General features: G+C 26.0%; 1 protein-coding gene across 1 annotated transcript; it reads right to left on the bottom strand.

The window, feature by feature from the left end:
* Positions 1 to 29,198: 29,198 nt before the first annotated feature.
* LOC145836809 (kelch-like protein 25) lies at positions 29,199 to 67,498 on the bottom strand. The gene is made up of 2 exons (XM_082944582.1): positions 66,948 to 67,498; positions 29,199 to 29,340 (listed from the first exon to the last, which is right to left on the bottom strand). Exons 1-2 carry the CDS (start codon positions 67,496 to 67,498, stop codon positions 29,199 to 29,201), a joined length of 693 nt encoding a protein of 230 aa, XP_082800708.1.
* Positions 67,499 to 72,089: the final 4,591 nt, after the last annotated feature.

The following is a 72,089-nucleotide window of genomic DNA, read 5'->3' as shown; positions in this document are numbered from 1 at the left end:
TAAACAACGTTTTTAGTGATAAACTAAGATTTTTTCTTTCTTTTTTTCTTTCAGGGGATTCACAGGAAACAGGAAACCAGTCAATATCAATACACCCCATGAGTTGAAGCATTAAACTTAGTGCAAATTGCTAAGGAGGTTATAGATAAATTAAACTAGATTAAATTCAGAACGTTCATGAATTTGTTTAAAGATTATTTTATTGTTTTTAATAAATTAAGTTTTGATCAAACAAAAATAGTTTTACTAAAAATGCGTTGTGCTAAAAACTATTTAAATTATAAAAAACACTTATATGGCAGAAAAAAGTAAAAGGCAATTTGAATAAGACCTTCAAAGATGCAAATATAAAATTACAATTATCTCAGTTAAAAACAAGTTTCGATTGTTTTTAATTTGAAATACAAAGCTGTGATAAAGCAATAAAGTATGTATTGAGTGTTCATTTTGTTATAAATTTGACTGCTGATGTAAAACTGTTCAAGGAAAAAAAATTAGAGACAGCTTAAATAAGTCCTTCAAGGATACACATGTTAAGTTTAAACGTTCTATTTGTTAAACGTTTATTGAGTAGTTGTATCAATAATTTTAAATGACTTTAAAAACCAAATTATGAATATCATAAAAATTTAAAGCTAGTCTAATGAGACAATATCTGACCTTTTTAATCAATTATTAGGTCGTTATTTTAACATTTTTTTTAGGAAGTAAACAAACACTTTTGCTTCAAATTTTTGATAAATTCATAATGTATAGCATTTGAAGCAGCGGTATTAAATTAATTATAGGAATAATTTTAAACAACCTATTCATTTTAAAGATTCGCATATTTTTGAGTAAAACTCTTTAAATTTTTAATAAATTCTTTTTCAAAAAAAATGCTGTTGTTAAAAATACAAAATTTTAGTAAAAGTTACTTTCTTGTTTGAATCTACAATAAATGTATTTAACAAATTTTAAACTATAGAATTTACTTACTTTGATTGTTGTAAATTTTTGAGCAGTTTATCAAAGAATTTTCATATCTTAATATCTGCAAAAACAATCTAGAAATTGAAGATTGAAAGTATCTATAGTAAAACAAGTGTTTTATGGATTTAACTAAAATATCAATTATTTTTATAATTTTTTCATGAAGCAATAAAATGCTGGTTTAAATTAATACTAACTATGAGTTTTGATTGAATTTATACAAAAACTTTTACAAAACCATAAATTAATTAAACAAGTTGTTAGTGTCATAAAAAACATTATTCCTACTTCTAAGCTTAATAGATAATTGATTTTTTAGTTATTTCTATTTTGTAGTTTATTTATACTTGATAGCTTATACTTATAAAAGTGTTCACTAAAGCTAAATTTTTTACATCATGCTTTCAGATTGACCTATTTTAGAATACTTTAAAATTATAAGTACAAAACTTAAGACGGCTCTAAAAAAGTTTTATTTCAATTAAAACATATATCTTTAAAGCTTGTTTGAATTAAGGTGTTTAACAATTACTTCAAAAAATTTAAGACCTTTAACAACAATTCTGAGCCTTTTTTTTGTTGAGTTAACATAAATTAACATAATGCGGTAATTAAAATGATATTATTGCACAATTAAATTCTATAAATGTACTATTTCAAAAATTTTCTCGAAATATATAATTTGTCAAGTAATTCATGCTATCGCATTTACTTTGATAGCTAAATTACCCATAGTAGCTAACTTATAATTACTATCTAACTAATACTTAGTGGCTTACTTTTACATGGTAGCTAACTTCTACTTAATAACTAATTCAAACTAGGTAGCTAACTCATACTTAGAAGCTACCTTCTATTTGGTAGCTTAGTCATACTTCGTAGTTAGCTTCTACTTACTCATACTTAGAAGCTAACTTCTGTTAGGTATCTAACTTCTACTTTTTAGCTAATTCGAACCCGGTAGCTAGCTTATAGTTGGTAGCTAAAACTTGACAATTGTAAAAATTATGCTTTGTCTAATAAAATATTAACTATACTACCTAGTTTATTGTCTATTTTTGGAGTACTACTAGGCTCATAAAAGTTAACTGATTAATAAAGTCGCTATTACAAATTAACCAACGGTATAATCAAAACAAGTATTTAATAAAATGAGTTAGCTAAATAAATACTCTTTAAGAAAATTAAAGTTATCAAAATAACAAGAAAGCAGTTTAATTATTATCAATTTGTTAGTAGTCACCAATCGATACTTATATTTTTATATGTTATAATATACATATCAATGATTAAATATATTATAAATTATAAAATTAAACAATATTAAGACTATCACATCACAGTAGATTGCAACAGTACAACTATCACATCACAGTAGATCCCAACAATACAACTATCACATCACAATAGTTCCCAACAATACAACTATCACATCAGAATAGATTAAATCAATATAACTTTAACATCACAGTTTATTGCAATCACACTCAAAGTTTATTATTAATTGCTTCATCTTACAATGATACAACAAAGAATAGAGTTATCAATACAAATTATCAAATGTACAATCAAAACAAGTAGTAAAAATACATTTTAAGGTGAATAAATAATTAAAAAAATAAGTTATAAAAATAACAAGAAAGCAATTTATGTTCTATCATTTTATTAGTTAGCACTAATTGGTGCTCATATATTTATATGCTATTATATACTTTTCATTGAATAGATATATTCTAAATTATAAATTTAAGCAACAGTACAACTACCACATCACAGTAGATTGCAACATTACAACTATCATATCACAGTAGATTGCAACAGCTCAACTATCACATCACAGTAGATCTCAACAATACAACTATCACATCACAGTATATTGCATCGAAACAACTGTCATATCATAGTAGATTGGAACAATAAAAGTATCAAATCACTGTTAATAGAAATCACTTTCAGAGCTTTATACAAATGTTAAGTTTTTTATAGAGTTGCATTTAAATTTATGATCTTAAATCTCAAACTTAAAAAAACGAGAAATATAGTTTTATGTTTCTTTTAAAGTTTTACGTTATTTTCAGAAATAGTTCTTTAAGTTAGTGACAGAAGCCTTGATGTGACCTGTTTTTGTAAAAATTTTGCATTACCGTTGGTAACTAGGCATATAGGAAATACACTTATGATAACCTATAACAACTTTAAAAAGTATCAAGTATTTTAAAGATTTGCGTAAATACTTGGTAGTTAACTGCTACGTGGTAACTAACTACTATTCGGTAGCTAACTCACACTTGATATTCACATACTTATTCATTCCAAAATCTTTGAATGTGGCTAAAAGGGTTAATAGATCAATGGTATTCAAATCGGCCCCCAAAATCACTAATATCTCTTCATCCCTATCCCCTGTACTAAAAATAGACCAGATCTGAAAATGTTTTAAAATTGTCAGATTAAACATCAAAACGGCTTATAGACAAACTTTGCTCATAGTAAAATAAAAAAAGAAGTAAAAAATGTATAGGAAGTAGAAAAAATAAAATAATTAAAAGAAGAATAACAAGTAGAAGAGGTAAAAGATGTACAATATGTAGAAGAAGTCAAAGAAGTATAAAAGAAAAAGAAGTAAAATAAGTAGAAAAAGTAGAAGTGGTAGAATAAGTAAAAGAAGTACAAGAGGTAAAGTAAGTATCGGAGGTATAATTAATAGAATTAAATAGGAGAATAAAAAAAGTAGAAGATGTACAACAATTAAAAGAGGTAGAAGATGTAGATAAGTATCATAAGTAGAGAATAAATAAAAGTTCAATATGTTTAATGAGTAAAAGCGGTAAAGTAAATAGAGTAAGTAGAAGTTTTAAAATAAGTAAAATAGATTTTAGAAATAAAAAAGTAGAAAAAGTATAAGAAGTATAAGCAGTAGAGTCAGTATAAGAAGTAGAATAAGTTTAAGAAGTAGAAGAATTAAAATAAGTAAAAGAGCTAAAAAAAAAAAGAATATTACAGTAGGTAAAAAAACCAGAAAAAGTAAAAAAAAGTATTAGAGGTCGAACAAGTAGAAGTTGTAAAATAAATAGAAATAGTAGAAGTGGTAGAATAAGTAGAAGAAGTCGTAGAATTAAAAGAAGTATAAGAGGTGAAACAAATAAAGGAGGTAGAGTAGTAGAATTAAGTAGGAGATTAAAAAAAAAAGCAATAAAAAAATTAGAAGAGGTAGAAAAAGTAAAAGAAGCAGAATAACTAGAGGAAGTGATAGAAGCTCAACAATTTAAAATGTAAGATAAGTAAAATAGATTAAAGAAATAGAACAAGTAGAAGCTGTAGAAGAAGTAGATAAGGTGAAAGAATTCGAATAAGTTAAAGAAGTAAAATAAGTAAGAGAATTAGAATAAGTATAGGAAGTAAAAGCAGTAAAGTAAGTTACAGAAGTAAAATAAGTGTTAGAGGTAGAGAAGAAGCAGCAGTTTAATAAGATATAAAGTGAAACAAGTTCATGAAGTAAAATAAATAGAATAACTAAAAAAGGTTAAATTACTAGAAGAGAAAGAAGAATTAAAACAAGTAAAAGATGTAGAATAAGTTAAAAAATTAAGTTCAGTATATTAAGCCTAAAAATTAATATAAAATAAAGAATAAGTAGAGGAAGTCGTAAAAGTATAATTAATAGATTAACTAGAAAAAGAGTAATCTACAAAGTTTGAGCTAGCTACCAAGTAGGAGTTAGCTACCGGGTATAGGTTAGGTACCAAGTAGTATTTAGCTGTATAGTATGTCTAGCTAACAAGTTTTACTTAGCTACTAAGTATGAATTAGCTACCAAATAGAAGTTAGCTATTAAGTAGGATTAGCTTCTATGTACGAGATCGCTACCAAGTAGGATTTAGCTACCAATTATGAGTAAGCTACTTTGAAGTAGTTAGCTACTAATATAAGTTAGCTAGATTTCAGATCTATCAAGTATGAAATAGCTTTAAAGTTATAAAACATAGCTAATTAAGCTATACAGTTTGTATAATATATTGTTATAAGTAAAAGTATAAATAAATAATGATCATATTATAAAGCTAAAAAGAAAAAACTTACCAACCGTGGCAAAGGGTTAGGAATTACAGTGATAGTAAAAAAAATAGCTTAATATTAAAAGAATTAAAATTAAAACTTCTATCATAGCTATAAAAAAAAATAATTCTAACTCGTACAAAATAGTGTCCTTGAAATATCATCTGCATGTAAAAACTATATTCATGCATATTTTTCCCCTTGTTCAAAAGTTACTTTGTGCTAAACTATTTTCGTGCAAACTTGTGCACTCGTGCAGTTTTGTACGATCATGCAATTTTGTGAGCTCGTGCAAGTTTGACAGCTACCTCAACTTGATAGCTAGGTCATACATAGTAGTTGACTTGTACTTGATAGCTACCTTAAACATAGTAGCTAACTCATACTTGGTAGTAACCCAAAACTTGGAAGCTAACTCATACTTGGTAGCTAATTCATACTTGGTTGCTAACTCATGTTAATAGCTAACTAATATTGGTAGCTAAGTCGTACTGAGTTACTAGCTCATACCTGGTAGCCATCTCATACTTAGTAGCTTACCTAAACTTGGTAGCTAAATCATAATTCGCAGCTAACATAACTTGGTAGCTAACTCGTACTGAGTTACTAACTCATATTTGGTAGCAACTTTAACTTAATAACTAACTCGAACTTTGTAGCAAAACTTCCACTTGATAGCTACCTATAGTTGGTAGGTAATTAATGCTTGGTAGCTAACTTCTACTTGTTACCTAACCTCTACTTGGTAGCTAATTCACACTTTACAGCTAACTCATATTTAGTAGTTAACCTTTTCTTGTAAGCTAACTCTTACTTGGTAGCCAACATCCTTTGTAGCTTAAATTTGACAATTTTTCAATTTATGCAAAGTCTAACAAAAGGCGAACTATCCCGCCTAGTTTGTGGAGTACTAGTTGGCTCACTAATGTGAGCTAAATGATAAAGTTACCATTTCGAACTAATTAACAGTAAAGAAAACTAGAATTTAAAAAGAAAGAAGTTTACTAAATAAATAATGTTTATGACAAAATAAATATATAAAAATAACAAAAAATTATTTATTTATTATTATTTTGTTAGTAGTCACCAATTGATGCTTATAATTTTATATGTTATTTTATACGAATCAATTGTTTATTATATTCAAGATTAAAAATTTTAACAACAATACAACTATCACATCACAGTAGATCCCAACAATACAACTATCACATCACAGTAGATCTCAACAATACAACTATCACATCATAGTAGATCGCAACAATACAACTTTAACATTACGGTATATTGCAATGATACAACTATCGTATGAAAGAAGTAGATTGGAACAATGAAACTATTAAATCACAGTTAATTGCAATCACACTCAAAGTTTAGTAGAGATGCTAAGTCTTTTACAGAAATGCATTTAAGTTTGTGATTCTTAATTTGAACCTAATATAATGACAACGCAGAGTTTTATTGTTTTGTTTAAAGTTTTACGTTATTCTAAGTAAGCAGTCCTTTTAGTTAGTGACAGAAGAATCGATTAGATCAGTTGCTGTAAAAAAATTGCATTAGCATCGGTAACCAGGCATATAGGAAATACAATTATCTTAATCTACAGCAATTAAGTACCAAGTCTTTAAAAGAGTTGCATAAATATATGCTAGTTAAGTACTACCTTGTAGCTAACTTGTTCTTGGTAGTAAAATAATACCTTGTAGCTATCTCCTACTTATTAGCTAACTAAATGGGTAGCTAATTACTACTTAAAAGCTTACTCTTACATGGTAACTAAATCCTACGTGAAATCTAACTCCTACTTGGTAGCGACTTACTACATAGTAGCGAATTGCTAGTTGGTAGCTAACTTATATTTGGTAGCAAACTCATATTTGGTAGCTAACTCAAACTTAGTGTCTAACTCCTACTTACTGTAGCTACCTTAAAGTTGGTAAGTAACTTAAACTTAGTGTTCACATACTTTTTGAATGTGGTTAAAAGGTTTCATAAGTTATTGACCATTAAATATGCCGCTCTAAACAGTATTGGCTCTTCATTCTTAGCCCTTGTAACAAAAAGGGACCGGATTTGAAAAGGCTATTCGATTTCATAAGTTATCCTTAAGATCACCAATTTGTTAATTTAAGTAATACTCTTGCATATACCTTAATAGCTTTTTTATCCTTGGTAGCTAAACTATAATTACTAGCTAACTAGCACTTGGTAGAAGAGCCAAATATTTAAAAATCTGAATCTTTAAGTAATCACTAATTTATAACTAAAAAAAAATTAAAAGTTAAGAACAGAGCCTTAGTTTTCACATTTTAGTTTTACATTAACCTAATTTCGAAAGATTTTAAAATTATAAGTACAATTATAGAAACGGCTTATAGAAAAGTTTATTCAATTAATACAATTACAAATATTACTAAAGTTAGGTTTAGTTAAGCCTTTGAACTTCGGAAAAGCTAAAATTCTTAGAATTATTTCCGATGCTTATCATTTTAAGTTTATTATAAACATTCATCACATGATTACTAAATTTTAATTTAAAACTATGTTTTGTTATTTGATTTTTTTATGAACTTACATTTAGATTAGCAACTAGTTAGTTTAATTCATGCTTTCGTATACACAATGATAAGTTACTAACGAATGTTAGCTCACTATGTAGCTAACTCATACTTAGTAACAATCTCATCCTACCTAGCTAGCTCCTACTTATCAGCAAAATGTTATTTAGAACACAATTCATGCTTTATAATTATACATACTTAATAACTAACTCCTACTTGTTAGCTAACTCGTACTTAGTAGCTATCACATACTTGGTAACTAAGTTATACTTTTTAGCTAACTCAAACTTGGTAGCTTACTCATACTTTTTAGCTAACTCCTACTTAGTAGCTAACTCCTACTTGATAGCTAATTCTTACTTAATAGCGAAATCATACTAAGTAGCTAACTAAAACTTGATAGCTAACTCTTACTTGAGAGCTAAGTCAAACTTTGTAGCTAAATTTTAGTTGTTATCTAACCCCAACTTGGTAGCTAACTTACTATAGGTTGCTAACTCATAATTGGTAGCCAACTTATATGTGGTAGCTAACTCCTACTTGGTAGCTAATTTAAACTTGGTAGCTAACTCATACATGGTTACCAAACAGGAGTTAGCTATTAAGTAGGAGTTAGATTTTAAGTATAAATTTGCTACAATTAGCTATAATGAATTATTATAACTAATTGCTTGTTTTAAGGATAGTTAATTAAAACCTAAAACAACAAAACATTCTGTGAATTGTTAGTTGTAACCATAAGATGGTTATTTCTTTTTCAACAAAAATAAAATGTATCAGAATTTGTTACTGATAGTTACAGCTTTGTCGAAGTTGAATACCTTTAATTAACCTAACTTCAGTGATGTTTGTAATTACGTGAATTGAGCTAAACTTTTAGCAGTTTTTATCTTTGAACTAAAATTTAAAAGCTTTTTAAATCAGGTTATTTTCAGGTACAGGGGCTAGGGATGGAGAGCTAATACTGTTTTTAGCGGGCGATTTACTGGCTGTTGATCTATGAACCTCTTAAACACGTTCATAAAGTTTGGAACAAATAACTATAAGAATACCAGGTATAAGTTAGTTACCAAGTAGCATTTAGCTTCGAAGTAGCAGTAAACTACCAAGTATTTAGGCATATCTTAAAAAAACTTGTTACTTTTTAAAGTTGTTATAGGTAAACATAAGTGTATTTCCAATATCCCTGGTTACCAACGGTAACGAAAAAGTTTTTTTACAAAAACAGGTCACAATCCTAATGTCTATAAGTAAAAGGACTAATTTCTTAGAATAATTTAAAACTCTAAGAAAAACAATAAAACTTAACGTTCTCATTTTATTAGGTTTGAAATTTAAGGTTATAAACGTTTAAGCAACTCTATAAAACATTGAGTGTAATTGCAATTAACTGTGATGTAAAAGTTTTATAGTTACAATCTACTGTGATGTGATAGTTGTATTATTGCGATCTACTGTGATGTGATAGTTGTATCATTACGATCTACTGTGATGTGATAGTTGTATTGTTGCTAAAATTTATAATTTAGACTATATTTTATCAATGATATGCATATAAATCATAAGCATGAATTCATGACTACTATTAAATGATAAAAAATAAATTGCTTTCTTGTTGTTTTTATAACTTTATTTTTCTTAAAGAATATCAATTAGCTAACTACTTTGTTTTCAAATAGCTGTTTTGATTGTACCGTTTCTTAATTTGTAATTGTGACTTTATTGATCAGCCAACTTTTGTGAGCCTAGTAGTTTTCCAAGAAACAGCCTATATTCTAGGCAGGATATTTTGCCTTTTATTATACTTTGTATAATTTTTAAAATAGTCAAGTTATAGCTATCAACTAAGAGTTAGCTACCAAGTAGAAGTTATCTACCAAGTAGAAGTTAGCTACCAAGTAGTTTAGCATATCTTTAAAACACTTATTACTTTTTAAGTTGTTATAGGTTCGCATAAGTGTATTTCCTATATCCCTAATTAACAACGGTAACGATTTTTTTTTACAAAGACAGGTCACATTAAGCTTAATGTCACAAACTAAAAGGACTAATTACTTAGAATAATTTAAAACTGTTAAGGAAATAATAAAACTATACGTTCTCATTTTATTAGGCTTAAAATTTCAGTTCATAAACCTTTAAATGACTTTATAAAAGTCTAAGCGTTTCTATAAAAAATTTTGAGTGTGATTGCAACTAACTGTGATGTTAAACTTATATTGTTTCAATCTTCTGTGATGTGATAGTTGTAATGTTGGGTTCCATTGTGATTTGATAGTTGTACTGTTGCGATCTACTGAGATGTGATAGTTGTATTGTTGCTAAAATTTATAATTTATAATATATTTTATCAATGAAACGTACATTATAGCATATAAATCGTAAGCATCAACTTGTGACTACTATTAATAACATAAAAGTTTAATTGATTTCTTGTTATTTTTATAACTTTATTTTACTCAAAGATTATTATTTAGCTCACTGTTTTCTTTTTAAATAGTCGTTTTAATTGTACCGTTTGTTATTTTGTAATTGCGACTTTATTGATCAGCCAACTTTTGTGAGCCTTGTAGTTTTCTAATAAATAGCCTATATTCTAGGCAGGATAGTTGGCCTTTTACTAGACTCTGCATATTTTTTTAAATTGTTAAGTTTTAGCTTCTAAATAGGAATTTTCTACTAAGAAGGAGTTAGCTACCAAGTTAAGTTAGCTACGGAGTAATATTTAGCTATTAAGTGAGAGTTAGCTTCTAAGTATAAGTTAGCTACCAAACTTGAATTAGTTATCAATTAAAAGTTAGCTACCATGTATTAGTTGGCTACTAAGTATAAGTTAGCTACTATGGGTAAGTGAGCCATCAAAGTATATGCAAAAGAATGAGTTATATTGACAAATTATTTAACTTGAGAAAATTTAATCAAATAGAACATTAATAGAATCTACAAGTGTATAAATAAAATCTAATTTATTATATTAAAGTCTGTTTACATAACAAAAATAAGAATCGGAACTGTTGCCAAGGGTCTTAGATTTTCGAAGTACGCTTTAAACACCTAAAATCAAACAAATTTTAGAGATATAAATATTAGCATTAATTCAACTAAAATCTTATATAGCCGTCTTAAGGTTTTTACTTAAAATTATAAAATATCTTTTATTATGTCAATCTGAAAGTATGATGTGAAAGCTTATAAATTAACAAAGTTGAAGCTGTTAAAAAAATTAGTTAGCTACTAAGTATAAATTAACTACAAAGTAGAAATAACTTAAAAGTATCAGTTACCTACTAATTTAAATTTAGCTTACAAGTAGGAATTAGCTAGGTAGGATGAGTAGTTACCAACTATGATTTAGCTACATAGTTAGCTAACGTTGGTATTTAAGCAATCATTGTATAGTTAAATGCATGTTTAAACTAACAAATTGCTAGTATTTAGGATAATTCATAAAGTCGTTAAATAAAAAAACACAAAAATTCATATAAATATTTAATAGTCATGTGATAATTAATTCTATTTAAACAAAATTATAAGCATCGGAAATTATTCTAATAGCTTACGCTTTTCCGAAGTCTAAAGGCTTAAATTAACCTAGCTTTAGTAATATTTGTAATTGCATGTTTTAAAAGAATATTTTCTATATGCCGTTTTCATGTTTGTACTAAAATTTTTATATCTTTACAAATCTGGTCAATGTGAAACCTTGATGTGAAAACTATAGCTCTCAGAAAAACTTTCTGTTGTTTTTTTCATTATAGATCAGGGGTTGGCAAAGTGCAGGCCACAAAAGAGAAATCTGCGGCTCGCAAGCACGTTTTTTTTTGAAATAGAATGCGGCCCGCGCAAGAAAATTCTTCGGTTAGCGAGCAGGTAAATGTGGCCCGCTTAGTAGAAACATATTTCAGACAAATTGTTTTCAGTAATTTATTTATTTTTATTAATTTCTTTTTACAGTCCTGTATAACATTTTAAAATAGTTAAAATACTTTACTGTTTTAGATTAAAAATGTATAATAGACAGATTAGAATTCAACCAGTTCTTTTTTAAGTTTTATAATAAATTTCTTCATACATCAGCAATTATTATCTGAAAAAAAAAGTAAAAAAAGCTCGGATTTAGTACGATATTTGTAAAAGACCTCATTAGTAAATAAGCTAGATGCAAACATTTTCCATTTTGTAAAAATCTAATGCACAAAAATCAAGAATTTAGATCATTGGTCGGCAGGCAGTTGGTACTTGCAGGCCAAATTTCAAGCTTATATAATCTTCGCGGGCCGTAGTTGTAGTTTTAGTGACATTTAAGCTAACTTTTAGATTTAGTAACACTAAAGAAAATCTTACTTTAATGTAGTTTAGTATTTTTAGTGAGTTTTAGAAACAAAAAAAAAACCTAATTAAGTTAAACTTATTTATTAGAATTAAATACATAAACTAAATAAAAATTTAAGTTTTGTTTAATCTTGCTTCTACGATTATTAATTAAACCGAAGTTTTATAAAATAATTAGCAGAGGAAATGTTATAATTTGTTTATATAAATATAGTTTAGATTAAAGCAATATTTGACAAAAAATAAACAAATATCAAATGATAAAGAAGTTTTATTTTTTATTTCAGCACAAATAAGAACGGAATTAATATCACGTTAAATCTTTGTAGAAAGTTTTACAGATTCAACAAGTCAAACTGTCTGTTAACTTTATTATAATCTTAATAAAACGTTAAACAAATTTTTTAACTTTAAAGTAAATAAAGTATGTGAAATATATTACAATATAAATAAACAAGCAAAAATGAAGTTAGAAATTAAACTTTAAGAAAATATTTTGGCCATATTTTTTTTAAAATCATACATGTTTTTAAATTGCAACAGCTTAAAAACTGTTTATTCATCTGAAATATTAAACTTGTTCAAAAATATTTTAACATATCAGTTTAAAAGTTTGTGCACTTAAATAAATGAACAACCAACACGGAAATTCGTCGTTTCAATCTCGATAATTTCGTTCAAACCACTTATCTCTATCAATATCATACTTTTACTATAGACATTCCCAGTACACCAAAAGGTAGTTGTCAAATACAACTAAATCGTACGGATTATAATGACCATCCCAAAAGTTGGCAATGTAACAAAACTTATTAGAAATAGAATCGTATACTTCACTTTTATCTTCGAAATAACCACCAATAACGAACAATTTATTTCCTGATATGCAGTTTGCATATCTGCTAAAAATGACAATTTTTTGAAGTAATGGTCATATTTTTCGACTGATTTCATTTTATTCATCATTTTTTCTTTTAGTTTCTGCTCCAACTTTCTGCCCCTAGGTGTATACTCAGTTTTTATTTTAATAATTTTAAACGAAATAAACATCAGTGTAAAGTGTTTTCTTAAAACATTTACAGAGTCTACGAGTAAATTTGTATATTAATTAAGACTTTTTTATTAGAAAGAAAATGACGAAAAGTATTTTACACTATAAAAAATTTTTCTAAAGAGTAAGTAAAAATGAGTTATTAATAATATATTTTTCTGTAAAGAGGTTTTGAAGACCTCTCATTTTTTAAACAAGTTCGGTTTGCTGTTGTCTTGCTTAATTTCGTTAAATTTATTTTGATGTATCAAGCTAACAGTTTCTGTACTTTAACACATGAGCAATCATGAGGTAGTCCTTTGTTTAAGTATGTATAAAATCTATGCGACCATTTATTTTCGTTAATATTATATTTAGCTATCTTGTTATCATGGTAAACCACAATATAATCACCAAAAATCATTGTATTAATAGGATGCAGATGATAACTCCAAAATCTGGCTATGTAACAAAACTTTTTAGAAATAGAATCGTATACTTCACTTTTCTCTTCGAAATAACCACCAATAACAAACAATTTATTTCCTTTAGTAACAACTCCTGCTTTACACCTTGCAGTTTGCATATCAGCTAGAAATGACCATTTTTTGAAGTAATGGTCATATTTTTCTACTGATTTCAGTAAGACATGATTATTTTCAAATTGTTTACCACTTATAACAACACACTGACCTTCGAAAACTGTGCAGGAAGCATTGTATCTTTTTATAATGCAATCAGTAAGTCTGTTCCAATAATTTTCTACAGGATCATAAACCCAATTTTTGCCTAGTAAATCGCAAAAAACGTATATTTTGTTCATAAATGAACAAACACAAGAATATTCAAGGTGTGAACCACAAAAAGGAGCTATCAAACTCCAAGTGTTAGATTTTCTACAGTAAACTTCAGAAGAGTCATCGTTCAGCTTGTAATCTCGACCCCCAAAACAATATACTTTGTTTCCAATTACAGCAGTCTGGGATAACTTTCTTTTTTTTTGCATTTTACCGGTTGTAAATATGGGTATTATGTTTTTTATACTATCAAAAAAATCAAGGAAATAGTAAGTAGCAACGTTTTTAAAAGTTGCTAAGTCGCATTCTGAATAAATTGAGCCTTCTATTCCACCGATTAACATAATCTCATTCGATTCAAATAAACAATGGTAGAAGCGATTTTGAAACTGAATGCTTGATGTTTTATTTATACAGTTATTTTTACTTTTCAATGCCTTTTTAACTGTTTGCTTACAACTTTTATCCTTTCTGCAAAGTTTATGATCTTTTACCACATGAGTTAAGATACTTTTGGGTATTAAAGGCAGTCTTATCAACTTAAGAAATGCGTTCATATGTTTAGTACGTTCTTTTGGTTTGTAATTTATCCAATCGACTGCTGCATTGAAAAGCTCAAACTCTGAAGATATTTGCAATTCACAGCAGGAAAGTATAAGACACATATCTTCAAAATTTAGTTGAAAAAATGAGATTTTATCTTCATCTAAGATATACTGCTGCAATAAATAATTGCAAAAGTAGTTGGTCAGATGTTTTAGGTTATATAGTTTACTTATTTTAAAATAAAATAAGTAATTTTTTGTGTTCAACCTTCTGAAAACGTAATAACTTATAGTTGTTTTTGCCCTTTTACATTCGAAAAAGTTTGCTGCTTCCAAAAGTTGTATTAAATTTTCATCGTTTAGTTCCACATTACCTTAAAACACTGGAGTTTTGTATAGATACTATACACATTATATTAATACATAGTTTTTAATAATACAGTCGTACAATTTAAATTTTTATATTTTCAAACTATATATTATAATTTTTTTCTCAATAGAAAAACAATTATTTAGTGCAACGATAAATTATTTAAAACTATACAAACAAAATTTAACTTACCTTGAACTAAAATTTTCAATATTGCTTCAAATGTATTTTTTTCACCACAACTAAAATTTATGCATACTTCATTTTTTTTGATAAAATTAAGATAAATTTTGTTTTTCAAAAGACCCAAATCATTAATCAATTTATCTGAACTCAGACTTAAAGTATATGTTGTCGAGCCAAAAGTAATTTTCAGATTTTTACCATTTAAGCTTTTACAAATCTGGTTGTCTGTGCGATTGGAATCTGTTGAACCAAATGACATCATGCATATCCTTATAAAAAAATGTTTAATATACTAATTTATAATCTGTTCAGAAGTAATTCGTGTAACAACAAGCAAAGCTAAAGAGGTTTAAGCTAATTTATTTAAATATAATTTAAAAGTAAAAATTCGAAATATTTTATTATTTTTCCTTTTTTTTTAGCTGTGTTTTTTTTTTGTTATAAATCAAAATACCAGATTTAAAAAACTTTTCAACAACTTAAATCAGTTAATTTTCAAGCTGATTGTTGTGGTTGGAAGTCTTCCCAGATTTATTAATGAACCAATGATAGCCAAACACAAATTTAAAACAAACTGAGAAATGTATAAATACAAAAAGTTGTGTAATTGTAAATAATTATTAGTGCGTGACGTTGTATTAAACATATCAAATACATGCATCGACTTTTTTTTCAAACTTAAAATAAACAAACAAAAATTTTTAGCTAGGTCATTTCTTCTATTAAAGTAAAGTAAGATTTTTGTTCAAATTTATTAATATAAAATTTTATTACTATTTAAAAAAAAACTAATATGCTGCTGAAAAAATAAAGTAAAAATAGTTATAGTAAAAACTTTATATATAATCTTTTCCATTTTCAATTGAGTAGAAATATAGCTTTAAGTGTCCCAAAGTAGGTTAATTAGTATCATTGAAAATACTTTATACGTTGAATAAACATTTATTAATTGTTCTTAAAAACGTAACAAACAGAGCCTTGATAACTAATTAAACACTTCTGTTTACAATTAAGTATTTTGTTTTCAATTGATCAAGTAAGTTTGTGACATTTTTTTGAGTAATTAATTTTAAAAAGGAAAATACAATTTAAAAAAGAATGTGTTGTCATTAGAAACTAAAAAGTTAATAGATTTTAAAGTTTACGAGTAAAATTGAACTTAAATTAACAAACACATAAAAAAAAATTCCAAAATCATTTGTAAAATCATTATAAAATTGTTAAAAAAAAACTACATCAAAAGAAAATAGTTATACAAAATTTAAAAAATTTATAACTTATATATTAGAATATTGAAAAACACCAATTTTAGCATTGTTTATTCAAGTAAAAAAGATTTATTTACAAAACTTTTAAACTAATCATTACTTTTGTAATAACTTAAGCTAGCATTAAAATTCTTAAATAACAATAACAAAAGATAGTTTTGGTTGCAAATGTAAAAGTAACTAACTTAACAAAGACTTCATCAGTATTAGAATGAATATAAAAGCTTCCATAATAAAACTCAAAAGTAAATTTAATATTATAAACAATTAAGAATCTAACTCTTTACTACACAGAAAAGAAAAAAAGATTTTAAATAATACTAAACTATTGACCATTTGTAATTGTGATTTTAGAATAAAACTTAAATGTAATAATAATATTTAGTAAAAGCTTTTTACTTATTTTTAGACGAAGACACTCAGTCTAAATATATTATTAATGTAAGCTTAGTAAGTACTTAATTAGTAAAACTAGCTAGTAAAAACTTAATACTCTTTTAATTTTGTTTAAAGGTTTTACGTTTATCATACACTATGATAATAGTATTAAAACTAGTTAAAATGCAAATATCGTCATTTTACAAATTTATGTAAAAATATATTGATTGGTTATTTGTTCTGAATCATAAGTTAGCAACGTTTTGTTAATACGTCAACTTAGAATACTCCTAGTCAAAAAAAATTAACCGTATATAACATACCTGTAATTAATCTAAACCTAATACTGTTAAAAGATTAACCTCAGTCACTAGATATAAAATGGTTATTTTAAGATCACATATTCCTAGATTAGATATATAAAAAACCTAAATAATGATTGTACTAGCTTTAAAAAAACATTTAGTTTTAGGGTAAAAAATTGTTTTTTGTAGTAATTATTTACTTTAAAAGGAGTAATTACATGTGTCAATGAATTAATAAAGTTTTTTAGTATTACTGTTTTTACACATTTTACTAATTTATATACAACTATGTGCCAGTAAACTTAAACATTTTAGTTTTAAAGTTTGTTTATCTATTTGCAGCTAAAAAAAAATTTTGCAAATGCATGCATAGTCTTTTTTTAATACTATTAGTTTCTGTTTGCGAGCGTTCGAACAGGCTTGCCTTGTGGACATTGTATAAAACTTTACTTGACGAAAGACAATGCATACATCACTGATCAAACAGAAAACAGTAACTTGATGGCGAAACGTGGTAAACCATTTGTAGTTTGACGACTGCAGCTTTTTTTGACACATGGTTTTTTGAATTTTTTTTTAATTATCAGTAGAAATTCAAGCATTTCCTTTGCAATCTATCCTCAACAAATAATTCTTTTTTTTTCTTTTTTAACCAGTAGTTATTACGGCCATCATCAACAGAGTTGAGTAACATCATACAAACTTTTAAAATCACAACAGCGGTTTCTCACGACTATTCCTTCTTGATGAGTCCTAATTAGGACGAAACCGGCCGTAGGTTGTCTCGGATGCTGTTGTTGTTTATCTTGCAGTAAAGTTCATAAATTATTATTTATTCTTCCTTTATTTGGCTACAATTTATAAAATTGTTTGAAAAACTCTAAACAGATGCTAGATATTCTTAAAAGCTCTAAGCTTTCTTGTCAATGCTACAAACAATTTTAAATTTGTTCTGTTATCTCTAAATATTTTTAAAGCAAACCGTTACGAACGTATATCTAATAACTATAAATTCTAAAAGAATTTTATTTTTTTGACTTTAAATTGTCAAGAATAAACGTTTGACGATTTAATCTTCTTTGTAAATGAATTAAGTCAAGTTCTAACAGCTATGGTTTTTAAGCAAAACAGCTACAAATCTATTGTGAATATCAAAAAGCTACCGGAGAATAATGCTCCAACTTAAAACATTTAAACTTTTATCAATTGTTTATAATTCTTTATTATTTCAACCAGGGTTTTAAATGAGAATTAGTGTTTAACTTACGAAAAACGTTGCGTTACTTCTCAAGTTGTATAGTCAACCTTTTGTTGATAAAATTTTTTAATAGCGATATCTTGTTTAAAGTTTTTTTTTACTGACAAACAACTGTAATTAAAAAGAAATATGTTATATATAATTTGTTTAGTCATTGAATTCAAAAAGAGTAAAAACTGCCAATTTGTAAACTTAAAAGTTTATATTTAAATTGATATAGACAGTACAGAAAGATAATCAATATAATACTTTTCAACGTTTTAAAGTTAACAGATTTTGTTAAACTATGTCAATAAGTATAGATTATATTGTAAAGCGAAACAAATAAAAATCGTATAAGAATTCGTATAAGTAAAACTGTGTTTTTTTGAAACTCTTAAAAATACTGTTTTAGAATTTTAACTGTTTTATTTCTTTCTGTAATTAAAGAAAATATTATGTAAAAAGTTTCAATGGTAAAAAAATACAGGTTCAACTCATGTACGAAAACAATTTGCTGTAATTTGATATGAAGCTACCAACATTTTTTTGTTTACTAAAATTGTTCAGAAGGTGAATAATGTTTTATTTAATTTATATAATTAAGCATTAAACAAAAAATATTATTTTTTTTTTGTAAATAACCCAAACTATTGATAAAGTTATCCGAATTTATACTGAAAGTGAATGTTTTTGAGCTAAAAATAACTTTTATAGTATGTTCATTTGAAAATTACAAATCTGGTTGTTTGTAGTTATTAAAATAAGTGAGCCAATCAACATCATATAATTTTTATATAATTTTTTAAGATGTTTATTAATAAACAAAAATTATCAATTACCTTCAAGCATAATTTGTAACACATCTTAAAAAATTTTCGTCTTACAAAAGAATTTTTTCGAATTTCATCGAATTTTTTTCGAACTTGTAGCTCGAATTTTAAGAAAACTGTAACTTTCAACTAAATAAATCAAATCTAAAAGTATACTTCAACAAAATATTATGATTAGTTATAATTTAAAAATACAGATTCGAAACATTTTTTAACTGACAAAAGAAGTGAAGGTATGATTATATTTTACTATAAACGTAATTTATAACCAATGATAAATAAATAATAAATTAGACTAAGTAATACTGATATTAAATATTACTTTTAACTGCTCTAAATAAACTAGGCATGACATTGAATGAACATATTGTATTAGAGAACAATTGCAAATACTAGCAAATATAAAGAACTATGCACAATATAAAATATGTTAAATGAGGTCAAAACTTTTACATAACTACTAAATTTAGCAAGAATATACTTTAAAAATGTATAGTTAATTTGCAATTCAAATCTAATAATCAATCACAAAAGCACTAAATATTGTTCACGAAACAACTTTACAGAAAAAAATTTTAAAAATAATAAAGTTCAAATATGTAACTACATCTGTAAGGTTTGACTATACTCACTGTCATCAAACCTTGACTTCTTTATATAGCTATATCTTTAAATGTAATCTTTGATCAGTTTTTATTTTCTTTCTGGTTGACTGATTACATATTCTTTTATCTTTAACTAAATGTAACAGCAGTTCTCAAAAGTAGTCTCAACTTAATCTTCATGTTATTATTAGCTAGGATAATTGTGAGAAAAAGTAATTTTGATTGTTAAGCAGTACAATTTTTTCTAGCACTTTTAAGTAAGAGCGAGGAATATAAATGATTGTAAAATATACAAAATAAAGAATTATTTTTAAAACTATTTAATTAGAAATTTTTTGTAGAAAACACTAAGAAAAAAATTGTTTTCAAAAAGTGTTTTAAAACTCTCACATTTACAAAAATGACTATTACACAAAATTCCCTCAAAGCCTTTTCAGAATATTAATAATCAAAAAAAATCATTAACTAGGCGAACCCCATGATACAAATTCTTAAAAACTTTCAACATTTTACTGGTCTTTTCTGTTTTAGTTACTTATATTTATTGTGTTTTTCTACAATTCTATTAAGAAATAAGAGCTTTACATAAATTTAATGTTATGACTCAATTTGACCGAACTTATTGTGATTAATTTGTAATCATACAATGTCAATACTTTGGTGGGTTATTAGGACTTATATTTTGTTAGTTCTATTATGATTTTGTAAACTTAAACTGACACCAACTTTCAAAGACTTATTATTAAAATCCCCTTCGATAATTTGATCATTATGACCATTATATTAGCTGTTAGTATTGATAACCTCTTAACCTTTCTGGTTATGGTTAAATTTCAAGTAGTTTTAAAAGAGGTAGAAAGTAGATGTGAGTATTGCTTCTTAGAAATTAGATGCAAATTGTAATGTAAAATTTATCTAAACATAATGATAAATAAAATGTACGATGAAATTAAAAAGTAAAAGTTATTTTTTGTTTTAATTAACAGCAGAAGAATAAAAAAGATTGAAAATTAAACAAAACAATAAATTAGTTTTAAAAAAAATTAAAGAGGAAAAGTTTAAGTACACAGTAATAAGATAATAAATTTTTTTTTAAATGATGCTTAAAAATTAATCTTACTCACAATTCTCCTCAACAATTTTTGAATATTTAGTTTACATTAATTTAAATTTTCAAAACTCAAGGCAAAAAAATACCACAAAAATTTTAATTGAAACAACTTTTTCAACTGAAAGTATCACTCAATTGTCATTCCTATGCGAACGCCTATGATACATATTACTAAAAGTTTTCAGCATGTTACTGATCTTTGCTGTCTTAGTTACTAATAAATATTGTTTTTGTTTTGCAATTAAGATTTTTAAGACGCACATAATTTTAACATGACTCACTTTGACTTAAAATTGGTCAAAACTTTATGTGACTTAGTTTTACTCATAAATTTTCAATATTCTCATGAGTTATTAGGAATTATACCATGTCAGTTCTATTTTAATTTCATAAACCAAAAGTTTTTCAATTCTATTTTGAGTTTGTGAACATAAAACTAGTCAGTTTTATTTTGACTAGTGGGGAATAGTTTTTCAGTTTTTTTTGACTTTATTGAATTTTTTTTTCAGTTCTATGTTGACCATGTGGAGCTAAATTTGTCAGTTCTATTTACGTTATTTGTTTTTCTTACTTCTCTCTTTTTAAATAGCTTTTTTAATTGTACCTTTGGTCCATTTGTAAATACAACTTTAACGATCAGCCAACTATTGTGAGTTAACTGTGTATTCAATTTTGTATATAATTTCTACTTGGTAAATAAACTATATTCAAATATTTTCGATTTTGTAAAAAATTAATGCACAAAAATCTAAAATCTAGATCATGGGTCGGCAGGTAGTTGATAATCTCGGGCCAAAAGTTTCCATAATCTTTGCAGGCCGTAGTTTTAGTGTTAGTGGCATTTAAACTAAGTTTTAGTTTTAGTAACTCTAAAGAAAATTTTACCTTCATGTAGTTTATTATTTTTAGTGATTTTAGTAGTTGACTTTGACCGTTTTATTTTAAAGTCATACATATTTATTAGAATAAAATTTACATTGACTAATAAACTTAAATCTTAAATAACATTGTACTATCTTATTTACATAATAAGTTTTTATTATTTTCTTACAGCCTAATTCTCTATAAAAAACAAGCTTGAAAAAAATTTATTGGTCAGTTTGTAAATTTTTTATATAGTGGACCACTTTTTCATGTTTTCAAAAGTATAAACTAGGTTTTAATTTTTTTGAACTAACCTGTTCGCTTGACAAACTTTTTCCAATAAAGTTTACATAATAAAGAAATAACGAAGTTTATTAACAGCGAGTTAAATATATAACAAAAAAAAATGTTATAGGTCAGGTTGAAAGGGCAATTAAGTTTCTTAAATACTTCTAACGAAAGTATAAAACTTTACTCAGTCATTAAGGAAGAAGAAAACTTTATTTTTTATTAAGCATTATAGAAATTCTATATCTCCAATAAAATAATGCATATAAAAAGATTAAGCGTAAACTTAAGAGCGTTGAGTGAGAAGTTATTGCACAAAACAATAAAAAAAACAAATCGCTTAAGTCAGTTTTAAAAAAGCACATAATTTTATACATTAATTTTAGACTGGTCTGAAAACATTCTTAAAGAAATTTATTAATTAGCAAAAGTTATTACTAAATATGTTTCTGCTAAGCGGGCCACATTTACCTGCTCGCGGGCCCACGATTTATCCTTCGTGGGCCGCAGTTGGCCTGGGTGCCGCACTTTGCCGACCACTGTTCTAGAATGATGATTGTCAAAGATATAGCTATTAAAGTACTGAGCTCAGCTACCAAGTGCAAATTAGCTATCGAGTAAGAATGTGCAAAATGTATTATTTAACTTCCAAGTCGAAGTTGGCTACAAAGTATGACTAAGCTACCAAGTATAAGTTAGCTTTCAAGTATGAGTTACTATCAAGTAAGAATTAGCTTACAAATATAATATTTAAGCGAAACAAATTTTATGTATGCATATTTCATAAAATATACGTTTTTATTTAAGCTTTTACTTATAAGCAAAAATGTCATAAAAGAAAACGTTGTATCGTACACAAACGTAAATTACTTATGTTAACTAGTAACAACTTCTTTCTTATTTATTATTGGATTAAGAATTTTATCAGTCTATGTTTAATTACTAATCATGAAAATGTAATAAATAGACAGCAGCTAGCTTAACAAAGCACACTTAAGAAATTAAAGAATATTAAGTTTGAAAAACAACTAAAACTTCCAATTCTTGTAGCATGAAACTTACTATTTACATTTGTTTAGACCTATATTTATACACAAGTATTAAACAATACATAAAAAATAAACTAGCTAAATATAATATCCTTAGTGTACATTATATTGTAAATCGTAACAAACTGAAATTTTTAAGAAATTGTATAAGTAAAACATATAAATAGGTTCTTGAAGTAAAACTATGTTTTTTTGAAATTTTTAAAAAACTTATTTTAAAAATTTGCTAAACTTTCAACCCTATTATTTCCTTATGTAAAGAAAAATATAATAATGTAAAAAGTTAACATAGTTTAAAAATACAAGTTAAATTCAAGTAGAATTATAACTTTCTGTAATTTTATACGGAAACCACCACCATATTTTTTGTTTTTTAAAGTTTTTCAAAATGTGAAGTATGTTTTATTCAATTTATATAGTGTATAAACAATTTATTACTTTAAAACCTTGTTTATTTTTACGCATGCACAATTAAAAGGAAGTTCTTCATTCAAGTAATCATAGTTTTTTTCAGAATATTTATTTTCATTGATATGATATTTGTAAACTGTACCTTCATGGTAAATCACAATACAATTACCTAAAATCATCGGCTTCAATCTTTCTGAAGACCTGATATAACATAAATTTATGTAAGAAAACTTTTTAGATATAGAATCATATACTTCGCTTGTTTCTTCTACAAATCCTCCTAAAACAAACAACTTGTTTCCTTTAGAAACAACTGAGGCTTTAGATCTTTTAGTTTGCATGTCGGCTAGAAATGACCATTTTTTAAGGTAATGATCATACGTTTCAACTGACTTTAATTTGTCATAGCTTTTACTATCTTCGCCACCAACTACAACACATTGACCTTCTAAAACTGTGCAGGAAGTATTGAATCTTTGTACAATGCAATCAGTAAGTCCGTTCCAGTTATTTTCTATAGGGTCATAAACCCAATTGTCGCCCCATAAATCTCCAAAAACATATACTTTGTTCATGAACGAACAAACACAGCAATATTCAAGACATGTACCACGAAAAAAAGCAATTAAACTCCAAGTGTTAGATGTTCTGCAGTAAACTTCAGAAGACTGCACATCGTTATGATTTGAATCTCGACCACCAAAACAATATATTTTACTTCCAATTACTGCAGTCTTGCATTTGTTTCTTTGTTCTTGCATTTTATTCGTTGTCATTCCGAGTACTATAGTTTTTTTACTATTAAAATCATTAAGAAAATAGTAACTGGCAGTATCATGGTAAACTTTTAAATCAGAAAATTTTTGGATTTTCATTCCACCTATTAACATAATCTGTTTCGATTCAAATAAACTATGGTAATAGCGATTTTGAAACTGAATGTTTGATGACTTAGTTTTACAGAGGTTTCTACTATTGATTGCTTTTTTGACTGTTTTCTTACAACTTATACTTTTACTACATAAATAGTGACTTTTCACGATATCAGTTAATATTCTGTTAGAGAGCAAAGGCAGTCTTATTAATTTTAGAAGTGTATTTATGTGTTTGGTACGTTCTTTTAATTTGAAATTTATCCAATCGACTGCAGCATTGAAAAGCTCTAATTCTGAAGATATTTGCAGTTCAGAGCAAGAAAATATTAAGCATATATCTTCAATGTTAAGTTGAAAAAATGAGTTTTTATCTTCATTTAAGATATACTGCTGCAATAAGTAATTGCAAAGGAAGCTAGTTACACTTTTCAGGTTATATAACTTACATACTTTATAATAGAAGGAATAATTTTTTAAGTTTAATTTTCTGAATATGTAGTAACTAATAATTGTTTTCACTTTTTCACATTTCAAATAGTTCGCTGCTTCCAAAAGTTGTATTAGATTGTTAGCGTTTATTTCCACATTACCTGAAGAAAAAGGCAGTTTTTGGGATTATATCAAAAATAAGTAAGATGTTAAGAAAATTAAGTTTTTATTAACATTTATACTTAAAATTATATAAGAAAAACATACAAATCTTATATAGGTAGGATATAATTGGGTGATGTTTGCTAGACAAATGATTTGGATGTGTTTTGGCTTTATGAAGAAGAACTTAAGAAAAAAAGTTAAAATTTTGTAAAAATAAAAGTTGCTGCCCAAAAAAATATTTTTAACTCCAAAAGTCACGTATTATTCGATTTTTTGACGTAAACAGTAATAAAATTACTTATACATGTCTTAGATTTTTAATTTATATCTTAAATAAATGCTTATAGTTCTAAGCATATATTAAAGACAAGTTGAATTTTTTCAATGTATTATGACGTCGTTGTTGCGCAAAATATGCAAACTTTATCTGTAAATTTGTACTGTTTTCTTATCTAACAAGCAAAATCTTTAACTGTAATAATTTTAGTTTTTTAATTTTGAATATAAATGTTTTGAGTCAACTAGCCAGAAAGATACCTTTGCGATAATATAATTTTAATAGCATGTTTGTATAGATACAGAATACATTTTAAATAACTTTCCGTTATTATCAATTATGATTAATGAGAGCACCTGTCTAAGAGTAAAAGGTCTAGACCTACATATCATAGAAACTGTATGTAAGTTTATTAAACTTTGTCTAGTTTTATTACTAAATATAAAGAGTTTTTATTTAATTAAACAACGAATATTTGTCTGTATCAAATATTTTTTTTAGCTTTAAGTATGTTATTGTTTTCACATTACTATTAGTTTGAGTTTATAAAGTGTTATACATTCAAATTAATTAAAACTTAATTTGTTAGTTTTTTTCAATGTTTCAATTCTCTATTTTTTTAGCTTAGTCTGTAATCTTTTTCAGTTTCAATCTCATAGTAGTTAATCATTGTTTTTTTACTTATATAAATGTTATTTACAAGACTGAGCACTTACCAAGGTATAAACTTTTATCTATTCAATAAATAAAAGCCTATACCTGGCTATATTATACATACAGTAAAATTCCATTTGACTAGGTTTTGAGTTGATACTAACTATTGATCAAATTATTGTTAATTAATAGAAGTATATTAACCAAAGCATATTCATAGTGGAAATATACTATAAGAAATATGAATAGATAGTAGATGTGATTTAATCTTTTATTAAAATAGTATAATATTGTTTCTTTGGACACTCTATTTTTTATTATCAATTTTATTGGTATTTCTCCAAGTGCATATTTTTAAAGTAATCAATTATTATTCCTATCAAGTTTTGCTTTACTTTGATTTTTGACATATAATTTGAGGGCTTTCGAATATGCAGAAACACAGTCTTGCATCTTTTTCTATTTTGGCGTACAACTAATGCTAAAGATATTAACAGCAAAGTGAACCAAAGCATTTGGTTTAGGTTATGTCATGTCGAAATCTAAAGTAAAACGAAACTTGTTAGTACTAGTAATTGATTACTTTAAAAAAGTGCATTTGAAACGATTCCAAGAAGAAAAATGACCCAAGAAATAATATTATACTATTTTATCAAAAATTAAATCACATCTACTACTAAATAAGATTTCTTATAACATTATTCTACTATGAATATGCTTTAAGTTATTTTTTTACTAACTAACAATATTAACTTAATACGTTGTAAAAAGGAATTTTATTACATAATACGTGCACAATAATATAGCTTTTATCATAGTATAGGCTTTAATAATTTATATATATAAAAGTTTACACCTAGGGAAGTACTCAGTCTTGTAAATAGAATTTATATAAGTAAATACAATAATGAAAAACTGCTATAAGTTTAAAACTAAAAAGGATTCGATACTAAGCTAATACAATTAGAGAATTAAAACATTTAAACAAATTAACAAATGAAGTTTTTAATAATTTATATGTATAACACTATAAAAACTCAAACTATTAGTAATGTGAAAACAATAGCATACTTAAGCTAAAATAAAATATTTAACACAGATTACTATTTATAGTTTAATCAAATAAAAACTTTTTTATATTTAAAAATAAAGTTAGACTAGTTTAACAAATTTACAGGCAGTCTCTACTATATATTAGTCTAAATAGTTTACTCCTAGACAGGTACTCTCAATAATCATAATTTACAACGAGTAAAAATTATTTAAAGTTTATTCTATATCTTTATCAACATGCCATTGAAATGACATTACATAAGTGATATTTTTCTGACTAGCTGACTCCACACATGTTACATTCAAAATTAAAAAACAAAAAGTAAAAACAGCAGAAGAACCTGCTTGTTATATTAGAAAAAAGTACAATTTTACAGGCGAAATTTGCATATTTTGTATAACAATGACGTCATCATACATCAAAAGCAGTCAAAATGTCTTTATTATATGCCTAGAATTGTAAACTTTCATTTAAGATATAAACAATAAGTCTAAAACATGTATAAGTGATGGTTTTACTGTTTAAGTGGAGAAATAGAAAAATATTTGAATTTATGGGTTGAAAATAGTTTTTTAGGCAGCACTTTTTTTTTGCAATATTTTTTATTTTCTTAAGTTCTTTTAAATGAAACCAAAACACATCCAAATCATTGGCTCTCATTTAAATTTTACAGTATGACCAAAAAAGTGTCTTGTACTCCCTACACCTTATTCAGCTTAAATAGAAAATAAAACATCATCATTGAAGATTTGATTATGTACATTGTTTAAAAATTAAAAAAGCGCTCAAAAATTTGGTCCATAGACCAGGATTAAAAAAAAACCTTAAGTTAACGAATCATACACCAGGACACAGTTTAGTTATATCCAGGATATGTCATTATATACATATTGTTATATTTATATTCAAAATCCTTTCACTAACCTTTAACAACGTTTTTGAATGTGTATAGGTCACCACAAGACAAATTAAAACTCGTTTTACTTTTCTTATAGAAGTGTAGATTGTTCTTATCATTAGAGTTACCAAAGTTATTTAGTAGTTTTTTTGAAATTTTGTTCAGATTAAGTGTTCTTGAGCCAAATGTTAGTTTTACGATTGGTTCATCGCAACTTTTACAACAGCTTCTTTTACTACGACTTAACATCTTGTTTAGAATTGTTTATTACTGCTTCAAATTTTTATTAGTTATTATGTCTATAGCAAAGAAAACAAAGTAAAGCAAGCTTGATTAATTAAACTCGAGTTTTGGACTTAAAAGTCTAAAGTTTTATGACAGAGCTATTTTAAATCTTGTTTAATTAAATATAAAATGTACATTTTTTAACATTTGTCATAAATTTATATGATAACATAAAAAATATTCAGCTAATCTCAATAAATATAAATTAAAACACAAACCATTAATTACTTAATTTTAACTTCATATAATATTAAATAAAATATTTATTAATAAAATATTCAATCAAATTTGTAGCCCTGACGCTATCTCGCAAAGTTCTACTTATATAATTATTTTTGGCCTGGTTTAATACGCAACGTGCGCTCTAACTTATAAAGTAGAAGTCCCCAAGATAACGCTTAAATTATAATTGACTTAAATAAACTAAAATGAATTACTTACTATTTACTAAATGTTTAATAAATCAGTTACTTAATTTAAATTGAGTTCGAATTTGTGATCATGAATATATTTACAATGAAATGCGAAACTAAAAGATGATAAAAAACTGCACAACATTACACTAGAATAACAGAAATTAAACACTACATGTTTAAACCAAACTAAAAAAAAATTCTAAAATCGAAATCACTTCAACAAGATTAAAACCATTAAAACTTAAGTGTAGCAAAAGCTGCACTGAGTTCAGACCATTCAATCAAGTAAAAAACTAAAAAAACTGAACTGTCTGAACTCAAGAACGTTCAATTTATATCGCTTGAGAAAAAAGAAGAAAGTAAAAAAAGAGACAATTGCCACTAGAGTGGCACATTTTCTCCTCTTACCCTCGTACTTTAAAAAATTATTATTGGTTTTCCGAAAAAAAAAACATTTATTTTTATTCATTAACACTTGTAAGAATGCTTAAAACTCCCTATATAGAAAAATTAACGAAAAAACGACCGCCGACTTATATCTCCTTAGTTTAAAAAGCATTAATTTAAAATACACAAAGTTAATAAAAGTATAATACAGTTTTCTAAATGACAGACAAATGTTTTTTTTTTAAAAAGTTCTTTGCTGCTGAAACTCGCTCCGCCCTTGTACATCTCCACGTCGTTTGACCGGTTTATGCTGATACGTCCCCTCGCCTCACCCAACGGTCTCTTGGCGCCACGGAATCCGTCTCCTTGCCTCAACCAGCGGTCTCTTGGCCCTACGGAACCGTCTCCTTGCCTCAACCAGCGGTCTCTTGGCCCTACGGAACCGTCTCTTTGCCTCAACCCGCGGTCTCTTGGCCCTACGGAACCGTCTCCTTGCCTCAACCCGCGGTCTCTTGGCCCTACGGAACCGTCTCCTTGCCTCAACCAGCGGTCTCTTGGCGCTACGGAATCCTCTGATCCGTCTCTCCGTACATCTCCTCGTTCCTCTCCTCGTACATGAAGCTCGGTCTCCTCGTACCGCTCCTCGCCGATTCGTTTCTCGGGCCGTTCGTGCGAAAGTCCAAATAGAAATACGTAACACTACTTTATATCAATTTTAAAAACAAGTTAAAACATAAAAAAAGTAACAAGTTACATGCTTTTAGTTAGCAATAACATTTCATTAGTCGATTAGTCTATTTATTTTTATCTTAAAAGTCTTGTATGTTTTAAGCTAATTGAAAAAACATTTTTTGCTCCAATCAGTATACAGTAATTCTCTACAAGCTTTAAAATAAAAAACATTTCACATTCAACATGAGTTAGTTGACAAAACAAACAATTATATTCATTTCAAAAGCTTAAATTTGTTTCGTAAAAATATATAGCTCTTGAACTTTATACTAATTTATAAAACTTTAACATTCTAAGAAAGTTAAAAACAAAGTTGTTGTTAGCGTTTAAATGTTGAATAAGATATTAATAGCTCAAATGACCTTATTAAAATTGTGTTTTTATAAGTTAGCTGAAGTGTATAACAACAAAAAACATGCCAATAAAGTTTGTTACAAGCAATTAACAAGGTCATTGTAAAAAAAAAACTTTAAATATTATAGTTTAAAGTTTGAACATAACATTGTTGCTAAATATAAAACTAAATTAAGTTTAATAAACTTAAGAAATTTCACTTCAATAACCGATTATGCACTCGAAAACAAGTTTTAATAACCTCATACAAATATTTTTACAAGGACGAACGAAAAAACAACAATGTTTTTACTTGTAGTTTAAAAAGTTTATTATCCATTATAGTTCAAATTAACCGATTGTTTAAAAACAAAACAATTAAACTTTACAGTTGCTAACTTTTATAGACGTTTAAAACTCTTTTTGTTATAAGAAAGTTTTATTATTTGAAGCCTTTAGTTACATTTTAATTTTTAATAAAATGTTTAAAACGATTGAGCGATATTTAATTAATTTGACAAAACGCGGAACAACTTGAAAACAAGACAAACTTTTGTTTAAACTTGCTCGTACAAGTTTAAAACTCATTTTGAAAAAACGCTTCAACATAAATTGCAATAATATCTACACAACAAACACATTTTAGTTCTAACACATGTCTATTAGCTTTTCCCAAACCACTTTAACATAAAATTCAACATAATAAAGCTAATTACTTTTTGCAAAAAACAACACAAATCTCTCACAAACTCGAACTACTTAGTTGTTTTTCCAACTAGAAATTTTAAACTCATTTTTAAAACTTTACAGACCAAATGACTGGGTTAAATAAATGCCCTTTAATTTATCGAATTTATAATATTATTAATAAAGTTTATTTTACTCTGTTTTCAAGTCACCATCTAACAAATGTAAAAATTTTAATGAAGGTATCTGTGTTCGATTCCAGCTATAAATAACTGGACGTCCGGGTCATCATGACGCTATCTCACAGAGGTTCTACTTATATAACTATTTTTGGCCTGGTTTAATACGCAACGTGCGCTCTAACTTATAAAGTAGAAGTCCCCAAGATAACGCTTAAATTATAATTGACTTAAATAAACTAAAATGAATTACTTACTATTTACTAAATGTTTAATAAATCAGTTACTTAATTTAAATTGAGTTCGAATTTGTGATCATGAATATATTTACAATGAAATGCGAAACTAAAAGATGATAAAAAACTGCACAACATTACACTAGAATAACAGAAATTAAACACTACATGTTTAAACCAAACTAAAAAAACATTCTAAAATCGAAATCACTTCAACAAGATTAAAACCATTAAAACTTAAGTGCAGCAAAAGCTGCACTGAGTTCAGACCATTCAATCAAGTAAAAAACTAAAAAAACTGAACTGTCTGAACTCAAGAACGTTCAATTTATATCGCTTGAGAAAAAAGAAGAAAGTAAAAAAAGAGACAATTGCCACTAGAGTGGCACAGCCCATAATGATGAAAGCTGTAACTCTTGGTTATATAAGTCAAAACTAAAAGTATACTTCAACAAAATATTATAGTTTGTTTTGTATTAAAAATACAAACTCAAAACATTTTAATACTGACAGGGAAGTGAAGTTATGAATGTATTGTGCTTTAAACCTACTTTATACTCCACAATAAATAAATGACAACAACGGCCTAATTATTACTAATATTTTAGCCAGTATTTATTTCGGCCATCATCAACGAAGTTGTTATGTTTTATGCAATCGATAATAAACAATGAATTTTACCGCAAGATCAACAACAACAGCATCCGAGAAAATCCTACGACCGGTTTCGTCCTTATAAGAACTCATCAGACAGGAATTTTTTCAATTTACCAACAAACGGTCGCTTCAGTACTTTGTACTTAAGCCCGCTTGTTTAAGATCACAATAGCGGTTTCTCGCGACTATTCGTGCCTGATGAGTCCTAATAAGGACGAAACCGGTCTTAGGATTGTCTCGGATGCTGTTGTTGTTGATCTTGCGGTAAAGTTCATTGGTTATTACTGATATAAAATTATACTTAGAACTGCTCTATATAAACTAATCATGACATTGAATGAACATATTGTATTAGAGAACAATTCGAATACTAGCAAATATAAATAACTATGCACAATATAAAATACTTTAAATGAGGTCAAAACTTTAACATAATTATTAAGTTTAGCAAGAATATACTTTAAAAATGTATAATTTAAATGCAATTTAAATCAAAAAATCAATTACATGTGTACTGAGAATTGTTCAACAAACATCTTTACAAGAAAAATTAAAACATTCATCGTGTCAAAATCTGGAACTTCATCTGGAGGTCTTGACTAGAACTCACTGCCATCCAACTGATACAACTATATCTTAAAATTGTAAACTTACATCAGTTCAACTTGCTTTCTGGTCGACTTATTTTATATCTTATTATGTTTAAGTTTATTTGTTTATGTGCACGAAAACAGTCTCTACCGGACTTGTTAAAATGCTAATAAATACTATAGTAGTTTAGCTTATAAACTTTGTTTTTTTTAAGTTATTATTTTCACGCTCGAGTAAACAAAGTACTGCATTTTAACATGTTTGGTCTCAACTTAATATTTTCTTATGTTTTTGCTAGGAGAATATTTATAAAAATTGATGAAAAGTAATTTTAATTGTCAATCAGTGGAATCTTCTTAGTTATTTCAAGTAAAAGCAGAGAAATATAAAAGACTGATAAGTATAAAAAATACTAAATTAGTTTCAAAAACAGTTGAATAGGAAACTTAAAGTAGCTAGTAATAAGAAAAAAAAATGTTTTCAAAACATTGATTGAAATTTCTCATATTTAGGAATATTAATAGTACTTATAATTCTCTTAAAGCTTTTTCAGAATATTAAAATAAAAAAAAAATTGATAACTAGGCAAAACAAATTACAAAAAATATTATAAAAAAACATATGTTTTAATAAAAAATGTCACTCAAATAAATATTTTCAACATTTTACTTTCTTAGTTACTCTAAAATATTGTCTTTTTTAATTATGCTATTAAGATTTAAGAGTCTCACATAAGTTAAAAATGAATCAGTTTGAACTAAAATTGGTCACAACTTATTGTGACTAATTTTTACTTATACATTTTTAATACTTTTGAAAGTTATTAGGACTTGTATTTTGTCAGTTCTATTTTAATTTGTGGACTTAAATTTGGCAGTTTTATTTTAACTTGTAGGCTAAAACTTAATCATTTCTTTTTTGACTTAGTGGACATAAAAATTGTCAGTTCTTTTAAGTTATTGTAGACTTAAACTGTCACTAATTTTTAGTGACTCATTATTTAAACCCCCTATGATACTTTGTTTTTTATGACCAATATAATGGCTGTTAGTATTGACAACCTCCTAGCCTTACTGGTTATGGTTAAATCTTAAGGATTTTTAAAAGGGGCAGAAAGTAGATGTGAGTATTTCTTCTTAAAAGTTAAATGCAAAATTTAATGAAAGATTTCTCTTTATATACTGCTAAGTAAATTGCACTATAAAAATAAAGTGACAAAGGTAAAAAAAAAAACGTGAGATAAAAGTGTGATAAATACTGCCTAAAAAAAAGTATCATATAAGTAAAATTTGTTTGTGTAAAGTATTGTCTTGGTCTTATTTACCAGTTACATAAAAGATTGGTGATTCTTTGATAATATTGTATTGAAGAACAATTGCAAACACTAAAACATATAAAAAAAATAAAAATATAAAAACTGTATGCTTTACAAACTACTTTGTATATTATATAAACCATTAAACACAATTAAATCTGAAAGAATTATACTTTTAAATGTTTAAATCACAAAAAGTTTTAACTGTTTCAACTAAAAATTCATGTAAAAAGAAAACATTCTTTAATAAAAAACTTTTCATAAAACAATCAAAAAAAATATATGTCTACTATGGAACTACATGTTTACAGCACAAGCTATGATCTTTTATCCAACTGATAAGTATTTATATATGGCTCAACATAGCCTATGAAAAGTTTCATCAGATTCATTTTCTCTTATACGCTTGGATAAACAAGAGTTTTCTAGAAATTTTCGCTCAGATTAAAACACATAATTTAAATGCAGTTTGATATTCAGTTACATCTGAAGTACCTTTAAATTAACTGTACCAACATCCATACTTTACAATGATAAATTCTTTTTATCTACATAATAGCTTTTTACGTGACAAATCAAAATTTTACTATTTTACATGTTAAAGTTGTTTAAAATCCCAGATTTTAAGTGAATTTTGTTCAAAATTTCAGGCTTTTATTTAAATATCTCTTAATTTTAGGTATTTTAGCTTAAGTTACAAAATTCCAGGATTTCTCAGATTTTGAGGCAAATCTGCTAAAAAACCATGTACAGTATGAAATACTTTAAATTTGGTCAAAACTATTATAAAAAAATATATCCTGCAGGAATATATTTTAACTATATATAGTTGAATTGAAAGTCTATTCAAAAAACAACAAAATACTGAATAAAAAATTTAAAAACTATTTTAAACAAACAATTTAAGTAATAATTCAGTCCGAAACTAGAACTACATTTTGAAGGTCTAAACTAGAACTCACTGTCATCAAACTGTGGCTGGTTTATATATCTTAAAAGTGTGATCTCACATTAGATAAACGTCTTACTGGTTGACTGATTTTAGAATATTTGATGTTCAGCTAAATAAAACAGCAGTAAAACTGGCAATCAATTAAACCTTGACTCGTTACTAAAAATTTGTATTTGTATAAACCTCAGTTTCGTAAACCTTTTTTTCCTAATCGCACTCTTACCATAAATATTTGTTATTTAAATATTTATCAAAAGTTGTTCCTTTTTATAAAAAGCCCCAAGATATCTCGTCTAAATGTAAAATATCTAGTTAATTATCCTTTAGTTTTTTTTATCTACTCTTCATCTCATGCACAAGAGTATACAATGTAAGTTAGTTGTTGGTGCCTCACTAGTTATCGCGTCGTTAGTTTCTCCAAAAAATCTCCAAAAGAGGGACTTACTCGCCTACTTTGGGAAATCATAATTCAAACTTAAATAAATAACAAAAACACATTATTTAATTTTAGCAAAATTTTTTTAATGAACTCTTAATTTTTAATAAAATTTTGTTCCAATATAAAACTAAACATTTTTAGTGCAAACTAGGTTTTATATTGATACTTAACAACTAACATTTAGAACTAATACCATTCATTTAAGGTTTTTTTTTAACTTAAACAAATTAACTTTATTTTATAGCTTATTTTAACTAACATTGACACAAGCAACACATATATAATTTTCTTTGCTAAATTGTCGTAAAACTTTACATGTTTATCAAAATCTTGTGATAATGTTCAGTATTTTGTTATAATTTTCAAAATAAATTCTTTCGACATTTAGCTATGTCGTTCTATTTAGGGCAACTTTGGCTATAAGGGATATAATTACTTACTTGGTTCTTTAAATTTATTAATTATTAAACTATTAAAAAGATGATACCTATTTATTTTGATTTATTTTTTAATTTCTGCTAAGTTTGTGATTATTAATTAATAAAGGAAACTTTAGTTTAATGAAAAAACTAATTACTACCAATAATATATGATATATAAGTTCATAGAAATAATTAACTAACATTAAACATTATTTTTCACAAATTTCTTCTAAACTTTAGTACTGTAAAAATTATATTGCACAAAGAACAAATTCACTTTTGTTTTACCTTATATATATAAAGAAAAATCTAATTACTTTATGATTCTTTTGGTTATTAATAAAAGATAACTTAAAAATCCTCAAAGATCTTTGTCAATAGATATGTACAAAAATGTTTTTAATTTTCTAGGTTCGTAAAAATGAGCTTAATAAAAAAAACAGCTTTTATTTAGGTTGTCTCAAAAACATTCTAAAAATAGCATCTGATAATATAAAAAGTCTAAATAACTTAAATATGTAATATTTAAAATTCTTCATGCAAAAAAAAAATATATTTAATTTAAAAACTAGTTTTGATCTCTTTTTGGATGATTAGTGTTATAAAAAAACTTGTAACAGTTAATAAGTTCACCAATGACTAAGATTTTTACTTTTACAAAACATAATAGCGTTTACCTAGTACTTGATAATATTTTTTTATTAAAATGAAGCATTTTTTATAAAAATAGAATGCTATAACAATTGAATTTAAATGCAAGTAAACACTTAGATAAAATTAAAAGTTTTAATATTTTTATAAGATGTTTATTAATTGTTAAAAACATTTAAGCTATATATATTTTATTTTTGCGAAACTATATATAACATTGCTTATAAAATTTAAAAAATGAATCCTAAAACAAAATTTGTCTAACAATAACTTTTATTAATTTTATTAAATTTTAATCATTATAACCTAAAACCTTCATATAACAAATTAAGTGACAACTTTTTCATAAATTAATTATAAGAAGTATCTATTAGAGTTTCCTAAACTGGGCAATGAGGTCATAAGTTGAAATTTACATTAAATATTCTGGAGTTGATGATATAGATCAGGGTTTCATGGTTGCTTGAGGGTCATGAGCAGTAAAGGAGCCACAGGGGTTCATTATGTCATTGTTTAGTAGTTTAGTTTAGTGTAGTTCTTAAACAGGATATTCAAATAACAAACGTCTATTTTGAACAATATACGACGAGCATAAACTTAGCTTGTGAGCGTTTTTTAGGAATTTTATAAAAAGTCTAAACTTAAGACCCAATAATTTTCCTTATCTTAATAGCTAATTAATTTTTTTTTTTCATTCTAGAGAATGGTCCTTTGTTTTTAATTAAATAGAATAATTCTTTGAATTGGGTTTTGACTTTTTAAGTGGGGCCTTACTAAAAATTATTTGTTTTTTCTATTTTCTTCTTATAGAACCTTTTTTAAAAAAAAAGTAGTTTTTTTTATAAACATACTTATTAAAATAAGTTTAATGATGCTATAAACTTTTTTTTTATTTTTTTTTTTAATTTTTTGAACAATATACGTGTTAAATAACTAATTTGTTTGTGACTGGTACTGGTTAAATATATTGTAAATTATAAATTTAAAAAATATTAAAACTATCACATCACAGTAGATTGCAACAGTACAACTATCACATCACAGTAGATCCCAACAATACAACTATCACATCACAGTATTTCCCAACAATACAACTATCATATCAAAATAAATTAAATCAATATAACTTTAACATCACAGTTAATTGCAATCACACTCAAAGTTTTTTTTTTTTTAAATTGCTTCGTCTTAGAAAAATACAACTAAGAATAGAGTTACCAATACAAATTATTAAATGTACAATCAAAACAAGTAGTAAAAAAACACTTTAATGTGAATAAATAAGCAAAAAAAAAGTTATAAAAATAACAAGAAAGCAATTTGTGTTCTTTCATTTTATTAGTTATCACTAATTGGTGCCATATATTTATATGCTATTATATATACTTTTCATTGAGTAGATATATTCTAAATTATAAATTTCAGCAACAGTACAACTACCACATCACAGTAGATTGCAACATTACAACTATCATATCACAGTAGATTTCAACAGTTCAACTATCACATCACAGTAGATCTCAACAATACAACTATCACATCACAGTATATTGCATCGAAACAACTGTCACATCATAGTAGATTGGAACAATAAAATTATCAAATCACTGTTAATAGAAATCACTTTCAGAGCTTTATAGAAATGCTAAGTCTTTTATAGAGTTACATTTAAATTTATGATCTTAAATCTCAAACCTAAAAAACGAGAAATATAGTTTTATTGTTTCGTTTAAAGTTTTACGTTATTTTCAGAGAGTAGTTCTTTAAGTTAGTGACAGAAGCCTCGATTTGACCTGTTTTTGTAAAAATTTTGCATTACCGTTGGTAACTAGGCATCTAGGAAATACACTTATGATAACCTATAACAACTTTAAAAAGTATCAAATATTTTAAAGATGTGCGTAAATACTTAATAGTTAACTGCTACGCGGTAACTAACTACAACTCGGTAGCTAACTAACACTTGATATTCACAAACTTATTCATTTCAAAATCTTTGAATATGGCTAAAAGGGTTCATAGATCAATGGTATTCAAATCGGCCCCTAAAATCACTAATAGCTTTTCATCCCTAGCCCCTGTACTAAAAAGTGACCAGATCTGAAAATGTTTTAAAATTATCAGAATAAACATCAAAACGGCTTATAGACAAACTTTGCTCATAGTAAAAAAAAAAAAAAGTAATAAAAGTATAGGAAGTAGATACAATAAAATAATTATAAGAAGAATAACCAGTAGAAGAGGTAAAAGATGTATAATAGGTAGAAGAAGTCAAGGAAGTATAAAAGAAAAAGAAGTAAAATAAGTAGAAAAAGTAGAAGTGGTAGAATAAGTAAAAGAAGTACAAGAGGTAAAATAAGTATCAGAGGTATAATTAGTAGAATTTAATAGGAGAATAAAAAAATGTAGAAGATGTACAACAATTAAAAGAGGTAGAAGATGTAGAAAAGTATTATAAGTAGAAGAATAAATAAAAGTTCAATATGTTTAATGAGTAAAAGCGGTAAAGTAAACAAAGTAAGTAGAAGTTTTAAAATAAGTAAAATAGATTTTAGAAATAAAAAAAGTTCAAAAAGTATAAAAAGTAGAAAAAGTATAAGAAGTATAAGCAGTAGAGTCAGTATAAGAAGTAGAATAAGTTTAAGAAGTAGAAGAAGTAAAATAAGTAAAAGTGCTAAAAGAAAAAGAATATTACAGTAGGTAAAAAAACCAGAAAAAGTAAAAAAAAGTATAAGATGTCGAACAAGTAGAAGTTGTAAAATAAATAGAAATAGTAGAAGTGGTAGAATAAGTAAAGGAAGTCGTAGAATTAAAAGAAGTAGAAGAGGTGAAATAAATAAAGGAGGTAGAGTAGTAGAATTAAGTTGGAGATAAAAAAAAAACAATAAAAAAATTAGAAGAGGTAGAAAAAGTAAAAGAGGTAGAATAACTAGAGGAAGTGATAGAAGCTCAAGAATTTAAAATGTAATATAAGTAAAATAGATTAAAGAAATAGAACAAGTAGAAGTGGTAGAAGAAGTAGATGAGGTAAAAGAATTCGAATAAGTTAAAGAAGTAAAATAAGTAAGAGAATTAGAATAACTATAGGAAATTAAAGCAGTAAAGTAAGTTACAGAAGTAGAATAAGTGTTAGAGGTAGAAGAAGAAGCAGCAGTTAAATAAGTGATAAAGTGAAATAAGTTCATGAATTAAAATAAATAGAATAAGTAAAAAAGGTTAAATTACTAGAAGAGAAAGAAGAATTAAAACAAGTAAAAAATGTAAAATAAGTTAAAAAATTAAGTTCAGTATATTAAGTCTAAAAATTAATATAAAATAAAGAATAAGTAGAGGAAGTCGTAAAAGTAAAATTAATAGATTATCTAGAAAAAGAGTAATCTACAAAGTTGGAGCTAGCTACCAAGTAGGAGTTAGCTACCGGGTATAGGTTAGGTACCAAGTAGTTTTTAGCTGTATAGTATGTCTAGCTAACAAGTTTTACTTAGCTACTAAGTATGAATTAGCTACCAAATAGAAGTTAGCTATTAAGTAGGATTAGCTTCTATGTACGAGATCGCTACCAAGTAGGATTTAGCTACCAATTATGAGTAAGCTACTTTGAAGTAGTTAGCTACTAATATAAGTTAGCTTGATTGGTGAGATAGCTATCAAGTATGAAATAGCTTTAAAGTTATAAAACATAGCTAATTAAGCTATACAGTTTGTATAATATATTATTATAAGTAAAAGTATAAATAAATAATGATCATATTATTAAGCTAAAAAGAAAAAACTTACCAACTGAGGGTAAGGGTTAGGAATTACAGTGATATTAAAAAAAACATCTTAATATTAAAAGAATCAAAATTAAAACTTCTATCATAACTATAAAAAAAAATAATGCTAACCCGTACAAAATAGTGTCCTTGCGATATCATCTATTTGTAAAAACTATATTCATGCATATTTTTTCCCTTCTTCAAAAGTTACTTTGTGCCAAACTATTTTCGTGCAAATTTATGCACTCGTGCAGTTTTGTACGATCATGCAATTTTGTGAGCTCGTGCAAGTTTGACAGCTACCTCTACTTGATAGCTAGGTCATACATAGTAGTGGACTTGTACTTGATAGCTACCTTAAACATAATAGCCAACTCATACTTGGTAGTAACCCAAAACTTGGAAGCTAACTCATACTTGGTAGCTAATTCATAATTGGTTGCTAACTAATGTTGATAGCTAACTGATATTGGTAGCTAAGTCGTACTGAGTTACTAGCTCATACCTGGTAGCCATCTCATACTTAGTAGCTAACCTAAACTTGGTAGCTGAATCATAATTCGTAGCTAACATAACTTTTGGTAGCAAACTCATATTTGGTAGCAAACTTTAACTTGATAACTAACTCGAACTTTGTAGCAAAAATTTTACTTGATAGCTACTCATAGTTGGTAGCTAACTAATGATTGGTAGCTAACTTCTACTTGTTACCTAATCTCTACTTGTTAGCTAATTCACACTTTACAACTAACTCATATTTAGTAGCTAACTTTTTCTTGTAAGCTAACTCTTATTGGTAGCCAACATCCTTTGTAGCTTAAACTTGACAATTTTTCAATTTATGCAAAGTCTAACAAAAGGCGAACTATCCCGCCTATTTTGTGGAGTACTAGTAGGCTCACTAATGTGAGCTAAATGACAATGTTACAATTACGAACTAATTAACAGTATAAACAAAACTAGAATTAAAAAAGAAAGAATTTTACTAAATAAATAATGTTTATGACAAATAAGATTATAAAAATAACAAAAAATTATTTATTTATTATTATCAATTTGTTAGTAGTCACCAATTGATGCTTATAATTTTATATGTTATTTTATACGAATCAATTGTTTATTATATTCAAGATTAAAAATTTTAACAACAATACAACTATCACATCACAGTAGATCCCAACAATACAACTATCACATCACAGTAGATCCCAACAACTCAACTATCACATCATACTAGATCGCAACAATACAACTTTAAAATTACGGTATATTGCAATGATACAACTATCGTATGAAAGAAGTAGATTGGAGCAATGAAACTATCAAATCACAGTTAATTGCAATCACACTCAAAGTTTAGTAGAGATTCTAAGTCTTTTATAGAAATGCATTTAAGTTTGTGATTCTTAATTTGAACCGAATATAATGACAACGCAGAGTTTTATTGTTTTGTTTAAAGTTTTACGTAATTCTAAGTAAGCAGTCCTTTTATTTAGTGACAGAAGACTCGATTAGATCAGTTACTGTAAAAACTTTTGCGTTAGCATCGGTAACCAGGCATATAAGAAATACACTTATCTTAATCTACAGCAATTTTTAATATTACCAAGTCTTTAAAATAGTTGCGTAAATATATGCTAGTTAAGTACTACCTTGTAGCTAACTTGTTCTTGGTAGTAAAGTAATACCTTGTAGCTAACTCCTACTTAGTAGCTAACTCAATGGGTAGCTAATTACTACTTAAAAGCTTACTCTTACAAGGAAACTAACCCATACGTCAAAGCTAACTCCTACTTGGTGCGACTTACTATATAGTAGCGAATTGCTAGTTGGTAGCTAACTTATACTTGGTAGCAAACTCATATTTGGTAGCTAACTCAAACTTGGTTTCTAAGTCCTACTTACTGTAGCTACCTTAAAGTTGGTAAGTAACTTAAACTTAGTATTCACATACTTTATGAATGTGGTTAAAAGGTTTCACAAGTTATTTGGCCATTAAATATTCCGCTCTAAACAGTATTAGCTCTTCATTCCTAGCCCTTGTACCAGAAAGTGACCCGATTTGAAAAGGCTTTCAAATTATCAGTTTAAACATAAAAGTGGCTAATAGAATATTTTAGTTCAATTTATGCAATTAAAAAAAAAACACTGAACTTAGGTTAATTTATGCCTTTCAACTTCAAAAATGCTGTAATTCTCTGCAATATTTTCCGATAATTATCATTGTCGTTTACCTAGAAATAACCATCATAGAATTATAAAATAAAATAGAAACTACAAATTGTTGTTATTTCACGATTTTAGAACTATCCTTTAATTCGGCAATTTGTTAGTTTAAATAACTATATTGCATATACTAAGATAACTTAATTAGCCATAATATCTAACTTGGTAGCTAATTAACTATTGATAGCTATTTCACCCTTTGCTAGCTAACTTCTACTTAGTAGCCAACTCATACTTTGAAGCTAACTTATCTCATCCTACCTAGCTAGCTCCTACTTATCAGCAAAATGTTATTTAGAAGACAATTCATGCTTTAAAATTATACTTACTTAGTAACTAACTCCTACTTGTTAGCTAACTTGTACTTATTAGCTATCACATACTTGGTAGCTAAGTTATACTTTTTAGCTAACTCCAACTTGGTAGCTAACTCATACTTTTTAGCTAACTCCTACTTGATAGCTAACTCTTACTTGATAGCGAACTCATACCTCGTAGCTAACTAAAACTTGATAGCTAACTCTTACTTGAGAGCTAACTCAAACTTTGTTGCTAACTTAAAGTTGTTATCTAACTCCAACTTGGTAGCTAACTTACGACAGGTTGCTAACTCATAATTGGTAGCCAACTTATATTTGGTAGCTAACTCCTACTAGATAGCTAATTTAAACTTGATAGCTAATTCATACATGGTTACCAAACAGGTGTTAGCTATTAAGTAGGAGTTAACTTTTAAGTATAAGTTTGCCACCATTAGATATAATAAATTTAATTTAACTAATTGCTTGTTTTAAGGATAGTTAATAAAAACCTAAAATAACAAAACATTCTGTGAATTGTTATTTGTAAAAATAAGATGGTTATTTCTTTTTAAACAAAAATGAAATTTATCAGAATTTGTTACTGATAGTTACAGCTCTGTCGAAGTTGAATACCTTTAATTAACCTAACTTCAGTGATATTTGTAATTATATAAATTAAACTAAACTTTTAGCAGTTTTTACTTGAAACTGAAATTTAAAAGCTTTTTAAATTAAGTTATTTTCAGGTACAGGGGCTAAGGATGAAGAGCTAATACTGTTTTTAGGGGGCGATTTACTGGCTGTTGACCTATATCCCTGGTTACCAACGTTAACGAAAAAGTGTTTACAAAAACAGGTCACATTCAGTCTAATGTCACTTTGTAAAAGTTTTATTTTTTTATAATAACTCAAAACTCTAAGAAAATCAATAAAACTTTACGTTCTCATTATATTAGGTTTCAAATTTAAATTCATAAACGTTAAAGCAACTCTATAAAACATTGAGTGTAATTGCAATTAACTGTGATGTAAAATTTTTATAGTTACAATCTACTGTGATGTGATAGTTGTATTATTGCGATGTACTGTGATGTGATAGTTGTATCATTGCGATCTACTGTGAGAAGATAGTTGTATTGTTGCTGAAATTATAATTTAGAATATATCTTATCAGTCATATGTAGGTTATAGCATATAAATCATAAACATTTATTCATGACTACTATCAAAATAATAAAAAATAAATTGCTTTCTTGTTATTTTTATAACTTTATTTTTCTTAAAGCATATCAATTAGCTAACTACTTTGTTTTCAAATAGTTATTTTGATTATATCGTTAGGAATTTGTAATTGTGACTTTATTGATCAGCCAACTTTTGTGAGCCTAGTAGTTTTCAAAGAAATAGGCAGTATACCAGACAGGACAGTTGGCCTTTTATTAGACTTTGCATAATTTTTAGAATTGTCAAGTTTTAGCTATCAAGTAAGAGTTAGCTACCAAGTGTAGTTAGCTACCAAGTAGGAGTTATCTACAAAATAGAAGTTAGCTACCAAGTAGCAGTAAGTTTCCAGGTAGCAGTTAACTACCAAGTAGTTAAGCATATCTTTAAAACACTTATTACTTTTCAAAGTTGTTATAGATTCGCAAAGTGCATTTCCTTTATCCCTGGTTACCAACGGTAACGAAATTGTTTTACAAAAAAGGTCACATTCAGCCTATTGTCACAAACTAAAAGGACTAATTACTAGAATAACTTAAAACTTTAAAGAAAACAATAAAACTTTACGTTCTCATTTTATTAGGTTTGAAATTTCAGTTCATAAACGATTAAACAACTTTATAAAAGTCTAAGCAATTCTATAAAAAACTTTGAGTGTGATTGCAACTAACTGTGATGTTAAAGTTATATTGTTTCAATCTTCTGTGATGTGATAGTTATAATGTTGGGTTCTACTGTTATTTGATAGTTGTATTGTTTGGATCAACTATGATGTGAAATTTGTACTGTTGCGATCTACTGAGATGTGATAGTTGCATTGTTGCTGAAATTTATAATTTAGAATATATTTTATCAATGATACGTACATTGTGAGTATTATTAGTAACATAAAAATTAAATTAATATCTTGTTGATTTTATAACTTTATTTTACTAAAAGATTATTATTTAGCTAACTGTTTTCTTTTTAAATAGACGTTTTGATTGTACCGTTTGTTATTTTCTAATTGCGACTTTATTGATCAGCCAACTTTTGTGAGCCTAGTAGTTTTCCAAGAAATAGCCTATATATAGTTCGCATTCTACTAAACTCTGCATGTTTATTTAATTGTCAAGTTTTAGCTACTAAATAGGAATTTTCTACCAAGAAGGAGTTAGCTACCAAGTTAAGTTAGCTACGGAGTAATATTTAACTATTTAGTGAGAGTTAGCTTCTAAGTATGAGTTAGCTACCAAATTTGAAATAGTTATCAATTAAAAGTTAGCTACCATGTACTAGTTGGCTACTAAGTATAAGTTAGCTACTATGGGTAAGTGAGCTATCAAAGTATATGCAAAAGAATGAGTTATAATGACAAATTATTTAATTTGAGAAAAAATTTAATCAAATAGAATATTAATAGAAACTATAAGTGTATAAATAAAATTTAAATTATTATATTATGGTTATTTCTGTTTACATAACAAAAATAAGAATCGGAACTGTTGCTAAGGGTCTTAGATTTTCGAAGTACGCTTTAAACACCTAAAATCAAACAAATTTTAGTGATATAAATATTAGCATTAATTCAACTAAAATCTTATATAGCCGTCTTAAGGTTTTTACTTAAAATTATAAAATATCTTTTATTATGTCAATCTGAAAGTAAGATGTGAAAGCTTATAAATTAACAAAGTTGAAGCTGTTAAAAAAATTAGTTAGCTACTAAGTATAAATTAACTACAAAGTAAAAATAACTTAAAAGTATCAGTTACCTACTAAGTTAATTTTAGCATACAATTAGGAATTAGCTAGGTAGGATGAGTAGTTACCAACTATGATTTAGCTACATAGTTAGCTAACGTTGTTATCTAAGCAATCATTGTATAGTTAGATGCATGTTTAAACTAACAAATTGCTAGTATTTAGGATAATTCATAAAGTCGTTAAATAAAAAAAACACAGAAGTTCATATTAATATTTAATAGTCATGTTATAATTAATTCTATTTAAACAAAATTATAAGCATCGGAAATTATTCTAATAGCTTACGCTTTTCCGAAGTCTAAAGGCTTAAATTAACCTAGCTTTACTAATATTTGTAATTGCATGTTTTTAACGAATATTTTCTATATGCCGTTTTCATGTTTGTACTAATATTTTTATATCTTTACAAATCTGGTCAATGTGAAACCTTGATGTGAAAACTATAGCTCTCATAAAAGCTTTTTGTTGTTTTTTTCATTCTAGATCAGGGGTTGGCAAAGTGCAGGCCACAAAAGAGAAATCTGCAGCTCGCAAGCACGTTTTTTTTTGAAATGGAATGCGGCCCGCGCAAGAAAATTCTTCGGCTAGCGAGCAGGTAAATGTGGCACGCTTAGCAGAAACATATTTCAGACAAATTGTTTTCAGTAATTTATTTATTATTATTAATTTCTTTTTACATTCCTGTATAACATTTTAAAACAATTAAAAACTTTACTGCTTTAGCTTAAAATGTATAAAGGACAGATTAGAATTCAACCAGTTTTTTTTAAGTTTTATAATAAAATTCTTCATACATCAGCAATTATTATCTAAAAAAAAGTAAAAAAAGCTCGGATTTAGTAAGATATTTATAAAAGACCTCATTAGTAAATAAGCTAGATGCAAACATTTTCCATTTTGTAAAAAACTAATGCACAAAAATCAAGAATTTAGATCATTGGTCGGCAGGCAGTTGGTACTTGCAGGTCAAATTTCAAGTTTACATAATCTTCGCGGGCCGTAGTTGTAGTTTTAGTGACATTTTAGCTAACTTTTAGATTTAGTAACACTAAAGAAAATCTTACTTTAATGTAGTTTATTATTTTTAGTGAGTTTTAGAAACAAAAAAAAAACCTAATTAAGTTTAAGTTATTTATTAGAATTAAATACATAAACTTAATAAAAATTTAAGTTTTGTTTAATCTTGCATCTACGATTAATTATTAAACCGAGGTTTTATAAAATAATTAGCAGAGGAAATGTTATAATTTGTTTATTTAAATATAGTTTAGATTAAAGCAATACTTGACAAAAAATAAACAAATATCAAATGATAAAGAAGTTTTATTTTTTATTTCAGCACAAATAAGAACGGAATTAATATCACGTAAAATCTTTGTAAAATGTTTTACAGATTCAACAAGTCAAACTGTCTGTTAACTTTATCATAATCTTAATAAAACGTTAAACCAATTTTTTTAACTTTAAAGTAAATAAAGTATGTGAAATATATTACAATATAAATAAACAAGCAAAAATGAAGTAAGAAATTAAACTTTAAGAAAATATTTTTGGCCATATTTTTCAAAATCATACATGTTTCTAAATTGCAACAGCTTAAAAACTGTTTATTCATCTGAAATATTAAACTTGTTCAAAAATATTTTAACATATCAGTTTAAAAGTTTGTGCACTGTAATAAATGAACAACCAACACGGAAATTCGTCGTTTCAATCTCGATAATTTCGTTCAAACCACTTATCTCTACCAATATCATACTTATACTATAGACATTCCCAGTACACCAAAAGTTAGTTGTCAAATACAACTACATCGTACGGATTATAATGACCATCCCAAAAATTGGCAATGTAACAAAACTTTTTAGAAATAGAATCGTATACTTCACTTTTATCTTCGAAATAACCACCAATAACAAACAATTTATTTCCTGATATGCAGTTTGCATATCTGCTAGAAATGACCATTTTTTGAAGTAATGGTCATATTTTTCGACTGATTTCATTTTATTCATCATTTTTTCTTTTAGTTTCTGCCCCAACTTTCTGCCCCTAGGTGTATACTCAGTTTTTATTTTGTTAATTTTAAACGAAATAAACATCGGTGTAAAGTGTTTTTTTAAAACATTTAAAAAGTCTACGAGTAAAATTGTATATTAATTAAGACTTTTTTTTAGAAAGAAAATGACGAAAAGTATTTTACACTATAAAAAAAATTTCTAAAAAGTAAGTAAAAATGAGTTATTGATAATATATTTTTCTGTAAAGAGGTTTTGAAGAACTCTCATTTTTTAAACAAGTTCGGTTTGCTGTTGTCTTGTTTAATTTCGTTAAATTTATTTTGATGTATCAAGCTAACAGTTTCTGTACTTTAACACATGAGCAATCATGAGGTAGTTCTTTGTTTAAGTATGTATAATATCTATGCGACCATTTATTTTCGTTAATATTATATTTAGCTATCTTGTTATCATGGTAAACCACAATATAATCACCAAAAATCATTGTATTAATAGGATGCAGATGATAACTCCAAAATCTGGCTATGTAACAAAACTTTTTAGAAATAGAATCGTATACTTCACTTTTTTCTTCGAAATAACCACCAATAACAAACAATTTATTTCCTTTAGTAACAACTCCTGCTTTACACCTTGCAGTTTGCATATCAGCTAGAAATGACCATTTTTTGAAGTAATGGTCATATTTTTCTACTGATTTCAGTAAGACATGATTATTTTCAAATTGTTTACCACTTATAACAACACACTGACCTTCGAAAACTGTGCAGGAAGCATTGTATCTTTTTATAATGCAATCAGTAAGTCTGTTCCAATAATTTTCTACAGGATCATAAACCCAATTTTTGCCAAGTAAATCGCAAAAAACGTATATTTTGTTCATAAATGAACAAACACAAGAATATTCAAGGTGTGAACCACAAAAAGGAGCTATCAAACTCCAAGTGTTAGATTTTCTACAGTAAACTTCAGAAGAGTCATCGTTCAGCTTGTAATCTCGACCCCCAAAACAATATACTTTGTTTCCAATTACAGCAGTCTGGGATAACTTTCTTTTTTTTTGCATTTTACCGGTTGTAAATATGGGTATTATGTTTTTTATACTATCAAAAAATTCATTAAGAAAATAGTAAGTAGCAACGTTTTTAAAAGTTGCTAAGTTGGATTCTGAATAAATTGAGCTTTCTATTCCACCAATTAACATAATCTCATTCGATTCAAATAAACAATGGTAGAAGCGATTTTGAAACTGAATGCTTGATGTTTTATTTATACAGTTATTTATACTTTTCAATGCCTTTTTAACTGTTTGCTTACAACTTTTATCCTTTCTGCAAAGTTTATGATCTTTTACCACATGAGTTAAGATACTTTTGGGTATTAAAGGCAGTCTTATTAACTTAAGAAATGCGTTCATATGTTTAGTACGTTCTTTTGGTTTGTAATTTATCCAATCGACTGCTGCATTGAAAAGCTCCAACTCTGAAGATATTTGCAATTCACAGCAAGAAAGTATAAGACACATATCTTCAAAATTTAGTTGAAAAAATGAGATTTTATCTTCATCTAAGATATACTGCTGCAATAAATAATTGCAAAAGTAGCTGGTTAGATTTTTCAAGTTATATAGTTTACTTATTTTAAAATAAAATAAGTAATTTTTTGTATTCAACTTTCTGAAAATGTAGTAACTGATCGTTGTTTTTGCTTTTTCACATTCCAAGTAGTTTGCTGCATCCAAAAGTTGTATTAAATTTTCATTGTTTATTTCAGCATTACCTATAAAAAAAAGTTTTATTATATTACCTTAAAAGGCTAGAGTTTTGTATATATACTAAACACAGTATCTTAAAACATAATTTTTAATAATACAGTCGTACAATTTAAATGTTTATACTTTTAAAAATATATATTATAATTTTTATCTCAATAAACAAACACCTAGTTAGTGCAACGATAATTATTTAAAACTAAACAAACAAAATTTAACTTACCTTGAACTAAAATTTTCAATATTGCTTCAAATGTGATTTTTTCACCACAACTAAAATTTATGCGTACTTCATTTTTGTTGATAAAATTAAGACAAATTTTATTTTTCAAATGACCCAAATCATTAATCAATTTATCTGAACTTAGACTTAAAGTAAATGTTGTCGACCCAAAAGTTATTTTTAGATTTTGTCCATTTAAGCTTTTACAAATCTGGTTGTCTGTGCGATTGGAATCTGTTGAACCAACTAACATCATGCATACCCTTATATATTTTTTTTTAATAAACTAATTTATAATCTGTTCAGAAGTAATTCGTGTAACAACAAGCAAAGCTAGTGAGGATTAATCTAGTTTATTTAAGTATAATTTAAAAGTAAAAATTCGAAATATTTCATTATTTTTCCTTTTTTTTAGCTCTTCTTTGTCATAAATTCAAATACCAGGTTTTAAAAAACTGTTCAGCTGCTACAATAGAAAAAAATACATTTTAGCAACTTGAATCAGTTAATTTTTAAGCTTATTGTCGTGGTTGGTAGTCGTCTCAGCTTTATCAATGAATCAATGATAGCCAAAAACAAATTTAAAACAAACTGAGAAATTTATAAATACAAAAAGTTGTGTAATTGTAAATAATTTTTAGTGCGTGACGTTGTAACATATCAAATACATGCATTGACTTTTTTTTTTCAAACTTAAAATAAACAAACAAAAAACTTGAGCTAATTCATTTCTTCTATTAAAATAAAGTAAGATCTTTGTTCAAATTTATTAATTTGAAATAATATTAACTGCTTAAAAAAAATGGCTAATATACTGGTGAAAAAAAAATAAAGTAAAAATTGTTATAGTAAAAAATGTATATATAATATTTTCCTTTTTCAATTGAATAGAAATATAGCTTTAAGTGTCCCAAAGTAAGCTAATTAGTATCATTGAAAATACTTTATAAGTTGAATAAAAATTTATTAATTGTTGTTAATAACGTAACAAACAGAGCCTTGTTAACTAATTAAACACTTCTGTTAACAATTAAGTTTTTTTTCAATTGATCAAGTAAAATTTGTAAAATTATTTGGATTAAATAATGGTAAAAATAAAAATACAATTTAAAAAAGAATATAATAACATTAGAAACTAAAAAGTTAATAGTTTGTAAAGTTTACATAAATTAAAAAACACATGACAAATTTTTCAAAAACATTTCTTAAATCATTAAAAATTACTTTAAAAAAAATACAACAAAACAAAACACTTATACATAAAATAAAAAACTTATTACTTATATATTGGAATATTGAAAAACATCAGTTTTAGCATTGTTTATTAAGTAAACAAGACTTATTTACAAAACTTTTAAACTTATCATTAGTTTTGTAATAACTTAAGCTAGCATTAAAAATCTAAAATAACAATAACAAAAGATAGTTTTTGTTGCAAATGTAAAAGTAACTAACTTAACAAAGACTTAATGAGTATTGGAATGAATATTAAAACTTTCATAATAAAACTCAAAAGTAAATCTAATATTAAAAACAATTAAGAATCTAACTGTTTACTACACAGAAAAGAATAAAATATTTTAAATAATACTAAACTATTGACCATCTGTGTTTGTGTATTTAGAATAAAACTTAAATGTAATCATAATATTTAGTTAACGCTTTTTACTTATTTTTAGACTAAGACATTTAGTCTAAATATATTATTAATGTAAGCTTAGTAAGTACCTAATTAGTAAAACTAGCTAGTTATGTTACTTAGCTAGTAAAAACTTAATACTATTTTTGTTTTGTTTAAAGGTTTTACGTTTATCATACACTATGATACTAGTATTTAAACTAGTTAAAATGCAAATATCGTCATTTTACAAATTTGTATAAAAGTATAATTATTTATTTTTTGTTTTGAATCATAAGTTTGCTACGTTTTGTTAATACGTCAACTTAGAATACTCCTAATCAAAAAAAGTAACCGTATATTAATATACCTGTAATTAATTTAAACCTAATACTGTTAAAACATTAACCTCAGTCATTAGATATAAAATGGTTGTTTTATTTTAAGATCACATATTCCTAGATTAGATATATAAATAACCTATATTATAATTGTCCTAGCTTTTAAAAAACAATTAGTTTTAGGGTCAAAAATAGTTTCTTGTAGTAATTATTTACTTTAAAGGAGTAATTAATGTGTCAATGAATTAATAAAGTTTTTTAGTATTACTGTTTTTACACATTTTACTAGTTTATATACAACTGTGTGCCAGTAAACTTAAAAAATTTAGTTTTGAAGTTTGTTTATCTATTTTCAACTAAACTTGTTTTCTTTTGAACGATAGCTGCCGTGAATTAAGTGGTTTAATTTTCTTTAAATCTAACATGCTGTAGAAAAACAAATTTTGCATATGAATGCATAGTCTTTTTTAAACTGTTAGTTTCTGTTTGCGAGCGTTCGAACAGGCTTGCCTTGTGGACATTGTATAAAACTTTACACGACGAAACACAATGCTAACATCACTGATCAAGACATGAAACAGTAGCTTGATGGCGAAACGTGGTAAACCGTTTGTAGTTTGACGACTGCAGGTTTTTTGGACACATGGTTTTTTGAAATGCTTTAAAATATCAGACTCAAAAAAAAGTAACAATAACTTGTGTCAATATTTATTATCAAAGAAAATTCAACTGGTGTATATGTTTATCTTTTAATTATATGTATAAACGTGCTTTTTGATATATCTAACATCTATTTTTTATGTGTAACTATAAATGTTAGATACAAATATTTGACTATTTTTTTCCAGATAATTTAATCATATTTTTAGACTTTTTATTTGTATTACCATATATATGAAATATTTTTTTTCATCATTATAAACTATTTAATTTTTAAAATTATTTATTCACAAAGGCTAAAATGTTTCATCCCTAAGGGATCTTCAAGCCTGCAAAATAAAATAAACATAAGACGATTGGTAATTAAGTATTTGATAAAAGCGTTTACTTATTTTGATTGATATAATTTTACTATTATAAAAGTTCAATTTAAAAATAATGACGACTGTAACTTTTTTTTAATTATTATTAAAAGGGTTTAATAAGAAAAAACTCCGGATATCAGTATACTGTAGGCCTGAGGTCTGTTAATCGATTTGGTATAATTAAGTTTTTTTGAAAACTATGAGCTTGCCTAACGGCATACAAAAGTCCAGGCTAAGAATTAGATAGACTTTTGCTGATGTTTTCTTTGATTTTTTAGTTTTATAGCTTTAAAGTTATGATGTCATTTTATATATTATTTTTATCATCAGTGTACATATAACAACGTGTTTTGTTTTAAAAGTTTAGTTCGTATAAGTTTATTAGTTGAAACTTTTGAAAGCAATATAAATTTTATGGTGCTAAGAAATCATTCAATTGCTAATTCATCATAATAAAATATTAAAGTTTTGTGAGCACTCATACAAGGTATTTAAAGTCACACTTTAAAAACCTAATTAATAACGCCAAAATAAAAGTTTACTACTTAGCTAACAAAAAGACACTATAAAAATAAAGCCGTTATCGTTTCTATCTTTAAAAAATTTTTAAACTTAATTTATATAAAGTGCATATTTTTAAATGTAAATTTACATTTTGCGAAAAAAAGACATGCATGATTAAAGTTTCCAGTTTAGTTTTTTTATTAGCCAAAGCATTTTATGAAACAGTAGAAATTCAAACAATTTCTTTGCAATCTAGCCTTATAAAAAAAACCTTTTTTTTTTTTTTTTGACCAATAGTTATTACGGCCATCATCAACAGAGTTGATATGTTTCGCGCCATCAATAACAATTTTTAAACTTTACCGCAAGATCAACAACAACACATCTGAGACAATCCTACGACCGGTTTCGTCCTAATTAGTACTTATCAGGCAGAAATAGACGCGAAAACCGCTCTTGTGATTTTAAAAGTTTGTATGATGTTACTCAACTCTGTTGATGATGGCCGTAACAACTATTGGTGAAAACTGATCAAACGAGCGCAGACTATAACCTCACAATAAGCTGACAATGTCTGAGACTTTGGGCTGTGAATGATTTAGCTGAGTCAACTTTTTTGACTTTACCCATAAACGGTCGCTTCAGTACTTTGTAATTAAGCCCGCTAGGTTAAGATCACAACAGCGGTTTTTGGCGACTTTGCCTGCCTAATGAGTCCTAATAAGGAACAAACCGGTTGTAGGTTGTCTCGGATGCTGTTTTTGTTGATCTTGCAGTAAAGTTCATAAACTGTTATACATTCTTCTATTATCAGACTACAATTTCTAAAATTATTTGAAAACTCATAAACAGTTGCTAGGTATTCTTAAAAGCTCTAAGCTTTCTTGTCACTGCTACAAACTATTTTAATTTTTTTTCTATTATTTCAAAATTTTTTAAAAGCAAACCGTTACAAACGTATATCAAATAAATATAAATTCTAAATAAATTTTATTTTTTTGACGTTAAATTGTCAAGAATAGACGTTTGACGATTTATTCTTCTTTTGTAAATGAATTACGTTAAGTTCTAACAGCCATGGTTTTTAAGCAAAACAGCTACAAATTTATTTTGTATATCAAAAAGCTACCCGAGAATAATGTTCCAACTTAAAACGTTCAAACTTTCATCAAGTGTCTATAACTCTTTATCATTTATACAATGGTTTTAAATGAGAATTTGTGTTTAACTTACAAAAAAACGTTGCGCTACTTCTCAACTTGTATAGTTAACCTTTTTTTGATAAAACTTTTCAATAGCGATATTTTACTTAAAGTTTTTTTTTTACTGACAAACAATTGTAATTAAAAAAGTATAAACTTGAGCTTGTCTCACGGCAAACGAAAGTCCAGGCTTTTGCTCTGCTGACTTTCGCCGCTATTTTTTGTTAAAAAAATATATGTTGTACATAATTGGTTTTAATTATTGAATTCGAAAAGAGTAAAAAGTGTCAATTTGTAAATTTTAAAGTTTATATTTTATTTGATATAGATTGTAGAGAAAGCTAATCAATATAAAACTTTTGAATATTTAAAGATAACAGATTTTGTTAAACTATGTCAATTAGTATAGATTATATTGTAAAGCGAAACAAATTAAAATCGTATAAGAATTCGTATAAGTAAAACTGTTTCTTTTAAACTCTTAAAAAATATTTTAAAAATCTGCTTAAACTTTAAACCATTTTATTTCTTTTTGTAATTAAAGAAACGTTATGTAAAAAATTTCAATGGTAAAAAAAATACAGGTTCAACTCATGTAGGAATACAGTTTGCTGTAATTTGATATAAAAACTACCAACATTTTTTTGTTTACTGCAGTTGTTCAGAAGGTGAATAATGTTTTATTTAATTTATATAATTTAAAAACAAGCTTATAATTTAAAACCTTGTTTATTTTAACGCATGAACAACTGAAAGGAAGTTCTTCTTTCAAGTGTTTATAGTTTTTTTCAGACCATTTATTTTTATTAGTATGATATTTGAAAACTGTACGCCCGTAGTAAATAACAATGCAATCACCAAAAATCATCGGGCTTAAAATTTTTAAAGAACCAATATAGCATGGTTCTTTGTAAGAAAAGTTTTTAGATTTAGTATCATATACTTCGCATTTTTCTTCTAAAATTCTTTTTAAAACAAACAGATTGTTTCCTATAGTAACAACTGAAGCTTTAAATATTCTAGTTTGCAATTCGGTTAAAAATGAACATTTTATAAGGTAATGATCATCCTTTTCAACCGACTTCAATTTGTGACAGCTTTTATTATCTTTGCTACTAACTACAACACATTGACCTATAGTGCAGGAAGTATGGAATCTTTTTACAATACAATCAGTATTCATGTGTTTGGTACGTTCTTTTTGTTTGAAGTTTATCAAGTCGACTGCTGCATTGAAAAGCTCTAACTCTGAAGATATATGCAGTTCAGAACAAGAAAACATTAAGCATATATCTTCAAAGTTGAGTTGGAAAAAGAGTTTTCATATAAGATATACTGCTGCAATAAATAATTGCCAAGGAAGCTAGTTAGGATTTTCAGATTATATAACTTACATACTTTTTAATAAAATAGATAGTTTTTTAAGTTTTTTTCTCTGAATATGTAGTAACTGATAGTTTTTTTCGCTTTTTCACATTCGAAATAGTTAGCTGCTTCCAAAAGTTGTATAAGATTTTCATCGTTTATTTCCACATTAAAAGTAGAATTGAATATATTATATACACATTAAATAAAAAGTTTGTTTTTACTGATATTAACAATAAAACAAAATTCAGGTTAAAAAAATACTTAATTAGTGTCACTATTAGTTAATTTATAACTAACAAAAAAACTTTAACTTACTTTTCATTATAATTTTTAATATTGCTTCAAAAATATTTTTATCAACACAAAAATTATTTATGCATATTTCTTTTCTGTTGATGATATGAAGAAAATCTTTTTTTTGTAATTAACACAAACTATTAAAATAACTATATGTAACTAAAAAATTATCTGAACTTATACTAAAAGTAAATGTTTTTCAGCTAAAAATAACTTTTATAGTATGTTCATTTGAATATTACAAATCTGGTTGTCTGTAGTTATTAAAATTAGTGAGCCAATCAACATCATATAATTTTTATATAATTTTTTAAGATGTTTATTAATAAACAAAAATTTATTACTTACCTTTAAACATAATTTATAACACATCTTAGAAAATTTTTATCTTAAAAAAGAATTTATTCGAATTTTATCGAATTTTAATAAACATGTAAACAGAAAAAGTTCGTTTACCAAACTAGACTTTTTAAATCCTTATAGTAGTAATTTTAAAGTAATTAGTTTCTTGTTAAACTATATTTTTAAGCATAGTTTTAATTTAAAAAATTTTTATCGCTTCTTTATTTAGATTGTTTTAATTCTACCGAGTTTTATTAGTATACCAAATTTGTTTAGCATTAGAACTTATTTAATTTTAAACTTTTGATTATTACGTCATTTTATATCTTGAAACTTTAAACTGCAGTATAATTTTATTTCAATTTGTACTCATTGCAATCCAGTAGGAAACAATTTCTGACGAGTCCTATTTGAAAGTACTTAAATAAATTTAAACAAAATGAAATGCACTCTGTTATATATTTTTAGTAAGTTATGCACCGGAAAAAAGCTGTTCAAGCTTTTTTAGAATATTTAGTTTACATTAATTTAAGTTTTTAATAACAAGGCAAAAAAATAACAAAAACATTTTAATTGAAACAATTTTTCCAACTGAAAATATCACTTAATTGTCATTCCTATGCGAACGCCTATGAAACATATTAAGTTTTCAGCATGTTACTGGTCTTTGTTGTCTTAGTTACTAATAGATATTGTTTTTTTACTTTGCAATTAAGATTTGAAAACCTCACATAAATTTAAAATGACTCACTTTAACATAAAATTGGTCAAAACTTTGTAAAACTTATTTTTACTCATACAATGTCAATACTCTCATGAGTTATTAGGAATTATACCATGTCAGTTCTATTTTAATTTCATAAACCAAAAGTTTTTCAATTCTATTTTGAGTTTGTGAACATAAAACTAGTCAGTTTTATTTTGACTAGTGGGGAATAGTTTTTCAGTTTTTTTTGACTTTATCGAATTTTTTTTTTCAGTTCTATGTTGACCATGTGGAGCTAAATTTGTCAGTTCTATTTACGTTATTTGTTTTTCTTACTTCTCTCTTTTTAAATAGCTTTTTTGATTGTACCTTTGGTCCATTTGTAAATACAACTTAACGATCAGCCAACTATTGTGAGTTAACTGTGTATTCAATTTTGTATATAATTTCTACTTGGTAAATAAACTATATTCAAATATTTTCGATTTTGTAAAAAATTAATGCACAAAAATCTAAAATCTAGATCATGGGTCGGCAGGTAGTTGATAATCGCGGGCCAAAAGTTTCAATAATCTTTGCAGGCCGTAGTTTTAGTGTTAGTGGCATTTAAACTAAGTTTTAGTTTTAGTAACTCTAAAGAAAATTTTACCTTCATGTAGTTTATTATTTTTAGTGATTTTAGTAGTTTACTTTGACCGTTTTATTTTAAAGTCATACATATTTATTAGAATAAAATTTACATTGACTAATAAACTTAAATCTTAAATAACATTGTACTATCTTATTTACATAATAAGTTTTTATTATTTTCTTACAGCCTAATTCTCTATAAAAAACAAGCTTGAAAAAAATTTATTGGTCAGTTTGTAAATTTTTTATATAGTGGACCACTTTTTCATGTTTTCAAAAGTATAAACTAGGTTTTAATTTTTTTGAACTAATCTGTTCGCTTGACAAACTTTTTCCAATAAAGTTTACATAATAAAGAAATAATGAAGTTTATTAACAGCGAGTTAAATATATAACAAAAAAAATGTTATAGGTCAGGTTGAAAGGGCAATTAAGTTTCTTAAATACTTCTAACGAAAGTATAAAACTTTACTCAGTCATTAAGGAAGAAGAAAACTTTATTTTTTATTAAGCATTATAGAAATTCTGTATCTCCAATAAAATAATGCATATAAAAAGATTAAGCGTAAACTTAAAAGCGTTTAGTGAGAAGTTATTGCACTAAACAAATCGCTTAAAAAAAACAAAGTAAAAAAAAAACAAATCGCTTAAGTCAGTTTTAAAAAAGCACATAATTTTATACATTAATTTTAGACTGGTCTGAAAACATTCTTAAAGAAATTTATTAATTAGCAAAAGTTATTACTAAATATGTTTCTGCTAAGCAGGCCACATTTACCTGCTCGCGGGCCGCAGATCTATCTTTCGTGGGCCGCATTCTATTTCAAAATAAACTTGCTCGCGGGCCACGATTTATCCTTCGTGGGCCGCAGTTGGCCTGGGTGCCGCACTTTGCCGACCGCTGTCCTATGATGATGATTGCCAAAGATATAGCTATTAAAGTACTGAGCTCAGCTACCAAGTAAAAATTAGCATTCGAGTGAGAATGTGCAAAAATGTATTACTTAACTTCCAAGTTGGAGTTGGCTACAAAGTATGACTTAGCTACCAAGTATAAGTTAGCTTTCAAGTATGAGTTACTATCAAGTAAGAATTAGCTTACAAGTATAGTATTTAAGCAAAACAAATTTTAAGTATGCATATTTCATAAAATATACGTTTTATTAAAACTTTTACTTATAAGCATATGTGTCATAAAAGAAAACGTTGAATCGTACACAAACGTAAATTACTTATGTTAACTAGTAACAACTTCTTTCTTATTTATTATTGGATTAAGAATTTTATCAGTCTATGTTTAATTACTAATCATGAAAATGTAATAAATAGACATCAGCTAGCTTAACAAAACACACTTAAGAAATTAAAAAGTATTAAGTTTGAAAAACAACTAAAACTTCCAATTCTTGTAGCATGAAACTTACTATTTACATTTGTTTAGACCTACAATTATACACAAGTATTAAACAATACATAAAAAATAAACTAGCTAAATATAATATCCATAGTGTACATTATATTGTAAAACGAAACAAACTGAAATCGTTAAGAAATTGTATAAGTAAAACATATAAATAGGTTTTTGAAGTAAAACTATGTTTTTTTGAAACGTTAAAAAAAATATTTTGAAAATTTGCTAAACTTTCAACCATATTATCTCCTTATGTAAAGAAAGATATTATGATGTAAAAAGTTTACATAGTTTAAAAATACAAGTTAAATTCATGTAGAAATATAATTTTCTGTAATTTTATACAGAAACTACCACCATATTTTTTGATTTTTAAAGTTTTTCAAAATGTGAAGTATGTTTTATTCAATTTATATAGTTAATATATAAGTTATTTATTTAAACCTTGTTTAGTTTAACGCATGAACAGTTAAAAGGAAGTTCTTCATTTAAGTACTTATAGTTTCTTTCAGACCATTTATTTTCATTGATATGATATTTGTAAACTGTACCCTGATAGTAAAGAATAATATAATTGCCAAAAATCAACGGGTTTAAACTTTCTGAACAATAGATATTCCATGGTTCTATGTAAGAAAACTTTTTAGATATAGAATCATATACTTCGCATGTTTCTTCAAAAAAACCTCCTAAAACAAACAACTTGTTTCCTTTAGTAACAACTGAGGCTTTAAATCTTTTAGTTTGCATGTCGGCTAAAAATGACCATTTTTTAAAGTAGTGGTCATACGTTTCAACTGACTTCAATTCGTCATAGCCACTTGTCATTCTATATTCACCACCAACTACAACACATTGACCTTTAAAAACTGTGCAAGAAGCATAGAATCTTTTTACAGTACAATCAGTAAGTCTGTTCCAACTATTTTCTACCGGATCATAAACCCAATTACTGTGCCGTAAATCTCCGAAAGCATATATTTTGTTCATAAATGAACAAAAACAACAATACTCAAAACATGTACCAGGATAAGGAGCTATTAAATTCCAAGTGTTAGTTTTTCTGCAGTAGACTTCAGATGAGTTTAAGAGTTTTCGATTTGAAAGTAATGTATCCTGACTGCTAAAACAATATATTTGGCTGCCAATTACAGCAGTCTTGCAATTAAACCTTTGCTTTTGCATTTTACTCGTTGTCATACAAGGTACTACAGTTTTTTTACTATTAAAATCATTAAGAAAATACAAACTAGCAGTGTTATGATTCATTTCTAAATCAGAAAATTTTTGGATCTTCATTCCACCTATTAACATAATTTGTTTAGATTCGAAAAAACTATGGTAATAGCGATTTTGAAACTGAATGTTTGATGACTTAGTTTTACAGTTGTTTTTACTTTTGATGGCTTTTTTGACCGTTTTATTACAACTTATATTTTTTCCACATAGCTGGTGACTTTTTACGACATCAGTTAATATTTTGTTAGAGAGCAAAGGAAGTCTTATTAATTTTAGAAGTGTATTCATGTGTTTGGTACGTTCTTTTGGTTTGTAATTTATACAATCGACTGCTGCCTTGAAAAGCTCTAACTCTGAAGATAGATATTTGCAGTTCAGAGTAAGAAAACATTAAGCATATATCTTCAAAGTTGAGTTGGAAAAAAAATAATTTATTTTCATTTAAGATATACTGCTGAAATAAGTAGTTGCAAAGGTAGCTAGTTAGATATTTTAAATTATATAGTTTATTTATTTTAAAGTAAAATAAAAAAATTTTTTAGTTTAATTTTCTAAATATGTAGTAACTGATAGTTGTTTGCTTTTTCACATTCCAAGTAGTTTGCTGCATCCAAAAGTTGTATTAAAATTTCTTCGTTTATTTCAACATTACCTGAAAAATACAAGTTAATTTATAATATAAACATTAAACTAAAACTTAGTTTTTAATAAAATAGTCGTACAATTTTAGCTTAACAAATTAAAAATTTCAGGTCAAAAAAAAACCTAATTACTGTCATTTAAGTTAATTAATAAATTACAAAGAAAATTAATTTACCTTCGATTATAATTTTTAATATTTCTTCAAAATATTTTTTCTAACACATGAAAAACTAATGCACACTTCTTTTTTGTTGATATGAAGAAAATCTTTGATTTTAAAATAACCCAAACTATTAAAATATTTGTCTGAACTAAGACATAAAGTGAATGTTTTTGAGACAAAAATAATTTTTCGAGTATGTTCATTTAAACTTTTACAAATCTGGTTGTCTGTGGTAATTGAATTTGATGAGCCAATCAACATCATATAAACTTTTTATAATTTTTTATAAAATTATTTTCAACCTGTTTCAAAGAAATTCATGAAACAAGAAGCAAAGCTAGTGAGGTTTAAGCTAATTTATTTAATTATTGTTTTAAAAGTCTAAAAAACTCTTGTTATGATATTTTTTTAAACCTGTTATCTTTTTCATAAAGTAAAGTTTTAAAATTAAAAAAAAAATTCAGCTGGTGTAATAAAAAGAATTACAACTAAAAAAAATTTTTCAACAACTTAAACCAGTTCAGTTTCATGGTAATTGTATTGGTTGGAAATTTTCTGAGATTTGGCAACAATATCCAAAAGCATAACTTAAATGAGTTAAGAATTCTTTTATTACATACAAATAATTACAAAATTAATTAATAAATTATAAATTAAATAAAACTGACAATAAGTTTTTTTTTATTAAAAAGCATTGTAATCATTTTTTGGTTTAGCTTAGATTTTAGTGTGTAAAGTCGAACAACCTTTGGAAACAATTTACAAAACACTTAATACAGCAATTCAAAATTTTAAACACCAAAAAACTTGCTTCAAAACTTCAATATGAATAGCTAAAAACACAAAGGTAACAAAAACACTTTTCTAAAAAAAAGATTAACCTTAGTTGTTTCAATAATCCCTGTAAAAATTGTAAATTCTTTCAATTGATAACAAATCAACAATTGAATTTTAAGTTTTTGTTTATACAAAAGAGACTTGTTGACTGTCATACTCACAAATCCTGCCAAGACCTGTTTTTTACAAGAAAACACAATTTCTAATAGTAATATGAATTTGTTTCAAAATCGTCGATTTAAGTAATAGTTTAACCTCAATTTAGTAAATATGTTTTGTTTTTATGACAAAAAATTATAACTTGTGCTTTATGAAACACTAACTTTTTAGTACAATAAAGTTATAAAAGTGTGTTTTATTGTGTCGAACTAACGTTATAGAAAACATTAGCAGCAAAATACTTACCAGCTGTCACTTACAGCATTCTAATTTCTACTGCTTATCCTATCTGTGATTTGACATCTACTGATCGTCAGAGATCAAATCATAAATAGGATTAGCAGTAAACTTGAAGATATTCGTCAATTTTTTGCAGATGCGATTTTATATGTGACATCGTAATTAAGCTTTCAAAGACTAGAATTGACTATTTAGTCAATATAAAAAATGAAGATATTCGTCAGTTTTGTGTCGACTTTGACACTGCAATTGAGCTACCAAAAATACAAAGAGATTATTTTTCTTTTAATTTGCACAAATAGTTAAATATGCAAAGTGATTTATCAAACTGTAGTTTTATATAAATGTTTCATAAATTATGACTTACAACCTGACAAAAAACTTCATAATGAGTAACTTATGCGTACTTTAAAAATTTTAAAATTGATAACTTTTACGCGGTACACTGTGCTTAAATATTGCTCTTTGAAGTAACAGCTGGTCAATTAAATGTTTTTAAAAGTGAATTAAGCAAAGTAAACAATATTTATATTCGCTATGATAATAGTTTACGAAAACTTTTACAGAGTTACATATAATCATTTTTGTTGACTATAAAATATTGCCCAACTTAGTTAGTAAACAGCATGTTTAAATATTATACGTGTTACTTACCTAATTTATTGTGACTGGTTCCGATTAGCACAAAGTTTTTATGATATTCGACATTCTTATATTTAAATTTTTAGAAAATTTCAAATACAATAACTCAATATTTTTTTTAAGAATTTAAAACGTTTAAAATTAACTTGTGAATCCATCAAGGTCTTTTTTATATTTTTACCATATTTTCAGTTGTTAAATTTTTGATATACTACTTTTTTGTTGTGTATTTTTTCGTTTTATCAAAACCTTATAATTCAGATTTTAAAAAGATTTTTATTTATATGTAAGAACATAAAAATTAATAATTACATCTAGGATGTTCTATTTAAATTACCTCTGACTTTTTTTTCTTTTATACCGATTTTTCATTAGCAATGGAATTTTTAATACACTAAATATTCTTTGAAAATGTTAATGCTAAAACACAGCTTTACACTTTACATAAAAAAATTCGATAATTATTTTTATATGAGAACATCACAACCTTATATTTGCATCTTTACATGTCTTACTAAGACTGTCTCTTATGTTTTGCTATTTGACCGATATTCAACACCCATTCAAAAAATAATACTTGTAATTAAATTTAACTCAAAGGAAACTTATACTTAAGTAGCAGTTAAAGCATTAAATTAAGTACAAGTTGCCAAGAAAGATATAGTTACATTGAATTCCATCAAACTTGGAAAATTTATGAATTTGTCTTGAGGTTTTATATTTGTATTTAATATATTAAATTTTGATCAAACGAAAATAGTCTTAGTAAAAATGCGTTGTGATAAAAACTTCATTAATTATAAAAAACACTTCAATGGCAGAAAAAAGAAAAGACAATTTGAATAAGACATTAAAGGATGCAAATTTAAAGTTTCAATCACCTCAGCCAAAAACAAGTATCGATAGTTTCCAATTTAAAGTATAAAGCTGTGATTAAACAACAAAGTATACAATGAAAATTCACTGTATTAGAAATGTGACTGCTGATAAAATACAGTTTAGGGAAAAAAAAAACAGAGACAGTTTAAAAAAGACCTTCAAGGATACAAATGTTAAGTTTCAAAATTCTAATTGTTAAAAATATATTGAGTTATTGTACTTAAATATTTAGAATAACTTGAATATAAAATCTCAAATATAAAAAATTTACAAGCTAGACGAAGTAAGACGAAAACTGATCTTTTCAAACAATTAAAAGATCATTATTTTAACAAATTTTTATTAGGAAGTAAATAAGCTTTTTACTTTAAAATTTTAAATTAACTCTTAATGTGTAGCATTTGGAGCGACTGTATTAAACTAATAATAGAAAAAAAAGCTCAGAAGAATTTTAAAGCACCGTTTTCGCATATTTTTGAGTAAAATTTGTTACTTTGATAATAAACTCTTTTAGAAAAAACAATGTGTTGTTAAAATTTAATTAAAAAACCTAAAAATAATTTATTGTTTAAATCTGATATAAACATATATTAGAAATGTTAAACAACAAACTTTATTTACTTTGATTTTTTGTAACTTTTGTAAGAAGTTTATTTAGGTTTTCGCATATCTGAATATCTGCAAAATAACTAAGAATTGAAGTAAAGTACTGTAGACTACCGCTTAAGTACGCACTTGTTTTGGTACGCATCTCGCCTTAAGTACGCACTTACCTAGAAAGACAAAAAAATTTCTCCATTGACTTGTTCCATAGAGTCATTTTCTGACGCTTTCCATCTATTTTTCTAAATTTCTCTATATTTTTCTAAAATTTCTAAATTTTTTTTATTCAAAAACTTTCAGAATATCTGCAAAAAAAAGGCTAATTTTAATGTGACATAATACAAAACTAGTTAACCACAAAAAACAGTTACAATTTTTATCAAGTCAAAATAAACATATAAAAAGAAGCAACAACAACAAAAAACTAAAGTTAAAAAAAATTAATAAGAATCTTATCATTGTGCACTTATACTATAAATGTTTCTACTGATATAAACTTTCTTACAAAAACATTTCTGAAACGTTTTGCTTTTAAACAAACAAAAAATCAAACACTTTTTAGCTAATGGAAAATTATAATAAATGTTCTAACTAAACTTAGGTTCTCTCGCATTATGTAGACTTTTTGTAGAAAAAATGAATCATTTTAAAATCTATTAAAAAATTTTGCAGAATAGAACTATGTATCAAATGTTATTTAAAATAAAAAGACTTGTTTATTTGGCTTAATTATTTGGTGGCTAGTTGTAAAAAACAAACAACTAAATTTCATATTGTATTATGTCGTCAAAAAGTACGCACTACCCGTGCTAAGTACTCACTTTTTGGTCGGGTTCAATTTGCTTACTATAGCGGTAGTCTACTGTATACACATTTAAACAAGTATTGTGTGGATTTAACTAAATAATTACTTGTTTTTATACTTTTATTAAGAGCTTTAATTTTACATACCGGTATAAATTAATCATACTAACTTTCAGTTTTGAAAGAATTTTGACGAGAAATGTTACAAAAAATAAGAAACTAAACAAATTTTAGATAAAACAAGCTGAACCGTTTTTTATTATTTGTTAGAGCACTTTTTTTGCGACATGGTTCATATTTAAAAAAAAAACATTTTAAAATATGTTGCTTATTTATTCAGAATATTATAGTTCACCTAACGAATTTTTATTTATATCTTACGAAGTAATTATTTTATTTAAAGATAAAAATAAGTAGACATAAGTCTTTTTAAAATTAAACACTTCAAATTTTCACTTTCTACTCCAATACTATAAACAACAAGCCATATTACTTGTTCTGTTTTTTAATCGTTTTATATTAGAGATAGTAAATAAATTAACCGGAAGACCATCAACAACAATCAGTGCGAAGTTCTGCGACTATTTAGGTTTAGTGCAGTTCAGTGCTTATTGTTATTGTTGCTGATGGTCGTTAGCTGCAATTTGATGGTATTAGCAATTTAAAAAAGATTATGAAATAGCAGCCGTTCAAAAAGACAACAAGTATTAAAGTTTATGTTTTTTAAAAGTTTTAGTACTAAGTGTATACATACTTTTTACTGTTTGTAATATATAACGTGGATAGTTTAACAAATCAGACATGTTTTAGGGAAGCGTTTTAATAAAAGCTTTCAGTTAAGTTAACTTTAAATATGAAACTTTGCATCTTATAAGGTATATAAGTTAAGTTGCTGTTTACCAAAAACAAGGAAAAACAAAAAACTTTAATTGTTTTATTTTAATTTGCTTTCATTAATCGTAAAATATATTAAGCATTGTTAATAATAAATTAAAAATTCATTTAACAATGAGTGTTTAACAGTACAGTAACAGTGTATATAAGCTTAGTTTTGTCAACGAACTTAAGAAAGATTACTGAAGGTTAGATAAGATCAAATTAATCTATTATAAATAAATTAAGCTTTGTGTAACTAACATCTTATTTTTTAAATATAACTAGAATACGGAACAATTTTGTTTTAAATTGTTAGTATGTTTTAGAAATATATTTTTTATACATGTAAAACTTTAGTTTAAATTAAAGTAGTTTGTTAATAAGTTTTAAATAATATTTAAATTAAGCAATTTTTATGTATACATATATCATAAATTACTAATTTTTCTAATGTCATCACTTATAAGCAAAAATGTCATAAAACAAAACGTTGTATAGTACTAAAATTTAAATTACTTATATTTACTAATAACAACTGCTTTCTTATTTATTATTGGAATGAAATTTTTAAAGTGTTTGTTTAAATACTTGTCATAAAATGATACTAAATAGACATTATCTAATAGCTAAACAAAACACATAGTAGCGATTAAAGAGAATTAAGTTAAAAAAAAACAAACTTAATTTTCAGTTATAAAGCTAGTAATGTATTATTTACTTTCTTTAAGATTTATAATTAAAAAAAAACTTCTAACAATACAAAAAAAAATCCAACCAATAGATATTTCATTGTAGAGTGAAAAAACTTGAAATCATAGAAGAAATTGTTCAAGTAAAACATATTAAATTTCTTTACGTAACAGTGTTAATTTGAAACTTTTTTAAAAATTATTTTGTAAATTTGCTTATATTTAAACCATATTATTTCTTTTTATAAAAAAGAAATTATAATGCAAAAATTTTACATAGTTTAAAAATACAGGCTAATCTCATGCAAGAATATAATTTAATGTAGGTTGGTATAAAAAATCCCATGACATTTTTTAATTTTTAAGACTGTTCAGAATGTGAAGTATGTTTTGCTCAATTTTTTTAGTGAATAAACAATTTGTTACTTTAAAACCTTGTTTATTTTAACGCAAGCACAGTTAAAAGGAAGTTCTTCGTTTAAGTATTCATAGTTTCTTTCAGACCATTTATTTTCATTGATATGATATTTGTAAACTGTACCTTCATGGTAAATCGTAATACAATTACCTAAAATGATCGGCTTCAATCTTTCTAAAGACCTGATATAACATAAATTTATGTAAGAAAACTTTTTAGATATAGAATCGTATACTTCGCTTGTTTCTTCTACAAATCCTCCTAAAACAAACAACTTGTTTCCTTTAGTAACAGCTGATGCTTTAAATCTTTTAGTTTGCATGTCGGCTAAAAATGACCATTTTTTAAAGTAGTGGTCATACGTTTCAACTGACTTCAATTCGTCATAGCCACTTGTCATTCTATATTCACCACCAACTACAACACATTGACCTTCTAAAACTGTGCAGGAAGTATTGAATCTTTGTACAATGCAATCAGTAAGTGTGTTCCAGTTATTTTCTACAGGGTCATAAACCCAATTGTCGCCCCATAAATCTCCAAAAACATATATTTTGTTCATGAACGAACAAACACAGCAATATTTAAGACATGTACCACGAAAAAAAGCAATTAAACTCCAAGTGTTAGATTTTCTGCAGTAAACTTCAGAAGACTGCACATCGTTATGATTTGAATCTCGACCACCAAAACAATATATTTTACTTCCAATTACCGCAGTCTTGCATTCGTTTCTTTGTTCTTGCATTTTATTCGTTGTCATTCCGAGTACTATAGTTATTTTACTATTAAAACCATTAAGAAAATAGTAACTGGCAGTATCATGGAAAACTTTTAAATCAGAAAATTTTTGGATTTTCATTCCACCTATTAACATAATCTGTTTCGATTCAAATAAACTATGGTAATAGCGATTTTGAAACTGAATGTTTGATGACTTAGTTTTACAGAGGTTTCTACTATTGATTGCTTTTTTGACTGTTTTCTTACAACTTATACTTTTACTACATAAATGGTGACTTTTCACGACATCAGTTAATATTCTGTTAGAGAGCAAAGGCAGTCTTATTAATTTTAGAAGTGTATTCATGTGTTTGGTACGTTCTTTTAATTTGTAATTTATCCAATCGACTGCAGCATTGAAAAGCTCTAATTCTGAAGATATTTGCAGTTCAGAGCAAGAAAATATTAAGCATATATCTTCAATGTTGAGTTGAAAAAATGAGTTTTTATCTTCATTTAAGATATACTTCTGCAATAAATAATTGCAAAGGTAACTAGTTAGACGTTTTAGGTTATATAGTTTACTTATTTTGAAATAAAATATATAGTTTTTTAAGTTTAATTTTCTGAAAATGTAGTAACTAATAGTATTTTTTGCTTTTTCACATTCCAAGTAGTTTGCTGCATCCAAAAGTTGTATCAAATTTTCTTCTTTTATTTCCACATTACCTAAAGAAAACAAGTTAATATATAATATACACATTAAACTAAAACTTAGTTTTTACTAAAACATTCGTACAATTTTTGCTTAATAATAAAAGAAAAATTCAAAAAAAAAAAACTTAATTAGCGTCACTATAAGTTGATTAATATCTAACAAAGAAAATTTAAACTACCTTTCATTATAGTTTTTAATAATGCTTTAAAAATACTTTTTTTCAAAACAATAAAAATTTATGCAGACTTCTTTTTTGTTGATGATATGAAGAAAATCTTTGAATTTTAAATAACCCAAACTATTAATAAATTTGTCTGAACTCAAAGTAAATGTTTTTGAGCCAAAAATAATTTTTGGAGTATGTTCATTTAAACTTTTACAAATCTGGTTGTCTGTGGTTATTGAATTTGAAGAGCCAATCAACATCATATACACTTTTTATAATTTTTTATATAATTATTTTCAACCTGTTACAAAGAAACGCATGAAACAACAAGTAAAGCTAGTGAAGTTTAAGCTAATTTACTTAGTTATCGTTTTAAAAGTCTAAAAAACTGTTGTTATAATAATTTTTAAAAGCTTTTATGTATTTCATAAAGTAAAGTTTCAAATTAAAAAAATGATTCAGCTGATATATTAGGAAGAAGTACAACTAAAAAAAACTTTTCAACAATTTAAACAAGTTCAGTTTCATGCTAACTGTATTGGTTGAAATTTTTTTGAACTTTGTCAATAATAACCAAAAGCATAATTTAAACGAGTTTAGAAATCTACAACTACATTATAAAATTATTATAACTATTAGTGTTTATAGTAAGTGAAATGTTATGAACTTATTGAAAACACAAGCATCGACAATTACTTTATATTTTTTTGCTTTTAACTTCAAACAAACAAACACAGAAAATGAGCCAAATTTACTTCTTCCATTAAAAAGTATTAAAGTTTTTTAAAATGTAACGGCTGAAAATTATAAAATTAACTAATAATAATACTGTTAGTTAAATAAAATGGCTAGTAGACTTTAAAATAAGTTTGAACTGAAAAAAAAAAAACTGAGTCAGCTAAATGAAAATACATATTTTTTTGTATTTTTTTACTCTAGCTATTAACACTTTATTTTTTTGTTTAAGTTTTAGTGGGTTAGAGATAAATGTAGAAATAAATTAAAAAATAATTTTATTGAATAAAATCTGACTTAGCTTTTTCCTGATCAATTGACCTTTAAGTATACTTTCCAAATAAAATCAATTATTTTAAAATGTTTTTTTCTTCAATTAGTATTTTATGAGCTATCTAAGTTGTCAAACTCGTAATCTAAGATAAAAAAATACCTAACTTTAAGTATAAGGTAATTTCAAAAGCAATTTAAAAAGATTCAAAATTTAAAAAAATTGAAATTTTGAAAGAAAGCTTGGACATCTCAACCTCACAAAACTTATTATACTTATAAAAATTTACTTTAAAACCAGACAAGTAGAAGTTGTTATTAACAAATTAAACAAACAAATGAATTAATACTCCAAGCTTTTAAACAAGCTAAGATATCTAAAAGACTGTTTAATTGGTACAATATCTTAGTGAAAAATGATTATTAAAATGTAAAACAGTGTTTTAAAAAAAATTATTAAAAATATTCAAAGTCTAAAAATTCTTTATTTGTTCTTTGTTTTCGATAAAGGAGAAATAAAGCTTTAAATCATTCAAACTAACATATTTTTAGTATTATTGAAAAATAATTTATCCGTTGAATTGATTGTATGATTTTTTTAAAACCTAAAAAACCAAGCTATTGAAAACTATATAAGTAGTTTTTTTAAACAACAAAGTTTTTGACATTTAACTGATAAACTTAAGATATATTTTAAAGTAATTAACTATAAAAAATAAAATACAGTTTTATATGTAGTATTAGTATTTAAAACTATGTACATGATAGTTTATATATTTTAAAAGTGAAATTAAACTTTAAATAACAAACACTTGAGAATTTGTCCAGTAACATTTTTCAACTTATTTATAAAACATAAACTTATCTATAACTTAAAGATAAAAAAAATTACATAAGTTAAAATCTTTACATCTTATCCCATTAAAACTTGAGAAGAAACAGCAGTTTTAGCAATGTGTGATTAAATAAATCAGCTTTAATTACAAAATCTTTCTAAACATGGCATTAGTTTTGGAATAACTCAGGCTAGTTGAAAAAAAAAATTACCATTAACACAAGTTCATTTTATTGGCAAACTTAAAAATCAGTAACTATACAGATCTTATTCAGTGGAAAAGCTAATATAAAAACTAGCATAACAAAACTAATAAGTATAATTGAAAATAAGAAAATATTAAACATTTAACTTTTTAATTCCACATACAGGAATAAAGGATTAAAAATAATACTAAACTTATAACCATCTAAGTTTTGAATTTTAGAGTAAAATGTAATTTAAATTAACTATTTAGTATAGCTAATTATATTCCTAAATTTTATTGTATTTTTCTACTTTTATATTAAATATAAGAACCATACATAAATTTAATGTCATGACTCAATTTGACCGGACTTATTGTGATTAATTTGTAATCATACATTGTCAATACTCTTAAGAGTTATTAGGACTTATATTTTGTCAGTTCTTTTTTGACTTTATTGACTTAAAATTTGTCAGTTTTATTATGATTTTGTAAACTTAAACTGTCATTAATTTTCAGTGACTTATTATTTAAATCCCCTGTGATACTTTGTTCATTTCTGACCATTATATCGGCTTTTAGTATTGATAACCTCCTAGCCTTTCTGGTTATGGTTAAATCTTAAGTAGTTTTAAAAGAGGTAGAAAGTAGGTGTGAGTATTGCTCCTTAAAAATTAAATGACAAGTTTAATGTAAAAATTTTCTAAATACTCTGCTACATAAAATGCACGATGAAATTAAAAAGTACAAAATTATCTTCTGTTTTAATCAATAGCAGAGGAATATAAAAAAATGAAAGTTATACAAATCAATAAATTGGTTTAAAAAAAAATAAATAGGAAAAGTTGAAATATACAGTAAAAAGATAATAAATAGTTTATAAAAAATGATTTTGAAAAATTAATCTTACTTACAATTCTCCTCAAGCTTTTTTAGAACATTTAGTTTACATTAATTAAGTTTTCAATAACTAGGCAAAAAAAAACGAAAACATTTTAATTTAAACAACTTTTTCAAATGAAAATATCAATCAATTGTCATGCCTTTGCGAACCCTTATGATACATATTACTAAAAGTTTTCGGCATCTTTATGGTCTTTGCTGTATTAGTTATTAATAAATACTGTATTTTTTATTTTCCAATTAAGATTTTAAAGACGCACATAATTTTAAAATGACTCACTTTGACAATCGATCAAAACTTTATGTGAATTATTTTTACTTATACATTGTCAATACTCTTATAAGGGTTGCCACTCGTTTTCTCAAATTTTTTTTCAGGTTTTCAAAATTTCTTCTAGGTTTTTTTAAGTACACATTATTGGGACTATTTTTAGTTAAAAGTTAAGTTGAAGGTGAGAAACTGTCTTAAAAAGAATAAAATCATTGAAAAGAAACTGTAAAGCTACATTTAATATGACTTAATAAAAAAATGTTTTGATGATGACAACATTTTTTTATTTATATGAAAGACTTTTTGAGTCAAATCGAAATTTTACAACTGAACATGTGAAAACTGTTAAAATTCCAGATTTATCAGGTTTTTTAGTTTTTTAGTGATTTTCGTTCAAAGTTCATGGTTTTTTCAGGTTTTTTCAAAATTTTTTAAATTTTAGGTTTTTTAGGGTTTTTTCAAGGTTTTCATGTAATGTAACAACCCTGTCTCATGAGTTATTAGGAATTATTTTATATCATTTTTTTTTTTGACTAAAAATTTGTC

Source organism: Thalia democratica, chromosome 5 (genome assembly GCF_965202585.1).
Source record: "Thalia democratica chromosome 5, ktThaDemo2.hap1.1, whole genome shotgun sequence".
Lineage (NCBI taxonomy): Eukaryota > Metazoa > Chordata > Thaliacea > Salpida > Salpidae > Thalia > Thalia democratica.
Note: the sequence above shows the minus strand (reverse complement) of the source record. Positions and strands in the feature narration are given on the sequence as shown.

What these genes read in the sequence shown, in the direction of transcription:
- LOC145836809 (XM_082944582.1), bottom strand. Translation starts at nt 67,498, where the DNA reads ATGACAACGAATAAAATGCAAGAACAAAGAAACGAATGCAAGACTGCG. An exon ending in TACGATTCTATATCTAAAAA is followed by an intron (nt 29,341 to 66,947) that starts GTTTTCTTACAT and finishes ATTGATATAAAG; the next exon opens with TAGTGTTACGTATTTCTATT.